This window comes from Triturus cristatus, chromosome 8, assembly GCF_964204655.1.
Source record: "Triturus cristatus chromosome 8, aTriCri1.1, whole genome shotgun sequence".
Lineage (NCBI taxonomy): Eukaryota > Metazoa > Chordata > Amphibia > Caudata > Salamandridae > Triturus > Triturus cristatus.
Genome location: NC_140591.1, coordinates 1,271,191,996 through 1,271,264,084, shown reverse-complemented (window position 1 = coordinate 1,271,264,084; position 72,089 = coordinate 1,271,191,996).

Genomic DNA, 72,089 nt, shown 5'->3' with positions numbered 1-72,089 from the left:
TCGGGACTGGCTTTCTTCAAAGGACGGAGCACTTGCACTTTCGTTAAATAATAATCGTTTGTACAGCAACCGTTTTTTTAAATGTACAATAATGTTATCTTCTAATTATGTTTTTTATTATTGCATATCAACAATTTTAGTGCATCTTTTTAAAGCAAACACTGCAATGGTTTTTAATAACTATACAAAATAAATAAACTTAAACTTAAAGTTAAACTAGTCATAATATTACCACAGGCTTCAAACATCACCAGTGCCAAACAGTTAGCAACTATAACATAATGAATATTGATATTATGATTAATCATAGAAACCAAGTGACTATAATGAAATTAACTTATACACAGGTACTATACCACCACTACAGCCAGCACCCGAGTCTGCACGATTTGCTCGAACTGGGAACCATATGAGTCTATCTACTTTGAGACAGACCATAACACAATTAAAACTAGATCCCAACCTAGTCACACGTTATGCACTCCACCTCCAGTGACTCAGAACTGTTTTTTCACACAACATTGTTACAATTGTAATTTATATTGAGAATTATCACATCATAAAATACAATGCATAAATTGTTTTGATTTTATTTAATTTATGTTTTAAAATGTTAATTTGACATGAAAGTTAATGTCATAACACACAGTCTGTTTTCACTCACTATGGAGCACACTGTGACGTGCTAATTTCAGAAACTGATATCACTTCCTGGATTCACGAAGAGGTCATGTGACCAAGGCCGCTTGACTGCCAAAACAAGTCTTTTTGTTGCCATCCGAATGAAGAAATTGATTTACCAAGAGCAACCGGAGTGGCTTGTCTTTCCCCGCCGGAGTGAATGTGGGGGATTTCGGAGTTATATATATATGTTCGTGTTTGGAGAAATCCTGATGGTTCGGAAGCAAGTAATATATATATATATATATCTTGAAATCGCCCAACACTTCTCACTTTCCACAGCAAGGCATTCACGGCACCATGAAAGCAATCAGGTCTGTACAATTCTTCTTTTTCAATGTATATTTTATTTCACCATTTTGTGCAGAGATGAGGATCATCTACGAGTTTCGGCGCTATGCCTTCAACTGGACCATAGAGTCCGGCTGTCTAGATCGCCATTTTAAAGTGCTAGGTACTCATTTAGATCCCTTGTTTATTTCTACCTTTGTACATTATCTAGACTGCTAAACCACTATTTTTTCTAATGGCTCTGTTTTTCCGCCATTTTTGTTTTGTTTTTCATTTCAGTGTAAAGTACATTCATGAATATTATACACACTTTTTATCTTTTTGGAGCTTAGAGTCATCATTATATATATATCAAAAACAACCAATTAATGCAAATCAATGCTGTATGTTATAAGACAAGTTGGAATAGTAAAACCGTAAAAACATTTCATTTTCCATGTTTTCACTTTTTGTGAACTGTAAAGTACATTCATGTACTCTTTTTACATAATGTCATACCATACATTCATAGAGGTGCAATTCAATAATTAAAATATATATATATACATATATATATATAAAATTCACTGAAAAAAACCATAGGTTTCACACATGTTATAGTTAACTGGACATTTCACTCGTGAAAAACCATTGAAATTCCCCCGTTATAGTTAGTGCAGGCAACTATAACTCACGCGACCGCAATCCTCTGCTGATGACGTCAGATATTACATCACTGTATTTAGACACTTATTTACCCATGTCTTCTTTCATTAATTTTTAGCTATACATATATTACAAATATTTTTTTTTCAGAAAGACACATATGTCATCAGTGATGTAATATCTGACGTCATCAGCAGAGGATTGCGGTCGCGTGAGTTATAGTTGCCTGCACTAACTATAACGGGGGAATTTCAATGGTTTTTCACGAGTGAAATGTCCAGCTAACTATAACATGTGTGAAACCTATGGTTTTTTAAGTGAATTTGCAAGGTTTTTTAAATGCTAATTCCTAACTATAACGTGTGTGAAACCTATGTTTTTTCAGTGAATTTGTATGGTTTTTTAAATGCTAAGTTATGTTTTTAAAAAAAAATGTTTTAATGTTTTTCACCATACGCGCATGGTGCACTTCGCACACCGTGCGCGCGCTGTGCGCGCGCTGTGCGCTTCGCGCACCGCGCGCCCACGTTACGCAGTTCGCGGAATTTTCCCGTTTCTACCGTACGCGCACGCAAAGCGTACTCCGCGATTTTTCGCAAAAAATTTAAAGGAAATTTTGGCCCTTGGGGGTCCTTCTGGGACCCCCTGACAAAGGCTGGGGGGTCAGGAACTGTCCACCCTGCCTCCTTTTCACGTTCTCCACCTTTGTTTTTCACCCCCTCAGAATGCGAGAGACAAAATGGCGGCCGACACTTCCTGGTTTCGACCGATTCGAATGTTTACTAAGATCTAACAATCAATCAGAATCGCGCTCGCGCACGGCAGCGTGCGCGTATGGTAAGTTTTACCGTACGCGCACGGTGCGCGCTTACAGATATATATATGCTTTTAAATGCTATTTTCTCAGGAAATACTGAACAGATTTACACCAGACCTGCAAAAGGCACATCCCTGACCTGAGGACTACCTCTCTGCCAAATTTCAAGTAATTCTGTTCAGCCGTTCGGGCTGTAGCTTGGACTAAAGGTCCTATGGAAAAATGCATGGGGAAAACGCGTTTTGGGACCCCCCCTTTTTCTCAGCCCCCGCTTGACGAATCCCCCCGAGACTTTCAGGGAAGGAGCGGAGCGCCCCACCTATTTTGAAAATTTCACGAGGATTCGTCAATCTGCGCCAAAGTTATTCCAAATAGAATGTTGCGGATTTCCTATGGAAACACGATCCTAACTATAACTATCTACTGGCGTCTGCCAGTAGATTATATATATATATATATATATATATATATATATATATATATATATATATATATATATATATATATAAAATGCAGATGCAGAAAGGACAATTTTTAAAATTCTAAAATTAAAATCTTAAAATTATAGTTACGATGTTATAAAACATTGTTGCTCAAAGGGATGTTAAATAGATTTATGTTTACAATGGGTATTAGTTAAATACGACCATGATTTCATCAGAGAGGAATTAATCTGTTTCTTAGACAAATAAAGCCCCATTGCTAAGGATAAATATTCGATTATAAATAGGAAGAAAGGGGAGAGAAGGGGGGAAGAGGGGGAGAGGGGGAAGGAGGGGGGAAGGGAGGGGAAGGGGGAAAGAGAGGGGGGAAGGAGGGGGGAGAATGGGGGGAAGGGGGAGGGAAAAGGAAAGGGGGAAGAGGGGGAGAGGGAGGGGAGTAAAATAGTTTTCGATTTAAAAGTTCTTAATTAAAATTCATTATTGATTGAAATTGATACTGTCTCGTTATTCAATTTTAACGGTAAGATTCTAAGCGCTCCAACCATACAAAAATTACAAAAGTACAACATTTTACAAAACTACAAAAGTGCAAAAGTACATGAATTTAAGAGGTGGAGCATCTCACAATAAACACCAAAGTAAAAAATGCCTAAGTAAGAAATACCTAAAGTAATTATTGACGGGACAATATACATGTTTCAATATCAAAATACAGTCCTCTAGTACCCATTTCCCATTATTATGATCTTTCTTTCTTCCCTCTTCCTATTTTACTTTACACTTTTTTGTCAGTTCTCATTCAAGTATTACCAGACTTATCCCTTCTCATCATCTCCTTAAAGATATGTATGTGAGTTCAGTTAGAGTGTCATAGCCATCATTGTAGATGTATATGGAGCTCGGCGTCCAAAATTCATGCCCAAACGGTTGTTCTGTTCCTATCGTTAGGATATATCTGGACTCCATTTTTCTTAGTGCCATTGTTCTATTTCCACCTCTGCTTCCTGGATGCACAATTTTTATACCAAAGTATCTCAGGTCGCGATCATTACTAGAGTGGTATTCAGAAAAATGTTTTGCAATGGAATATGTAAAATCTTTACTTTTGATGGCTCGCAGATGTTGAAGTACTCTTAATTTCAACTTATTAATGGTGCTCCCAACATACTGTTTTTACCCGGACATTCCAATATGTAAACTACATATTTCGATTCACATGTAATATGGTCCATGATTTGTTCCATTCTCCCATCTTGTAGTGTAAACTTTGTAGTGTTTTGACCATATTCACATGCCCTACATTTGGGACATTTCCAAAATCCTGGAGTGGTTAACCAAGTTTCTTTTTGTGGAGTCTTGATCTCAAAGTGACTGTGCGTTAATATGTCCCCTAAGGATGCTGTTTTCCTATATGTTATGCTGGGGGATGGTAACAGTTTTTTCTTCATTGTGTCATCCAGCATCAGTATACTCCAATTCTTTTTCACTATCTTCTTTATTTCCTTGTTTTCATTATTGAAGTCCATGATCAGTCGTGTTGTTTCCATGTCATCATTCTGTTCACACAATTCTTCCTGTTGTGCGATTAGTAAACATTCTTGTGTTTTCAATGTGACCGTTTCTCTGGCGGTCTTGATTACTTCTAGTGGTTACCATTGTTTCAAAAAATGGGCACTCATTTCCTCTAGTTGCTGTGCCACATCATCCATTTCTGAGCAATTACTTTTCATCGCAACATTTGGTTATATGGAATACTCCATTTCAAATGTTGTGGATGCCCACTATTGGCATGGAGTATACTGTGGCAGGTAGTAGGTTTTCGATGTATTTTGCTACAGATCTTGTTATCTTTAATGAATATTTCCACATCCCAAAAAATTAAGTTGTTCTTGCTGATAGTGGAGGTGAAAGTTAAATTCATTTCATTAGTATTCAATGATTCAATGAAGTTCTCCAGTTCACTCTGTTCGCCCTCCCAAATTATGAACAGATCATCTATGAATCTGGTCCACATTTTGATCTTAGATTTGTGGTTACCAGATAGTACATCCTGCTCCCACGCACCCATGAACAAATTTGCGTACGTGGGAGCAAAGGATTTACCCATCGCTGTTCCTTGTTTCTGTAGGAGGAGTTCACCATTGAGAACAAAGATGTTGTGGGTAAGACAATACGATAACATATTCACCAGCATGTTTGAGTGTTCTAAGAAGCTGACTAATCTGGATTTTAAGAACTCCCGTACCGCGTTGAATCCATCAGAGTGTAAGATTGAAGTGTATAGAGAACACACGTCTATAGTGGCCATAATGAGTTCATTGCTCCACTGAACTTTTTGGATCTTTCTAAGGAAGTCTGTACTATCCTTTAGATAAGATGGCAATGACGTCACATAATCCATAAGGAAGGTATCAATGAAGCACGATGTTGTTTCCAGCAGTGACCCAATCGAGCTCACAATCGGTCTGCCTGGTGGTTTATTCATCGACATATGGACTTTTGGGAGGAAATATATGGTTGCTACAATAGGATGGTTTACCTTCAGGTACATATATTCCTCAAAGTCGATCAACCCCAACTCATCCCATTGTTGCAATTTTAGGTGCTCCAGATCTCCATTGGACATTTGTCAAGGTGCTCATAGTGATCTTTATTCCAGAGTTGTCTAGTGGCCTCGTTTATATAGACATCAATATCCTGGATGACAATGTTCCCACCTTTGTCGGAGGCCTTTGTGATAATTAGGGGGTGATCTCTCAATTCTTTCAGGGCTTTATGTTCCGGGGTGCCAGATTCCATTTTCCTCTTACAAACGTCTTTGATTTTGACTTACGAAGAAGAAGTTTATTGATATCTTCTACCATCAGTTCTTGAAAAGCGTCAATTTTGTTTCCTGGAGGGAATTGGGGACAAAATGTCAACTTGTTCTTGAGTCCACTATCACCCCCCTTTCCTGTAGAAATGGCCATGCTCTGACAGTATTGGGCTAAGTATCAAAGGGGTGACCCGATAGACCACTGGACTCGGGTTAATGATAGTGCACAAAAAGACAGTCACAGTCAATCAAGCAATCAATCACAAAATTTGTAAAGCGCACTACACACCCATGAGGGTCTCAAGGCGCAGGGAGGGGGAGGGGGGGGGAGCTGTTACTGGTCGAAGAGCCAGGTCTTGAGTTGTCGCCTGAAAGACAGCAGGTCTTTGGTTTGTCGTAGGTCAAGGGGGAGTGTGTTCCAGGTCTTGGCGGCGTGATGGGAGAAGGACCTGCCTCGGGAAGTGGTTCTCCGGATGCGAGGGACCGTGGCCAGGGCATGGTCGGTGGAGCGGAGGTTCCTGTTGGGTACGTAGAAGGAGAGTCGGCTGTTGAGATAGGCTGGGCTGGTTTTGTGGAGTGCCCCGTGTGCGTGGATCAGGAGCTTGAAGGAGATTCTCCTGTCGACGGTGAGCCAGTGCAGGTTCCTCAGGTAGAGGGTGATGTGGTCGTGGCACGGGACGACAAGGATCAGGCGTGCAGAGGCATTCTGGATTCTCTGTAGTCTGCTGATGAGCTTGGACGGGGCTCCGGCGTAGAGGGCGTTTCCGTCGAGTCTGCTGCTGAATAGGGCCTGGGTGACTGTTTTCCTCGTGTTTGTTGGAATCCATCTGTAGATCTTGCGGAGCATGCGGAGGGTGTTGAAACAGGTGGAGGAGACTGCGTTGACTCGTTTGGTCATGGAGAGTTTCGAGTCGAGGATAACTCCCAGGTTGCGTGCGTGGTCAGTGGGGGCCGGGGGGGACCCCAGTGAAGTGGGCCACCAGGAGTCGTCCCATGCGGAGGGGTTGGGTCCGAGGATGAGGATTTCTGTCTTGTCTGTGTTCAGTTTGAGGCGGCTGTCCTCCATCCAGTCGATGACGGCTTTCATTCCCTGGTGAAGGTTGGATTTGGTGGTGAGGGGGTCCTTTGTGAGGGAGAGGATCAGCTGAGTGTCGTCGGTATATGAGATTATGTTGAGGTTGTGCTGTCGGGCGATGCGTGCTAGTGGTGCCATGTAGACGTTGAATAGTGTTGGGCTGAGGGAGGATCCTTGAGGGATGCCATAGATGATCTTGGAGGCCTCTGATCGGAACGGGGGGAGGCAGACTCTCTGCTTTCTGCCAGAGAGGAAGGAGGTGGTCCAGTCCAGGGCCTTGTTACGGATAACCTGCGTCGTAAAGGCGTGTGCGTAGTGTGAGGTGGCAGACGGTGTCGAAGGCGGCGGAGAGGTCCAGGAGGATGAGGGCAGCCATCTCGCCTTTGTCCAGCAGGGTCCTGATGTCATCTGTGGTGGCGATGAGGGCTGTCTCGGTGCTGTGGTTGCTGCGGAATCCTGATTGGGACGGGTCTAGGATGTTGTTGTTTTCGAGGTGTCGGGTGAGCTGGGTGTTTACTATTTTCTCGATGACTTTAGCTGGGAATGGAAGCAAGGAGATGGGCATGAAGTTCTTGAGGTCGCTTGGGTCCGCCTTGGGTTTCTTCAGTAGGGCGTTGATCTTTGCATGCTTCCAGATCTCAGGGAAGGTGGCAGTCTCGAAGGACAGGTTGATGATTCTGTGCAGGTGGGGAGCGGTGATCTTGCTGGCTTTGTTGAAGATGTGGTGCGGGAGAGGGTCGGATGGGGATCCGGAGTGGATTGTTCCCATGGTCTTGATTGTGTCCTCGAAGCTTACGTTGGCCCAGGAAGTCAGAGTGTCGTGGGCAGTGGGGTGCGGTGGGATGGGTGCGGTGTGGTTGGCAGGGGTCGTCCAGGGTTTGAAGCTGTAATGGATGTCGGTGATTTTCCGGTGAAAGAAGGTGATGAGGGAGTCGCACAGGGCTTGCGATGGTGGGATGTCATTGGCGTTGGAGCTGGTGTTGGAGAGTTCCTTCACGATAGTGAAGAGCTCCTTGCTGTTGTGTGCGTTGTTGTCAAGGCGGTCTGTGAAGGAGATTCTTTTGGCGGTCCTGATGAGGTGGTGGTGGTTGCGGATGGTGTCTCTGTGGGCAGTGCGGCTGTCTGGCATCTTGTCGTTGTGCCATATGTTTTGTAGTTTCCGGCATGTGCGTTTGGAGTTGAGGAGTTCCGGGGTAACCCAGCTGACTCTTCTGCAGGTGTCTGTTGGTGGGGTTTTTCAGTGGAGCGACGGTGTTGGTGCAGTCGTTCATCCAGCGTTCGAGGGCGAGAGACCCTTCATCTGGGTTGGTTGGGGTCGTCGGGGGGTTGAGTGCGAGGTTTGTATGTAGTTGTTCTTCAGTGATTTTGCCCCCGCAGCGGCGGGGGGTCTGTAGGGTGCGGTGGTGTATGGGCGGTTTGCGGAAGGAGAAGTGGATGCAGTGGTGGTCTGTCCAGGTGAGTTCGGAGGCGTTGCTGAAGGTGACGTGGGGGCTTGAGGAGAAGATGACATCTAGCGTGTGGCCGGCGTTGTGGGTCGGCATCGTGACGAGCTGTTTCAGTCCGAGGTTGGCGAGGTTGTCGGTCAGGGTGGAGGAGTTGCTGTCGTTGTTGTTCTCTAGGTGAAAGTTCAGGTCTCCGGGGAGGATGTAGTTGGTGGAGGTCAGCGCGTGCGTGCTGATGAGGTCGGCGATGGAGTCGCAGAATTGAGGTCGGGGTCCTGGGGGTCTGTAGACGAGGGTGCCTCTTAAGGTGGTCTTTGGGTTCGTGTGGATCTGGAAATGCATGTGTTCGGCGGTGCTGAGGGTGTCGTTGGTGTTAGTTGAGATCTTGATGGTGTTTTTGTGGACGATGGCGATTCCTCCTCCGGCCCTGTTGATGTGGTCTCTGCGGGTGATTTTGTACCCGTCTGGGATGGCTATGGTGATGTCTGGAGTGGAGGTTTCGTTCATCCAGGTCTCGGTGATGAAGGCGACGTCCGGTGATGTGGTGTGGAGTAGGTCCCAGAGTTCGATGGTGTGTTTGTGTGCGGAGCGGGTGTTAATCAGGATGATAGTCATAATATTACCACAGGCTTCAAACATCACCAGTGCCAAACAGTTAGCAACTATAACATAATGAATATTGATATTATGATTAATCATAGAAACCAAGTGACTATAATGAAATTAACTTACACACAGGTACTATACCACCACTACAGCCAGCACCCGAGTCTGCACGATTTGCTCGAACTGGGAACCATATGAGTCTATCTACTTTGAGACAGACCATAACACAATTAAAACTAGATCCCAACCTAGTCACACGTTATGCACTCCACCTCCAGTGACTCAGAACTGTTTTTTCACACAACATTGTTACAATTGTAATTTATATTGAGAATTATCACATCATAAAATACAATGCATAAATTGTTTTGATTTTATTTAATTTATGTTTTAAAATGTTAATTTGACATGAAAGTTAATGTCATAACACACAGTCTGTTTTCACTCACTATGGAGCACACTGTGACGTGCTAATTTCAGAAACTGATATCACTTCCTGGATTCACGAAGAGGTCATGTGACCAAGGCCGCTTGACTGCCAAAACAAGTCTTTTTGTTGCCATCCGAATGAAGAAATTGATTTACCAAGAGCAACCGGAGTGGCTTGTCTTTCCCCGCCGGAGTGAATGTGGGGGATTTCGGAGTTATATATATATGTTCGTGTTTGGAGAAATCCTGATGGTTCGGAAGCAAGTAATATATATATATATATATCTTGAAATTGCCCAACACTTCTCACTTTCCACAGCAAGGCATTCACGGCACCATGAAAGCAATCAGGTCTGTACAATTCTTCTTTTTCAATGCATATTTTATTTCACCATTTTGTGCAGAGATGAGGATGGTCTACGCGTTTCGGCGCTATGCCTTCAACTGGACCATAGAGTCCGGCTGTCTAGATCGCCATTTTAAAGTGCTAGGTACTCATTTAGATCCCTTGTTTATTTCTACCTTTGTACATTATCTAGACTGCTAAACCACTTTTTTTTCTAATGGCTCTGTTTTTCCGCCATTTTTGTTTTGTTTTTCATTTCAGTGTAAAGTACATTCATGAATATTATACACACTTTTTATCTTTTTGGAGCTTAGAGTCATCATTATATATATATCAAAAACAACCAATTAATGCAAATCAATGCTGTATGTTATAAGACAAGTTGGAATAGTAAAACCGTAAAAACATTTCATTTCCCATGTTTTCACTTTTTGTGAACTGTAAAGTACATTCATGTTCTCTTTTTACATAATGTCATACCATACATTCATAGAGGTGCAATTCAATAATTAAAATATATATATATACATATATATATATAAAATTCACTGAAAAAACCATAGGTTTCACACATGTTATAGTTAACTGGACATTTCACTCGTGAAAAACCATCGAAATTCCCCCGTTATAGTTAGTGCAGGCAACTATAACTCACGCGACCGCAATCCTCTGCTGATGACGTCAGATATTACATCACTGTATTTAGACACTTATTTACCCATGTCTTCTTTCATTAATTTTTAGCTATACATATATTACAAATATTTTTTTTTCAGAAAGACACATATGTCATCAGTGATGTAATATCTGACGTCATCAGCAGAGGATTGCGGTCGCGTGAGTTATAGTTGCCTGCACTAACTATAACGGGGGAATTTCAATGGTTTTTCACGAGTGAAATGTCCAGCTAACTATAACATGTGTGAAACCTATGGTTTTTTAAGTGAATTTGCAAGGTTTTTTAAATGCTAATTCCTAACTATAACGTGTGTGAAACCTATGTTTTTTCAGTGAATTTGTATGGTTTTTTAAATGCTAAGTTATGTTTTTTTAAAAAAATGTTTTAATGTTTTTCACCATACGCGCATGGTGCACTTCGCACACCGTGCGCGCGCTGTGCGCGCGCTGTGCGCTTCGCGCACCGCGCACCCACGTTACGCAGTTCGCGGAATTTTCCCGTTTCTACCGTACGCGCACGCAAAGCGTACTCCGCGATTTTTCGCAAAAAATTTAAAGGAAATTTTGGCCCTTGGGGGTCCTTCTGGGACCCCCTGACAAAGGCTGGGGGGTCAGGAACTGTCCACCCTGCCTCGTTTTCACGTTCTCCACCTTTGTTTTTCACCCCCTCAGAATGCGAGAGACAAAATGGCGGCCGACACTTCCTGGTTTCGACCGATTCGAATGTTTACTAAGATCTAACAACCAATCAGAATCGCGCTCGCGCATGGCAGTGTGCGCGTATGGTAAGTTTTACCGTACGCGCACGGTGCGCGCTTACAGATATATATATGCTTTTAAATGCTATTTTCTCAGGAAATACTGAACAGATTTACACCAGACCTGCAAAAGGCACATCCCTGACCTGAGGACTACCTCTCTGCCAAATTTCAAGTAATTCTGTTCAGCCGTTCGGGCTGTAGCTTGGACTAAAGGTCCTATGGAAAAATGCATGGGGAAAACGCGTTTTGGGACCCCCCCTTTTTCTCAGCCCCCGCTTGACGAATCCCCCCGAGACTTTCAGGGAAGGAGCGGAGCGCCCCACCTATTTTGAAAATTTCGCGAGGATTCGTCAATCTGCGCCAAAGTTATTCCAAATAGAATGTTGCGGATTTCCTATGGAAACACGATCCTAACTATAACTATCTACTGGCGTCTGCCAGTAGATTATATATATATATATATATATATATATATATATATATATATATATATATATATATATATATATATATATAAAATGCAGATGCAGAAAGGACAATTTTTAAAATTCTAAAATTAAAATCTTAAAATTATAGTTACGATGTTATAAAACATTGTTGCTCAAAGGGATGTTGAATAGATTTATGTTTACAATGGGTATTAGTTAAATACGACCATGATTTCATCAGAGAGGAATTAATCTGTTTCTTAGACAAATAAAGCCCCATTGCTAAGGATAAATATTCGATTATAAATAGGAAGAAAGGGGAGAGAAGGGGGGAAGAGGGGGAGGGGGGAAGGAGGGGGGAAGGGAGGGGAAGGGGGAAAGAGAGGGGGGAAGGAGGGGGGAGAATGGGGGGAAGGGGGAGGGAAAAGGAAAGGGGGAAGAGGGGGAGAGGGAGGGGAGTAAAATAGTTTTCGATTTAAAAGTTCTTAATTAAAATTCATTATTGATTGAAATTGATACTGTCTCGTTATTCAATTTTAACGGTAAGATTCTAAGCGCTCCAACCATACAAAAATTACAAAAGTACAACATTTTACAAAAATACAAAAGTGCAAAAGTACATGAATTTAAGAGGTGGAGCATCTCACAATAAACACCAAAGTAAAAAATGCCTAAGTAAGAAATACCTAAAGTAATTATTGACGGGACAATATACATGTTTCAATATCAAAATACAGTCCTCTAGTACCCATTTCCCATTATTATGATCTTTCTTTCTTCCCTCTTCCTATTTTACTTTACACTTTTTTGTCAGTTCTCATTCAAGTATTACCAGACTTATCCCTTCTCATCATCTCCTTAAAGATATGTATGTGAGTTCAGTTAGAGTGTCATAGCCATCATTGTAGATGTATATGGAGCTCGGCGTCCAAAATTCATGCCCAAACGGTTGTTCTGTTCCTATCGCTAGGATATATCTGGACTCCATTTTTCTTAGTGCCATTGTTCTATTTCCACCTCTGCTTCCTGGATGCACAATTTTTATACCAAAGTATCTCAGGTCGCGATCATTACTAGAGTGGTATTCAGAAAAATGTTTTGCAATGGAATATGTAAAATCTTTACTTTTGATGGCTCGCAGATGTTGAAGTACTCTTAATTTCAACTTATTAATGGTGCTCCCAACATACTGTTTTTACCCGGACATTCCAATATGTAAACTACATATTTCGATTCACATGTAATATGGTCCATGATTTGTTCCATTCTCCCATCTTGTAGTGTAAACTTTGTAGTGTTCTGACCATATTCACATGCCCTACATTTGGGACATTTCCAAAATCCTGGAGTGGTTAACCAAGTTTGTTTTTGTGGAGTCTTGATCTCAAAGTGACTGTGCGTTAATATGTCCCCTAAGGATGCTGTTTTCCTATATGTTATGCTGGGGGATGGTAACAGTTTTTTCTTCATTGTGTCATCCAGCATCAGTATACTCCAATTCTTTTTCACTATCTTCTTTATTTCCTTGTTTTCATTATTGAAGTCCATGATCAGTCGTGTTGTTTCCATGTCATCATTCTGTTCACACAATTCTTCCTGTTGTGCGATTAGTAAACATTCTTGTGTTTTCAATGTGACCGTTTCTCTGGCGGTCTTGATTACTTCTAGTGGTTACCATTGTTTCAAAAAATGGGCACTCATTTCCTCTAGTTGCTGTGCCACATCATCCATTTCTAAGCAATTACTTTTCATCGCAACATTTGGTTATATGGAATACTCCATTTCAAATGTTGTGGATGCCCACTATTGGCATGGAGTATACTGTGGCAGGTAGTAGGTTTTCGATGTATTTTGCTACAGATCTTGTTATCTTTAATGAATATTTCCACATCCCAAAAAATTAAGTTGTTCTTGCTGATAGTGGAGGTGAAAGTTAAATTCATTTCATTAGTATTCAATGATTCAATGAAGTTCTCCAGTTCACTCTGTTTGCCCTCCCAAATTATGAACAGATCATCTATGAATCTGGTCCACATTTTGATCTTAGATTTGTGGTTACCAGATAGTACATCCTGCTCCCACGCACCCATGAACAAATTTGCGTACGTGGGAGCAAAGGATTTACCCATCGCTGTTCCTTGTTTCTGTAGGAGGAGTTCACCATTGAGAACAAAGATGTTGTGGGTAAGACAATACGATAACATATTCACCAGCATGTTTGAGTGTTCTAAGAAGCTGACTAATCTGGATTTTAGGAACTCCCGTACCGCGTTGAATCCATCAGAGTGTAAGATTGAAGTGTATAGAGAACACACGTCTATAGTGGCCATAATGAGTTCATTGCTCCACTGAACTTTTTGGATCTTTCTAAGGAAGTCTGTACTATCCTTTAGATAAGATGGCAATGACGTCACATAATCCATAAGGAAGGTATCAATGAAGCACGATGTTGTTTCCAGCAGTGACCCAATCGAGCTCACAATCGGTCTGCCTGGTGGTTTATTCATCGACATATGGACTTTTGGGAGGAAATATATGGTTGCTACAATAGGATGGTTTACCTTCAGGTACATATATTCCTCAAAGTCGATCAACCCCAACTCATCCCATTGTTGCAATTTTAGGTGCTCCAGATCTCCATTGGACATTTGTCAAGGTGCTCATAGTGATCTTTATTCCAGAGTTGTCTAGTGGCCTCGTTTATATAGACATCAATATCCTGGATGACGATGTTCCCACCTTTGTCGGAGGCCTTTGTGATAATTAGGGGGTGATCTCTCAATTCTTTCAGGGCTTTATGTTCCGGGGTGCCAGATTCCATTTTCCTCTTACAAACGTCTTTGATTTTGACTTACGAAGAAGAAGTTTATTGATATCTTCTACCATCAGTTCTTGAAAAGCGTCAATTTTGTTTCCTGGAGGGAATTGGGGACAAAATGTCAACTTGTTCTTGAGTCCACTATCACCCCCCTTTCCTGTAGAAATGGCCATGCTCTGACAGTATTGGGCTAAGTATCAAAGGGGTGACCCGATAGACCACTGGACTCGGGTTAATGATAGTGCACAAAAAGACAGTCACAGTCAATCAAGCAATCAATCACAAAATTTGTAAAGCGCACTACACACCCGTGAGGGTCTCAAGGCGCAGGGAGGGGGAGGGGGGGGGAGCTGTTACTGGTCGAAGAGCCAGGTCTTGAGTTGTCGCCTGAAAGACAGCAGGTCTTTGGTTTGTCGTAGGTCGAGGGGGAGGGTGTTCCAGGTCTTGGCGGCGTGATGGGAGAAGGACCTGCCTCCGGAAGTGGTTCTCCGGATGCGAGGGACCGTGGCCAGGGCATGGTCGGTGGAGCGGAGGTTCCTGTTGGGTACGTAGAAGGAGAGTCGGCTGTTGAGATAGCCTGGGCTGGTTTTGTGGAGTGCCCTGTGTGCGTGGATCAGGAGCTTGAAGGAGATTCTCCTGTCGACGGTGAGCCAGTGCAGGTTCCTCAGGTAGAGGGTGATGTGGTCGTGGCACGGGACGACAAGGATCAGGCGTGCAGAGGCATTCTGGATTCTCTGTAGTCTGCTGATGAGCTTGGACGGGGCTCCGGCGTAGAGGGCGTTTCCGTCGAGTCTGCTGCTGAATAGGGCCTGGGTGACTGTTTTCCTCGTGTTTGTTGGAATCCATCTGTAGATCTTGCGGAGCATGCGGAGGGTGTTGAAACAGGTGGAGGAGACTGCGTTGACTCGTTTGGTCATGGAGAGTTTCGAGTCGAGGATAACTCCCAGGTTGCGTGCGTGGTCAGTGGGGGCCGGGGGGGACCCCAGTGAAGTGGGCCACCAGGAGTCGTCCCATGCGGAGGGGTTGGGTCCGAGGATGAGGATTTCCGTCTTGTCTGTGTTCAGTTTGAGGCGGCTGTCCTCCATCCAGTCGATGACGGCTTTCATTCCCTGGTGAAGGTTGGATTTGGTGGTGAGGGGGTCCTTTGTGAGGGAGAGGATCAGCTGAGTGTCGTCGGTATATGAGATTATGTTGAGGTTGTGCTGTCGGGCGATGCGTGCTAGTGGTGCCATGTAGACGTTGAATAGTGTTGGGCTGAGGGAGGATCCTTGAGGGATGCCATAGATGATCTTGGAGGCCTCTGATCGGAACGGGGGGAGGCAGACTCTCTGCTTTCTGCCAGAGAGGAAGGAGGTGGTCCAGTCCAGGGCCTTGTTACGGATCCCTGCGTCGTAAAGGCGTGTGCATAGTGTGAGGTGGCAGACGGTGTCGAAGGCGGCGGAGAGGTCCAGGAGGATGAGGGCAGCCATCTCGCCTTTGTCCAGCAGGGTCCTGATGTCATCTGTGGTGGCGATGAGGGCTGTCTCGGTGCTGTGGTTGCTGCGGAATCCTGATTGGGACGGGTCTAGGATGTTGTTGTTTTCGAGGTGTCGGGTGAGCTGGGTGTTTACTATTTTCTCGATGACTTTAGCTGGGAATGGAAGCAAGGAGATGGGCATGAAGTTCTTGAGGTCGCTTGGGTCCGCCTTGGGTTTCTTCAGTAGGGCGTTGATCTTTGCATGCTTCCAGATCTCAGGGAAGGTGGCAGTCTCGAAGGACAGGTTGATGATTCTGTGCAGGTGGGGAGCGGTGATCTTGCTGGCTTTGTTGAAGATGTGGTGCGGGAGAGGGTCGGATGGGGATCCGGAGTGGATTGTTCCCATGGTCTTGATTGTGTCCTCGAAGCTTACGTTGGCCCAGGAAGTCAGGGTGTAGTGGGCAGTGGGGTGCGGTGGGATGGGTGCGGTGTGGTTGGCAGGGGTCGTCCAGGGTTTGAAGCTGTAATGGATGTCGGTGATTTTCCGGTGAAAGAAGGTGATGAGGGAGTCGCACAGGGCTTGCGATGGTGGGATGTCGTTGGCGTTGGAGCTGGTGTTGGAGAGTTCCTTCACGATAGTGAAGAGCTCCTTGCTGTTGTGTGCGTTGTTGTCAAGGCGGTCTGTGAAGGAGATTCTTTTGGCGGTCCTGATGAGGTGGTGGTGGTTGCGGATGGTGTCTCTGTGGGCAGTGCGGCTGTCTGGCATCTTGTCATTGTGCCATATGTTTTGTAGTTTCCGGCATGTGCGTTTGGAGTTGAGGAGTTCCGGGGTGAACCAGCTGACTCTTCTGCAGGTGTCTGTTGGTGGGGTTTTTCAGTGGAGCGACGGTGTTGGTGCAGTCGTTCATCCAGCGTTCGAGGGCGAGAGACCCTTCATCTGGGTTGGTTGGGGTCGTCGGGGGGTTGAGTGCGAGGTTTGTATGTAGTTGTTCTTCAGTGATTTTGCCCCCGCAGCGGCGGGGGGTCTGTAGGGTGCGGTGGTGTATGGGCGGTTTGCGGAAGGAGAAGTGGATGCAGTGGTGGTCTGTCCAGGTGAGTTCGGAGGCGTTGCTGAAGGTGACGTGGGGGCTTGAGGAGAAGATGACATCTAGCGTGTGGCCGGCGTTGTGGGTCGGCATCGTGACGAGCTGTTTCAGTCCGAGGTTGGCGAGGTTGTCGGTCAGGGTGGAGGAGTTGCTGTCGTTGTTGTTCTCTAGGTGAAAGTTCAGGTCTCCGGGGAGGATGTAGTTGGTGGAGGTCAGCGCGTGCGTGCTGATGAGGTCGGCGATGGAGTCGCAGAATTGAGGTCGGGGTCCTGGGGGTCTGTAGACGAGGGTGCCTCTTAAGGTGGTCTTTGGGTTCGTGTGGATCTGGAAATGCATGTGTTCGGCGGTGCTGAGGGTGTCGTTGGTGTTAGTTGAGATCTTGATGGTGTTTTTGTGGACGATGGCGATTCCTCCTCCGGCCCTGTTGATGTGGTCTCTGCGGGTGATTTTGTACCCGTCTGGGATGGCTATGGTGATGTCTGGAGTGGAGGTTTCGTTCATCCAGGTCTCGGTGATGAAGGCGACGTCCGGTGATGTGGTGTGGAGTAGGTCCCAGAGTTCGATGGTGTGTTTGTGTGCGGAGCGGGTGTTAATCAGGATGCTAGTCATAATATTACCACAGGCTTAAAACATCACCAGTGCCAAACAGTTAGCAACTATAACATAATGAATATTGATATTATGATTAATCATAGAAACCAAGTGACTATAATGAAATTAACTTACACACAGGTACTATACCACCACTACAGCCAGCACCCGAGTCTGCACGATTTGCTCGAACTGGGAACCATATGAGTCTATCTACTTTGAGACAGACCATAACACAATTAAAACTAGATCCCAACCTAGTCACACATTATGCACTCCACCTCCAGTGACTCAGAACTCTTTTTTCACACAACATTGTTACAATTGTAATTTATATTGAGAATTATCACATCATAAAATACAATGCATAAATTGTTTTGATTTTATTTAATTTATGTTTTAAAATGTTAATTTGACATGAAAGTTAATGTCATAACACACAGTCTGTTTTCACTCACTATGGAGCACACTGTGACGTGCTAATTTCAGAAACTGATATCACTTCCTGGATTCACGAAGAGGTCATGTGACCAAGGCCGCTTGACTGCCAAAACAAGTCTTTTTGTTGCCATCCGAATGAAGAAATTGATTTACCAAGAGCAACCGGAGTGGCTTGTCTTTCCCCGCCGGAGTGAATGTGGGGGATTTCGGAGTTATATATATATGTTCGTGTTTGGAGAAATCCTGATGGTTCGGAAGCAAGTAATATATATATATATATATCTTGAAATCGCCCAACACTTCTCACTTTCCACAGCAAGGCATTCACGGCACCATGAAAGCAATCAGGTCTGTACAATTCTTCTTTTTCAATGTATATTTTATTTCACCATTTTGTGCAGAGATGAGGATGGTCTACGCGTTTCGGCGCTATGCCTTCAACTGGACCATAGAGTCCGGCTGTCTAGATCGCCATTTTAAAGTGCTAGGTACTCATTTAGATCCCTTGTTTATTTCTACCTTTGTACATTATCTAGACTGCTAAACCACTATTTTTTCTAATGGCTCTGTTTTTCCGCCATTTTTGTTTTGTTTTTCATTTCAGTGTAAAGTACATTCATGAATATTATACACACTTTTTATCTTTTTGGAGCTTAGAGTCATCATTATATATATATCAAAAACAACCAATTAATGCAAATCAATGCTGTATGTTATAAGACAAGTTGGAATAGTAAAACCGTAAAAACATTTCATTTCCCATGTTTTCACTTTTTGTGAACTGTAAAGTACATTCATGTTCTCTTTTTACATAATGTCATACCATACATTCATAGAGGTGCAATTCAATAATTAAAATATATATATATACATATATATATATAAAATTCACTGAAAAAACCATAGGTTTCACACATGTTATAGTTAACTGGACATTTCACTCGTGAAAAACCATCGAAATTCCCCCGTTATAGTTAGTGCAGGCAACTATAACTCACGCGACCGCAATCCTCTGCTGATGACGTCAGATATTACATCACTGTATTTAGACACTTATTTACCCATGTCTTCTTTCATTAATTTTTAGCTATACATATATTACAAATATTTTTTTTTCAGAAAGACACATATGTCATCAGTGATGTAATATCTGACGTCATCAGCAGAGGATTGCGGTCGCGTGAGTTATAGTTGCCTGCACTAACTATAACGGGGGAATTTCAATGGTTTTTCATGAGTGAAATGTCCAGCTAACTATAACATGTGTGAAACCTATGGTTTTTTAAGTGAATTTGCAAGGTTTTTTAAATGCTAATTCCTAACTATAACGTGTGTGAAACCTATGTTTTTTCAGTGAATTTGTATGGTTTTTTAAATGCTAAGTTATGTTTTTTTAAAAAAATGTTTTAATGTTTTTCACCATACGCGCATGGTGCACTTCGCACACCGCGCGCCCACGTTACGCAGTTCGCGGAATTTTCCCGTTTCTACCGTACGCGCACGCAAAGCGTACTCCGCGATTTTTCGCAAAAAATTTAAAGGAAATTTTGGCCCTTGGGGGTCCTTCTGGGACCCCCTGACAAAGGCTGGGGGGTCAGGAACTGTCCACCCTGCCTCGTTTTCACGTTCTCCACCTTTGTTTTTCACCCCCTCAGAATGCGAGAGACAAAATGGCGGCCGACACTTCCTGGTTTCGACCGATTCGAATGTTTACTAAGATCTAACAACCAATCAGAATCGCGCTCGCGCATGGCAGCGTGCGCGTATGGTAAGTTTTACCGTACGCGCACGGTGCGCGCTTACAGATATATATATGCTTTTAAATGCTATTTTCTCAGGAAATACTGAACAGATTTACACCAGACCTGCAAAAGGCACATCCCTGACCTGAGGACTACCTCTCTGCCAAATTTCAAGTAATTCTGTTCAGCCGTTCGGGCTGTAGCTTGGACTAAAGGTCCTATGGAAAAATGCATGGGGAAAACGCGTTTTGGGACCCCCCCTTTTTCTCAGCCCCCGCTTGACGAATCCCCCCGAGACTTTCAGGGAAGGAGCGGAGCGCCCCACCTATTTTGAAAATTTCGCGAGGATTCGTCAATCTGCGCCAAAGTTATTCCAAATAGAATGTTGCGGATTTCCTATGGAAACACGATCCTAACTATAACTATCTACTGGCGTCTGCCAGTAGATTATATATATATATATATATATATATATATATATATATATATATATATATATATATATATATATATATATATATATATATATATAAAATGCAGATGCAGAAAGGACAATTTTTAAAATTCTAAAATTAAAATCTTAAAATTATAGTTACGATGTTATAAAACATTGTTGCTCAAAGGGATGTTGAATAGATTTATGTTTACAATGGGTATTAGTTAAATACGACCATGATTTCATCAGAGAGGAATTAATCTGTTTCTTAGACAAATAAAGCCCCATTGCTAAGGATAAATATTCGATTATAAATAGGAAGAAAGGGGAGAGAAGGGGGGAAGAGGGGGAGAGGGGGAAGGAGGGGGGAAGGGAGGGGAAGGGGGAAAGAGAGGGGGGAAGGAGGGGGGAGAATGGGGGGAAGGGGGAGGGAAAAGGAAAGGGGGAAGAGGGGGAGAGGGAGGGGAGTAAAATAGTTTTCGATTTAAAAGTTCTTAATTAAAATTCATTATTGATTGAAATTGATACTGTCTCGTTATTCAATTTTAACGGTAAGATTCTAAGCGCTCCAACCATACAAAAATTACAAAAGTACAACATTTTACAAAAATACAAAAGTGCAAAAGTACATGAATTTAAGAGGTGGAGCATCTCACAATAAACACCAAAGTAAAAAATGCCTAAGTAAGAAATACCTAAAGTAATTATTGACGGGACAATATACATGTTTCAATATCAAAATACAGTCCTCTAGTACCCATTTCCCATTATTATGATCTTTCTTTCTTCCCTCTTCCTATTTTACTTTACACTTTTTTGTCAGTTCTCATTCAAGTATTACCAGACTTATCCCTTCTCATCATCTCCTTAAAGATATGTATGTGAGTTCAGTTAGAGTGTCATAGCCATCATTGTAGATGTATATGGAGCTCGGCGTCCAAAATTCATGCCCAAACGGTTGTTCTGTTCCTATCGCTAGGATATATCTGGACTCCATTTTTCTTAGTGCCATTGTTCTATTTCCACCTCTGCTTCCTGGATGCACAATTTTTATACCAAAGTATCTCAGGTCGCGATCATTACTAGAGTGGTATTCAGAAAAATGTTTTGCAATGGAATATGTAAAATCTTTACTTTTGATGGCTCGCAGATGTTGAAGTACTCTTAATTTCAACTTATTAATGGTGCTCCCAACATACTGTTTTTACCCGGACATTCCAATATGTAAACTACATATTTCGATTCACATGTAATATGGTCCATGATTTGTTCCATTCTCCCATCTTGTAGTGTAAACTTTGTAGTGTTCTGACCATATTCACATGCCCTACATTTGGGACATTTCCAAAATCCTGGAGTGGTTAACCAAGTTTGTTTTTGTGGAGTCTTGATCTCAAAGTGACTGTGCGTTAATATGTCCCCTAAGGATGCTGTTTTCCTATATGTTATGCTGGGGGATGGTAACAGTTTTTTCTTCATTGTGTCATCCAGCATCAGTATACTCCAATTCTTTTTCACTATCTTCTTTATTTCCTTGTTTTCATTATTGAAGTCCATGATCAGTCGTGTTGTTTCCATGTCATCATTCTGTTCACACAATTCTTCCTGTTGTGCGATTAGTAAACATTCTTGTGTTTTCAATGTGACCGTTTCTCTGGCGGTCTTGATTACTTCTAGTGGTTACCATTGTTTCAAAAAATGGGCACTCATTTCCTCTAGTTGCTGTGCCACATCATCCATTTCTAAGCAATTACTTTTCATCGCAACATTTGGTTATATGGAATACTCCATTTCAAATGTTGTGGATGCCCACTATTGGCATGGAGTATACTGTGGCAGGTAGTAGGTTTTCGATGTATTTTGCTACAGATCTTGTTATCTTTAATGAATATTTCCACATCCCAAAAAATTAAGTTGTTCTTGCTGATAGTGGAGGTGAAAGTTAAATTCATTTCATTAGTATTCAATGATTCAATGAAGTTCTCCAGTTCACTCTGTTCGCCCTCCCAAATTATGAACAGATCATCTATGAATCTGGTCCACATTTTGATCTTAGATTTGTGGTTACCAGATAGTACATCCTGCTCCCACGCACCCATGAACAAATTTGCGTACGTGGGAGCAAAGGATTTACCCATCGCTGTTCCTTGTTTCTGTAGGAGGAGTTCACCATTGAGAACAAAGATGTTGTGGGTAAGACAATACGATAACATATTCACCAGCATGTTTGAGTGTTCTAAGAAGCTGACTAATCTGGATTTTAGGAACTCCCGTACCGCGTTGAATCCATCAGAGTGTAAGATTGAAGTGTATAGAGAACACACGTCTATAGTGGCCATAATGAGTTCATTGCTCCACTGAACTTTTTGGATCTTTCTAAGGAAGTCTGTACTATCCTTTAGATAAGATGGCAATGACGTCACATAATCCATAAGGAAGGTATCAATGAAGCACGATGTTGTTTCCAGCAGTGACCCAATCGAGCTCACAATCGGTCTGCCTGGTGGTTTATTCATCGACATATGGACTTTTGGGAGGAAATATATGGTTGCTACAATAGGATGGTTTACCTTCAGGTACATATATTCCTCAAAGTCGATCAACCCCAACTCATCCCATTGTTGCAATTTTAGGTGCTCCAGATCTCCATTGGACATTTGTCAAGGTGCTCATAGTGATCTTTATTCCAGAGTTGTCTAGTGGCCTCGTTTATATAGACATCAATATCCTGGATGACGATGTTCCCACCTTTGTCGGAGGCCTTTGTGATAATTAGGGGGTGATCTCTCAATTCTTTCAGGGCTTTATGTTCCGGGGTGCCAGATTCCATTTTCCTCTTACAAACGTCTTTGATTTTGACTTACGAAGAAGAAGTTTATTGATATCTTCTACCATCAGTTCTTGAAAAGCGTCAATTTTGTTTCCTGGAGGGAATTGGGGACAAAATGTCAACTTGTTCTTGAGTCCACTATCACCCCCCTTTCCTGTAGAAATGGCCATGCTCTGACAGTATTGGGCTAAGTATCAAAGGGGTGACCCGATAGACCACTGGACTCGGGTTAATGATAGTGCACAAAAAGACAGTCACAGTCAATCAAGCAATCAATCACAAAATTTGTAAAGCGCACTACACACCCGTGAGGGTCTCAAGGCGCAGGGAGGGGGAGGGGGGGGGAGCTGTTACTGGTCGAAGAGCCAGGTCTTGAGTTGTCGCCTGAAAGACAGCAGGTCTTTGGTTTGTCGTAGGTCGAGGGGGAGGGTGTTCCAGGTCTTGGCGGCGTGATGGGAGAAGGACCTGCCTCCGGAAGTGGTTCTCCGGATGCGAGGGACCGTGGCCAGGGCATGGTCGGTGGAGCGGAGGTTCCTGTTGGGTACGTAGAAGGAGAGTCGGCTGTTGAGATAGCCTGGGCTGGTTTTGTGGAGTGCCCTGTGTGCGTGGATCAGGAGCTTGAAGGAGATTCTCCTGTCGACGGTGAGCCAGTGCAGGTTCCTCAGGTAGAGGGTGATGTGGTCGTGGCACGGGACGACAAGGATCAGGCGTGCAGAGGCATTCTGGATTCTCTGTAGTCTGCTGATGAGCTTGGACGGGGCTCCGGCGTAGAGGGCGTTTCCGTCGAGTCTGCTGCTGAATAGGGCCTGGGTGACTGTTTTCCTCGTGTTTGTTGGAATCCATCTGTAGATCTTGCGGAGCATGCGGAGGGTGTTGAAACAGGTGGAGGAGACTGCGTTGACTCGTTTGGTCATGGAGAGTTTCGAGTCGAGGATAACTCCCAGGTTGCGTGCGTGGTCAGTGGGGGCCGGGGGGGACCCCAGTGAAGTGGGCCACCAGGAGTCGTCCCATGCGGAGGGGTTGGGTCCGAGGATGAGGATTTCCGTCTTGTCTGTGTTCAGTTTGAGGCGGCTGTCCTCCATCCAGTCGATGACGGCTTTCATTCCCTGGTGAAGGTTGGATTTGGTGGTGAGGGGGTCCTTTGTGAGGGAGAGGATCAGCTGAGTGTCGTCGGTATATGAGATTATGTTGAGGTTGTGCTGTCGGGCGTTGCGTGCTAGTGGTGCCATGTAGACGTTGAATAGTGTTGGGCTGAGGGAGGATCCTTGAGGGATGCCATAGATGATCTTGGAGGCCTCTGATCGGAACGGGGTGAGGCAGACTCTCTGCTTTCTGCCAGAGAGGAAGGAGGTGGTCCAGTCCAGGGCCTTGTTACGGATCCCTGCGTCGTAAAGGCGTGTGCGTAGTGTGAGGTGGCAGACGGTGTCGAAGGCGGCGGAGAGGTCCAGGAGGATGAGGGCAGCCATCTCGCCTTTGTCCAGCAGGGTCCTGATGTCATCTGTGGTGGCGATGAGGGCTGTCTCGGTGCTGTGGTTGCTGCGGAATCCTGATTGGGACGGGTCTAGGATGTTGTTGTTTTCGAGGTGTCGGGTGAGCTGGGTGTTTACTATTTTCTCGATGACTTTAGCTGGGAATGGAAGCAAGGAGATGGGCATGAAGTTCTTGAGGTCGCTTGGGTCCGCCTTGGGTTTCTTCAGTAGGGCGTTGATCTTTGCATGCTTCCAGATCTCAGGGAAGGTGGCAGTCTCGAAGGACAGGTTGATGATTCTGTGCAGGTGGGGAGCGGTGATCTTGCTGGCTTTGTTGAAGATGTGGTGCGGGAGAGGGTCGGATGGGGATCCGGAGTGGATTGTTCCCATGGTCTTGATTGTGTCCTCGAAGCTTACGTTGGCCCAGGAAGTCAGGGTGTAGTGGGCAGTGGGGTGCGGTGGGATGGGTGCGGTGTGGTTGGCAGGGGTCGTCCAGGGTTTGAAGCTGTAATGGATGTCGGTGATTTTCCGGTGAAAGAAGGTGATGAGGGAGTCGCACAGGGCTTGCGATGGTGGGATGTCGTTGGCGTTGGAGCTGGTGTTGGAGAGTTCCTTCACGATAGTGAAGAGCTCCTTGCTGTTGTGTGCGTTGTTGTCAAGGCGGTCTGTGAAGGAGATTCTTTTGGCGGTCCTGATGAGGTGGTGGTGGTTGCGGATGGTGTCTCTGTGGGCAGTGCGGCTGTCTGGCATCTTGTCATTGTGCCATATGTTTTGTAGTTTCCGGCATGTGCGTTTGGAGTTGAGGAGTTCCGGGGTGAACCAGCTGACTCTTCTGCAGGTGTCTGTTGGTGGGGTTTTTCAGTGGAGCGACGGTGTTGGTGCAGTCGTTCATCCAGCGTTCGAGGGCGAGAGACCCTTCATCTGGGTTGGTTGGGGTCGTCGGGGGGTTGAGTGCGAGGTTTGTATGTAGTTGTTCTTCAGTGATTTTGCCCCCGCAGCGGCGGGGGGTCTGTAGGGTGCGGTGGTGTATGGGCGGTTTGCGGAAGGAGAAGTGGATGCAGTGGTGGTCTGTCCAGGTGAGTTCGGAGGCGTTGCTGAAGGTGACGTGGGGGCTTGAGGAGAAGATGACATCTAGCGTGTGGCCGGCGTTGTGGGTCGGCATCGTGACGAGCTGTTTCAGTCCGAGGTTGGCGAGGTTGTCGGTCAGGGTGGAGGAGTTGCTGTCGTTGTTGTTCTCTAGGTGAAAGTTCAGGTCTTCGGGGAGGATGTAGTTGGTGGAGGTCAGCGCGTGCGTGCTGATGAGGTCGGCGATGGAGTCGCAGAATTGAGGTCGGGGTCCTGGGGGTCTGTAGACGAGGGTGCCTCTTAAGGTGGTCTTTGGGTTCGTGTGGATCTGGAAATGCATGTGTTCGGCGGTGCTGAGGGTGTCGTTGGTGTTAGTTGAGATCTTGATGGTGTTTTTGTGGACGATGGCGATTCCTCCTCCGGCCCTGTTGATGTGGTCTCTGCGGGTGATTTTGTACCCGTCTGGGATGGCTATGGTGATGTCTGGAGTGGAGGTTTCGTTCATCCAGGTCTCGGTGATGAAGGCGACGTCCGGTGATGTGGTGTGGAGTAGGTCCCAGAGTTCGATGGTGTGTTTGTGTGCGGAGCGGGTGTTAATCAGGATGCTAGTCATAATATTACCACAGGCTTAAAACATCACCAGTGCCAAACAGTTAGCAACTATAACATAATGAATATTGATATTATGATTAATCATAGAAACCAAGTGACTATAATGAAATTAACTTACACACAGGTACTATACCACCACTACAGCCAGCACCCGAGTCTGCATGATTTGCTCGAACTGGGAACCATATGAGTCTATCTACTTTGAGACAGACCATAACACAATTAAAACTAGATCCCAACCTAGTCACACATTATGCACTCCACCTCCAGTGACTCAGAACTGTTTTTTCACACAACATTGTTACAATTGTAATTTATATTGAGAATTATCACATCATAAAATACAATGCATAAATTGTTTTGATTTTATTTAATTTATGTTTTAAAATGTTAATTTGACATGAAAGTTAATGTCATAACACACAGTCTGTTTTCACTCACTATGGAGCACACTGTGACGTGCTAATTTCAGAAACTGATATCACTTCCTGGATTCACGAAGAGGTCATGTGACCAAGGCCGCTTGACTGCCAAAACAAGTCTTTTTGTTGCCATCCGAATGAAGAAATTGATTTACCAAGAGCAACCGGAGTGGCTTGTCTTTCCCCGCCGGAGTGAATGTGGGGGATTTCGGAGTTATATATATATGTTCGTGTTTGGAGAAATCCTGATGGTTCGGAAGCAAGTAATATATATATATATATATCTTGAAATCGCCCAACACTTCTCACTTTCCACAGCAAGGCATTCACGGCACCATGAAAGCAATCAGGTCTGTACAATTCTTCTTTTTCAATGTATATTTTATTTCACCATTTTGTGCAGAGATGAGGATGGTCTACGCGTTTCGGCGCTATGCCTTCAACTGGACCATAGAGTCCGGCTGTCTAGATCGCCATTTTAAAGTGCTAGGTACTCATTTAGATCCCTTGTTTATTTCTACCTTTGTACATTATCTAGACTGCTAAACCACTATTTTTTCTAATGGCTCTGTTTTTCCGCCATTTTTGTTTTGTTTTTCATTTCAGTGTAAAGTACATTCATGAATATTATACACACTTTTTATCTTTTTGGAGCTTAGAGTCATCATTATATATATATCAAAAACAACCAATTAATGCAAATCAATGCTGTATGTTATAAGACAAGTTGGAATAGTAAAACCGTAAAAACATTTCATTTCCCATGTTTTCACTTTTTGTGAACTGTAAAGTACATTCATGTTCTCTTTTTACATAATGTCATACCATACATTCATAGAGGTGCAATTCAATAATTAAAATATATATATATATACATATATATATATAAAATTCACTGAAAAAACCATAGGTTTCACACATGTTATAGTTAACTGGACATTTCACTCGTGAAAAACCATCGAAATTCCCCCGTTATAGTTAGTGCAGGCAACTATAACTCACGCGACCGCAATCCTCTGCTGATGACGTCAGATATTACATCACTGTATTTAGACACTTATTTACCCATGTCTTCTTTCATTAATTTTTAGCTATACATATATTACAAATATTTTTTTTTCAGAAAGACACATATGTCATCAGTGATGTAATATCTGACGTCATCAGCAGAGGATTGCGGTCGCGTGAGTTATAGTTGCCTGCACTAACTATAACGGGGGAATTTCAATGGTTTTTCATGAGTGAAATGTCCAGCTAACTATAACATGTGTGAAACCTATGGTTTTTTAAGTGAATTTGCAAGGTTTTTTAAATGCTAATTCCTAACTATAACGTGTGTGAAACCTATGTTTTTTCAGTGAATTTGTATGGTTTTTTAAATGCTAAGTTATGTTTTTTTAAAAAAATGTTTTAATGTTTTTCACCATACGCGCATGGTGCACTTCGCACACCGTGCGCGCGCTGTGCGCGCGCTGTGCGCTTCGCGCACCGCGCGCCCACGTTACGCAGTTCGCGGAATTTTCCCGTTTCTACCGTACGCGCACGCAAAGCGTACTCCGCGATTTTTCGCAAAAAATTTAAAGGAAATTTTGGCCCTTGGGGGTCCTTCTGGGACCCCCTGACAAAGGCTGGGGGGTCAGGAACTGTCCACCCTGCCTCGTTTTCACGTTCTCCACCTTTGTTTTTCACCCCCTCAGAATGCGAGAGACAAAATGGCGGCCGACACTTCCTGGTTTCGACCGATTCGAATGTTTACTAAGATCTAACAACCAATCAGAATCGCGCTCGCGCATGGCAGCGTGCGCGTATGGTAAGTTTTACCGTACGCGCACGGTGCGCGCTTACAGATATATATATGCTTTTAAATGCTATTTTCTCAGGAAATACTGAACAGATTTACACCAGACCTGCAAAAGGCACATCCCTGACCTGAGGACTACCTCTCTGCCAAATTTCAAGTAATTCTGTTCAGCCGTTCGGGCTGTAGCTTGGACTAAAGGTCCTATGGAAAAATGCATGGGGAAAACGCGTTTTGGGACCCCCCCTTTTTCTCAGCCCCCGCTTGACGAATCCCCCCCGAGACTTTCAGGGAAGGAGCGGAGCGCCCCACCTATTTTGAAAATTTCGCGAGGATTCGTCAATCTGCGCCAAAGTTATTCCAAATAGAATGTTGCGGATTTCCTATGGAAACACGATCCTAACTATAACTATCTACTGGCGTCTGCCAGTAGATTATATATATATATATATATATATATATATATATATATATATATATATATATATATATATATATATATATATATATATATATATATATATATATATATATAAAATGCAGATGCAGAAAGGACAATTTTTAAAATTCTAAAATTAAAATCTTAAAATTATAGTTACGATGTTATAAAACATTGTTGCTCAAAGGGATGTTGAATAGATTTATGTTTACAATGGGTATTAGTTAAATACGACCATGATTTCATCAGAGAGGAATTAATCTGTTTCTTAGACAAATAAAGCCCCATTGCTAAGGATAAATATTCGATTATAAATAGGAAGAAAGGGGAGAGAAGGGGGGAAGAGGGGGAGAGGGGGAAGGAGGGGGGAAGGGAGGGGAAGGGGGAAAGAGAGGGGGGAAGGAGGGGGGAGAATGGGGGGAAGGGGGAGGGAAAAGGAAAGGGGGAAGAGGGGGAGAGGGAGGGGAGTAAAATAGTTTTCGATTTAAAAGTTCTTAATTAAAATTCATTATTGATTGAAATTGATACTGTCTCGTTATTCAATTTTAACGGTAAGATTCTAAGCGCTCCAACCATACAAAAATTACAAAAGTACAACATTTTACAAAAATACAAAAGTGCAAAAGTACATGAATTTAAGAGGTGGAGCATCTCACAATAAACACCAAAGTAAAAAATGCCTAAGTAAGAAATACCTAAAGTAATTATTGACGGGACAATATACATGTTTCAATATCAAAATACAGTCCTCTAGTACCCATTTCCCATTATTATGATCTTTCTTTCTTCCCTCTTCCTATTTTACTTTACACTTTTTTGTCAGTTCTCATTCAAGTATTACCAGACTTATCCCTTCTCATCATCTCCTTAAAGATATGTATGTGAGTTCAGTTAGAGTGTCATAGCCATCATTGTAGATGTATATGGAGCTCGGCGTCCAAAATTCATGCCCAAACGGTTGTTCTGTTCCTATCGCTAGGATATATCTGGACTCCATTTTTCTTAGTGCCATTGTTCTATTTCCACCTCTGCTTCCTGGATGCACAATTTTTATACCAATGTATCTCAGGTCGCGATCATTACTAGAGTGGTATTCAGAAAAATGTTTTGCAATGGAATATGTAAAATCTTTACTTTTGATGGCTCGCAGATGTTGAAGTACTCTTAATTTCAACTTATTAATGGTGCTCCCAACATACTGTTTTTACCCGGACATTCCAATATGTAAACTACATATTTCGATTCACATGTAATATGGTCCATGATTTGTTCCATTCTCCCATCTTGTAGTGTAAACTTTGTAGTGTTCTGACCATATTCACATGCCCTACATTTGGGACATTTCCAAAATCCTGGAGTGGTTAACCAAGTTTGTTTTTGTGGAGTCTTGATCTCAAAGTGACTGTGCGTTAATATGTCCCCTAAGGATGCTGTTTTCCTATATGTTATGCTGGGGGATGGTAACAGTTTTTTCTTCATTGTGTCATCCAGCATCAGTATACTCCAATTCTTTTTCACTATCTTCTTTATTTCCTTGTTTTCATTATTGAAGTCCATGATCAGTCGTGTTGTTTCCATGTCATCATTCTGTTCACACAATTCTTCCTGTTGTGCGATTAGTAAACATTCTTGTGTTTTCAATGTGACCGTTTCTCTGGCGGTCTTGATTACTTCTAGTGGTTACCATTGTTTCAAAAAATGGGCACTCATTTCCTCTAGTTGCTGTGCCACATCATCCATTTCTAAGCAATTACTTTTCATCGCAACATTTGGTTATATGGAATACTCCATTTCAAATGTTGTGGATGCCCACTATTGGCATGGAGTATACTGTGGCAGGTAGTAGGTTTTCGATGTATTTTGCTACAGATCTTGTTATCTTTAATGAATATTTCCACATCCCAAAAAATTAAGTTGTTCTTGCTGATAGTGGAGGTGAAAGTTAAATTCATTTCATTAGTATTCAATGATTCAATGAAGTTCTCCAGTTCACTCTGTTCGCCCTCCCAAATTATGAACAGATCATCTATGAATCTGGTCCACATTTTGATCTTAGATTTGTGGTTACCAGATAGTACATCCTGCTCCCACGCACCCATGAACAAATTTGCGTACGTGGGAGCAAAGGATTTACCCATCGCTGTTCCTTGTTTCTGTAGGAGGAGTTCACCATTGAGAACAAAGATGTTGTGGGTAAGACAATACGATAACATATTCACCAGCATGTTTGAGTGTTCTAAGAAGCTGACTAATCTGGATTTTAGGAACTCCCGTACCGCGTTGAATCCATCAGAGTGTAAGATTGAAGTGTATAGAGAACACACGTCTATAGTGGCCATAATGAGTTCATTGCTCCACTGAACTTTTTGGATCTTTCTAAGGAAGTCTGTACTATCCTTTAGATAAGATGGCAATGACGTCACATAATCCATAAGGAAGGTATCAATGAAGCACGATGTTGTTTCCAGCAGTGACCCAATCGAGCTCACAATCGGTCTGCCTGGTGGTTTATTCATCGACATATGGACTTTTGGGAGGAAATATATGGTTGCTACAATAGGATGGTTTACCTTCAGGTACATATATTCCTCAAAGTCGATCAACCCCAACTCATCCCATTGTTGCAATTTTAGGTGCTCCAGATCTCCATTGGACATTTGTCAAGGTGCTCATAGTGATCTTTATTCCAGAGTTGTCTAGTGGCCTCGTTTATATAGACATCAATATCCTGGATGACGATGTTCCCACCTTTGTCGGAGGCCTTTGTGATAATTAGGGGGTGATCTCTCAATTCTTTCAGGGCTTTATGTTCCGGGGTGCCAGATTCCATTTTCCTCTTACAAACGTCTTTGATTTTGACTTACGAAGAAGAAGTTTATTGATATCTTCTACCATCAGTTCTTGAAAAGCGTCAATTTTGTTTCCTGGAGGGAATTGGGGACAAAATGTCAACTTGTTCTTGAGTCCACTATCACCCCCCTTTCCTGTAGAAATGGCCATGCTCTGACAGTATTGGGCTAAGTATCAAAGGGGTGACCCGATAGACCACTGGACTCGGGTTAATGATAGTGCACAAAAAGACAGTCACAGTCAATCAAGCAATCAATCACAAAATTTGTAAAGCGCACTACACACCCGTGAGGGTCTCAAGGCGCAGGGAGGGGGGGGGGGGAGCTGTTACTGGTCGAAGAGCCAGGTCTTGAGTTGTCGCCTGAAAGACAGCAGGTCTTTGGTTTGTCGTAGGTCGAGGGGGAGGGTGTTCCAGGTCTTGGCGGCGTGATGGGAGAAGGACCTGCCTCCGGAAGTGGTTCTCCGGATGCGAGGGACCGTGGCCAGGGCATGGTCGGTGGAGCGGAGGTTCCTGTTGGGTACGTAGAAGGAGAGTCGGCTGTTGAGATAGCCTGGGCTGGTTTTGTGGAGTGCCCTGTGTGCGTGGATCAGGAGCTTGAAGGAGATTCTCCTGTCGACGGTGAGCCAGTGCAGGTTCCTCAGGTAGAGGGTGATGTGGTCGTGGCACGGGACGACAAGGATCAGGCGTGCAGAGGCATTCTGGATTCTCTGTAGTCTGCTGATGAGCTTGGACGGGGCTCCGGCGTAGAGGGCGTTTCCGTCGAGTCTGCTGCTGAATAGGGCCTGGGTGACTGTTTTCCTCGTGTTTGTTGGAATCCATCTGTAGATCTTGCGGAGCATGCGGAGGGTGTTGAAACAGGTGGAGGAGACTGCGTTGACTCGTTTGGTCATGGAGAGTTTCGAGTCGAGGATAACTCCCAGGTTGCGTGCGTGGTCAGTGGGGGCCGGGGGGGACCCCAGTGAAGTGGGCCACCAGGAGTCGTCCCATGCGGAGGGGTTGGGTCCGAGGATGAGGATTTCCATCTTGTCTGTGTTCAGTTTGAGGCGGCTGTCCTCCATCCAGTCGATGACGGCTTTCATTCCCTGGTGAAGGTTGGATTTGGTGGTGAGGTGGTCCTTTGTGAGGGAGAGGATCAGCTGAGTGTCGTCGGTATATGAGATTATGTTGAGGTTGTGCTGTCGGGCGATGCGTGCTAGTGGTGCCATGTAGACGTTGAATAGTGTTGGGCTGAGGGAGGATCCTTGAGGGATGCCATAGATGATCTTGGAGGCCTCTGATCGGAACGGGGGGAGGCAGACTCTCTGCTTTCTGCCAGAGAGGAAGGAGGTGGTCCAGTCCAGGGCCTTGTTACGGATCCCTGCGTCGTAAAGGCGTGTGCGTAGTGTGAGGTGGCAGACGGTGTCGAAGGCGGCGGAGAGGTCCAGGAGGATGAGGGCAGCCATCTCGCCTTTGTCCAGCAGGGTCCTGATGTCATCTGTGGTGGCGATGAGGGCTGTCTCGGTGCTGTGGTTGCTGCGGAATCCTGATTGGGACGGGTCTAGGATGTTGTTGTTTTCGAGGTGTCGGGTGAGCTGGGTGTTTACTATTTTCTCGATGACTTTAGCTGGGAATGGAAGCAAGGAGATGGGCATGAAGTTCTTGAGGTCGCTTGGGTCCGCCTTGGGTTTCTTCAGTAGGGCGTTGATCTTTGCATGCTTCCAGATCTCAGGGAAGGTGGCAGTCTCGAAGGACAGGTTGATGATTCTGTGCAGGTGGGGAGCGGTGATCTTGCTGGCTTTGTTGAAGATGTGGTGCGGGAGAGGGTCGGATGGGGATCCGGAGTGGATTGTTCCCATGGTCTTGATTGTGTCCTCGAAGCTTACGTTGGCCCAGGAAGTCAGGGTGTCGTGGGCAGTGGGGTGCGGTGGGATGGGTGCGGTGTGGTTGGCAGGGGTCGTCCAGGGTTTGAAGCTGTAATGGATGTCGGTGATTTTCCGGTGAAAGAAGGTGATGAGGGAGTCGCACAGGGCTTGCGATGGTGGGATGTCGTTGGCGTTGGAGCTGGTGTTGGAGAGTTCCTTCACGATAGTGAAGAGCTCCTTGCTGTTGTGTGCGTTGTTGTCAAGGCGGTCTGTGAAGGAGATTCTTTTGGCGGTCCTGATGAGGTGGTGGTGGTTGCGGATGGTGTCTCTGTGGGCAGTGCGGCTGTCTGGCATCTTGTCATTGTGCCATATGTTTTGTAGTTTCCGGCATGTGCGTTTGGAGTTGAGGAGTTCCGGGGTGAACCAGCTGACTCTTCTGCAGGTGTCTGTTGGTGGGGTTTTTCAGTGGAGCGACGGTGTTGGTGCAGTCGTTCATCCAGCGTTCGAGGGCGAGAGACCCTTCATCTGGGTTGGTTGGGGTCGTCGGGGGGTTGAGTGCGAGGTTTGTATGTAGTTGTTCTTCAGTGATTTTGCCCCCGCAGTGGCGGGGGGTCTGTAGGGTGCGGTGGTGTATGGGCGGTTTGCGGAAGGAGAAGTGGATGCAGTGGTGGTCTGTCCAGGTGAGTTCGGAGGCGTTGCTGAAGGTGACGTGGGGGCTTGAGGAGAAGATGACATCTAGCGTGTGGCCGGCGTTGTGGGTCGGCATCGTGACGAGCTGTTTCAGTCCGAGGTTGGCGAGGTTGTCGGTCAGGGTGGAGGAGTTGCTGTCGTTGTTGTTCTCTAGGTGAAAGTTCAGGTCTCCGGGGAGGATGTAGTTGGTGGAGGTCAGCGCGTGCGTGCTGATGAGGTCGGCGATGGAGTCGCAGAATTGAGGTCGGGGTCCTGGGGGTCTGTAGACGAGGGTGCCTCTTAAGGTGGTCTTTGGGTTCGTGTGGATCTGGAAATGCATGTGTTCGGCGGTGCTGAGGGTGTCGTTGGTGTTAGTTGAGATCTTGATGGTGTTTTTGTGGACGATGGCGATTCCTCCTCCGGCCCTGTTGATGTTGTCTCTGCGGGTGATTTTGTACCCGTCTGGGATGGCTATGGTGATGTCTGGAGTGGAGGTTTCGTTCATCCAGGTCTCGGTGATGAAGGCGACGTCCGGTGATGTGGTGTGGAGTAGGTCCCAGAGTTCGATGGTGTGTTTGTGTGCGGAGCGGGTGTTAATCAGGATGCATCTAAGCTGGTTGGCTTCTGTTGTGGTGGCTGACTTGGCGCTTTCGTGGCAGGATAAGCTGCAGTTTCGGCAGGTGAAGGGGCCGTGGGTGCGCCTCGGGGTGGCCTTGCAGCAGGTGTGATTTCTTCCTGGGTTGAGAGCGACGAGGGTCTTGGCGTCGTAGCGGAGGTGATCGTCCTGGAAGGTGCGGGGGCCAGGGGTTCTGGCGCTGGGCGCGATCTGGGCGCGACGGGCGCAGACAGGCTTGCCTTAGGCGCGCCTTCGGCGCAGCCGTGCAGTGGCCGCCATATATCGGGAGGTGGGGAGGGAGGAGCAGCTTGGAGGCGGGAGGCGAGGGACGGGTGTGGCGAATGGGCGCGAAGGGGGCGGGGACACAGGGGAAGCAGCGGCGGGTACGGATGACGGGAGACCGGCGCGGGGTTCGGAGGGGCGAAAAGTGTACAAAGCAGAGGGGCACAGAGCAGGATACAGAAATCAAAACACAGGGGCACAAAGCAGAGCGGCGAGCGGGGGGCAGGGAGCACAGAGCAGGCGGCGATCAGGATACAGAAAGCAAAAACAGGGGCACAAAGCAGAGCGGCGATTGGGATACAGAATGCAAATACAGGGGCACAAGAAGAGCGGCGAGCGGGGGCAGGGGGTACAGACCGAGCGGGGACAAAACAACGGCAGCAAAGTAAACAGTGAGAAATAAACAGTGAAAACGAAGCAGTGAAACAAACGAACCTAAGGGCTACCACTGGCCACCAGGGATGAGGCGCAGGTGGAAGCCTGCGGGTGGAGGAGGGCCTCGATTTCACCGGCGGTGGCAGCAGCAGCGGTCAGTGAGCAGCAGCAGCGGGGATGCAGGCGGAGCTGCAGCGGGGGGGAGCGACCTACCAGGACGTCAAGGGTCGCTCTCCTCAGCGCGCAGCGGCTGCCATATATGGGGAGGTGGGGAGGGAGGAGCAGCTGGGAGGCGGGAGGCGAGGGAAGGGTGTGGCGAATGGGTGCGGAGGGGGCGGGACTGCAGGGGAGGCAGCGGTGGGTACAGAGGACGGGAGACCGGCGCGGGGTATGGAGGAGCGAAAAGTGTACAAAGCAGAGGGGCACAGAGCAGGCGGCGATCAGGATACAGTATGCAACACAGGGGCACAAAGCAGAGCGGCGAGCGAGGGGCAAGGGGCACAGAGCAGGCGGCAATCAGGATACAGAAATCAAAACACAGGGGCACAAAGCAGAGCGGCGATCAGGTTACAGAATGCAACACAGGGGCACAAAGCAGAGCGGCGAGCGGGGGCAGGGGGCACAGAGCAGGCGGCGATCAGGATACAGAAAGCAAAAAAAGGGGCACAAAGCAGAGCGGCGATTGGGATACAGACTGCAAATACAGGGGCACAAGCAGAGCGGCGAGCGGGGGGCAGGGGGTACAGACCGAGCGGGGACAAAACAACAACGTCTCCTTTTTGTGTCCAATACCACATAGGAGCCCATCAGGCCCACAGTTCTAATTTCCCAGCAGGAGGGACCCCTGCTGATGCTGGTAATTCAAACTTCTTTTTACACACCCCATGGAATCGCTCCCTACCCTTGACTCACCTCAGTAATTCTACATCTTTGCCTCTAGGTGCTCCCCCTCCCCTACACTTACTCACCTGTCCTGAAGAAGACCCCACCTCCAAGACTCTCAGTTGGCTGAACCACCAAGGGGTAGAAACGTTGACTTTTCTTTCATTCTGTATCAATACCTGGATGACAGTGATTAATTAACTGCGGCAGTTATTTATGATTTTGCATTTATTGTTTATTCCAATTATTTGGCTGGTTTGGTATTCTACCATTGTATATTGATGTATGTATATGCACGACCTTTCCCTTGCACCACCACTTGCACTGATCCCACCTTTAGCACTTGTCACCTCAAATGCACCTTCATTTTTAGAGTTGCAAAATATGAAATAGTGACCTATCTGTGAATCATTGATCTATTGACTCTCAATTGAAACTATTTTCCATGATTGTATGACAAGCTTTGGTGTTGTTATATTCCTTTTTGTTATGTGGATCATGAATTTGATGTTGATATTTTGTGAATAATTTCCACTATGACTCTCTTTTTGTGCACTGACTGTATTGGGCATCATCCTCTTCTTGTTGAGTCATTAATAAGTTTGATGTTTCCCTGGTCCTATTTTTCGGGGTTGGCTCGATGTTTTCTCTTTTTCTTCATAATATAGAGGTCTATTTGAATATTTGGTAAGTCCATGTCGTTGTTTGGGCAGAATGATAGACCTTTGTTTAACAGATTGATTTGTTTAATGGTCAGAGTTTTTTTCGAAAGATTTATGACCCCACTTTTTTTGTCAGTATGTTCTTTAACTTTGTTGTTTCTTTCCTCTTCCTTTTTGGCTCCTTGATTCGTTTTCTGCTCTTTCTTGTCTTTGAGGTTCTGTTTGTCCTCGTCCCCTTGCCGGTGTTGACCCTCGACCTCTACGCCGTTGTCGCGTGACCATTTGCATTTGTCTCATTTCCCCATAAAAATCCAAATTCGAGATGCACTACCCTTCATCCGCTGAGCTCAAATCTGAGCTATCTACTGTACCCGAGGTTTCATACCCAGCACACTTATCCATTACAACTCTGTTTCTTAAAGTATCAAATCTTCTTGCAAATGTATAGATTCGGCCACTGGCATAATCAATACAATCCTGATTGAATTAGCTTGCCTTTTGTTTTTCAATATCTGCCTCATGTTTATCTATTTTCTTTTCCATGGATTCAAGTAGGTCTTTCTTCTCTTCATTTTCTGGGAATGTATCAAATTCTTGCTCCAATTGTTTTATTTTTTCAGTTATTGTTTCCAGTTTTCTCTCTGCATGGATAATTAGAGTCCTCATTAGTTTAAAAGAATATTAGTTTGTGCCAGTCTGCCATTGTCTTATCAAGTCCATATCAAGGTCATTAAGTGTTGGCATTATCAGGATTCTAAGACCACTTGGTATTCTTCTATGTTCAATATATTTTTCCAAGGTGGTCTTCTCCCACCACTTATTTATTTCCTGAATTCGGTATTGCTGTAACTCCTTAATGAAACCTTGAATTGTTTTTACTTTTTTGTTCCATCGGTTTGAGAGTCCCGTATGCTTGCGCCTTCAATACTTGCCATGTTATCATCGAGCAATTCATTTGCCCTTTGCATTCTATTTTAGCTTTTTTCGGCCATACTTTTTATGTTCCAAGCATGTGTTTAATAGTGGGTTATATTTTCCTTTTCCAATTACTCTGCAGCTGTGGTTATTGGTGTTGTTTTATCATATAGTTTTCGATCCCAGACCTTTTGCTTCACTCTTACAATGATATTTCTCAAGAATTATGGGATTCGGGAAAATACCAAAAACAGTTTCGCTTTCCGGGTCCCAGAGCGATGCCACTAATTCGTAACCACCAGGGGGCAATCGTCTTTGCGCTCCACTGAGGTTTTTCCCCACCCGGCACGGAGCTACAGCGGCTTTCTGCATTATGTTATGTTATTTTATGTTATATTTAATTTATAAAGCGCACGGCTACTCGAAGTGTCCCGGCGCTTGCTCCAGAATGTAGACTGCACACAGATCAGAAGCTAAAAAGCAACGTTTTAAGTTTTCTCTTAAAAAGCAGTGGGTCCTGAATGCCCCGGAGTGCCAACGGTAGCATGTTCCAGGCCAAGCAGGCTTTATGAACAAAAGAACTCCTGCCGAGCCTTTGGCGATTGAACCTGGGGGTCTGTATCAATAGCAGGTCGGACAAGCGAAGTTATCTACTAGTTGTATAAAAGGCAAATCTCTTCTGAAGATAGATGGGGCCTACACCATAAAGGGCCCGATGTGCAATGGACAGCATTTTGAATTTTAGCCGAGATTCAACTGGGAGCCAGTGCAAGTTACGCAGATGGATACAAACACTATGTCTTGATGATAGTCCCAGTAGCAATCTGGCTGCTGAATTTTGGACTACTTGCAATTTCCTTGCAAGGTAGCCTGGACTGCCAACCAAAAGAGCGTTGGCATAGTCCAATCGGGAAAGGATCAGAGCCCGGACCACAGTTTCCTTGGCACTATCAGGCAGAAGAGGGAGAAACTTCCTCAGGATTTTCAAAGTGCCAAAGCAGGTCCCTGCCAGTTTCTTCACTTGTGTCGAGAAGTTAAAGTTTTCGTTGAACCAGACACCAAGGTTTTTAGCAGTGCCCTTACCCACGATGGGTCGGGGAAAATCAGGAGGCCACAGCCTTTCTCTGAAGTCCACTGGGAACGAGCCATACAGGAGCACTTCAGATTTTCCTTCATTGCACTTCAACTGTGCGCTCGCCAACCAGTGAAACACAGAGGACAAACAGTGCTGCGCCGCCACAACAGAGTCGTCGCCCTTCCTCCAGGAAAACAAAAGCTGCGTATCATCTGCGTAGGCCATCACTTTAGCCCCCAGTGACTCCGCGAGATAAACCAGCGGAGTTACATAGATGTTAAAATCGGAGAGGGCTGAGTGATGACCCCTGCGGTACGCCAGTGAGCTGCATAGGCATAGAGGCACAAGGAGGGAGCCAAACCTGCTGCAACCTATTTTCCAAGAAGGACCTGATCCAACACAGCGCCGATCCAGAAATACCAATTTCCACTAGGCGGTCAAGGAGCAAAGAATGAGGCACCGTGTCGAATGCCGCCGAGAGATCAGGCATAACCAAGGCTTCTCTCCCGCCGGCATCCAGACACTCCCGGATCGCCTCTGTCACCTCCAACAGTGCTGACTCCGTGCTATAGGATGCGCGGAAACCAGATTTGGCTGGATGAAGCAAGCCAGACACCTCTACATAGTTGGTGAGCTGAGACATGACAACCTTCTCGCATACTTTGGCCAGGCTTGGTAAGAGCGAGATGGGACGGTAGCTCTCAGGAAGCAGAGGGTCAAGTGATGGCTTCTTGAGGAGGGGGGGAATCAACACCTGCTTCCAAGATAGTGGAACACACGCCTCACAGAGCGACTTGTTGACCATTAGATTTACTTCAAAATTAATAGTGTCTGCCACTTCGGACAGAAGCCTAGCCGCACATGGGTCATTAGGTGATCCAGATTTAAGTGCCTTAAGAATTCTAAGGGTGCTAGGCGGATCAACAGGTCTAAATGTAGAAAAGATGGAAACAATTTCTATCACTTGCTTCCCCAGCGAGGTGGCAATAGACTTCCTGGATGTGGTCAAAAAAGTGTCCTGTATGCTGACTATTTTGTCCCTAAAAAATTTCGCCAAGGTGTTACACCAGGTATCCGAGGTGGGTACCACCAAAACCTGGGCACTGGGAGCCACGAAATTCTGCACAATACCAAATATTTCTTTAGCGGAGTTATTAGCCCGAACAATGCGTGCGGAAAAATGCCGGCCTTTGGCCATTCCAATAGCCGCATAATAGAGTTTCGGTTTGGCTCTAAGAGCAAGTTTGGCAATGGAGCAGTAGCTGCTGGAAAGCCACACTGTCTCCAATATCTTGCAAGCATGTTTCAAAGTCTTCAGCTCAGGAGTAAACCAAGGCTTGTAGGGGGACTCACTCCTCAGCTTAAGCTGACCTGGAGCAGAAAGAGCGCCGACCGAATCGGTGATCCACTCTGCAAACCTGGACACATTATCCTCTAGGTCCTCTGAAAGGGAAGGATGCGAGGCTGCCAAGCAGCTGCTAAGCTGCCCAGTATCCAGTTTCCTAGAGGTGGGAGGCCGATGAAAACTAGCTAGTCATGGTGGGCGCTTAATATCCCATGAAAAAAATATGGGAAAATGGTCCGACCAAGCGACAGGGAGTGGCCTCACAACCGAAATGGGGAAATTGGCACAGATGGTATCCAGAGTATGCCCACCTTGATGGATCGGATATCTGACCCATTGGGAGAGCTGGGCTAAATGGAGAGAGTCCATGAAATCCACTGAGTCAGCTGCCTCTATAAGATCAAGATGGATATTAATATCCCCAATGAGCAAATAGTTCGAGAAGCGCAGTGCTCTGTCTGCCAGAGCTTCCCCACAAGATTCCAAAAATGTATTAGCTGGTCCTGGTGGTCGATATATCAAAGACCCCCCAGAGTGAAATGGGCAGAAAGTTGTAAGCTGAAATCCAGGACCTCACATTCACCCCAGATGGTGGATGTTTCACTATGTAGGGACCAGCATTCTCTATATAAAATGGACAAGCCCCCACCTCTGCCGACTGGGCGGTCCACCAGATGGATTTTATAGCCAGCAGGAGTGGCCAAGGCCACAATAGGGTTAGAAAACGCGTCAAGCCAGGTCTCAGTGATAAACAGTAGATCTAAAAGGTTATCAGAGACCAAATCTGCAACATCTAGATAATGCTTCCTCAAAGATCTAGCATTTTTGAGGCAGGCGCTAATGCTCCCCTGCGTACATGACTCAGCAGACATGCTATATGGAGAAAGCTTTGGTGTAAAAGAGAACCCATAGTCCACAGTTACAGGCTTCGACTTGACAACGGCTCCCACACGCCACAGTGTAGCCCGTCGGGCCGCCGTTAAGAAGTCTCCCTCTTTGTACTCACTGCTGTGCTCCTGTAGCCGTGGCTCGTGTCGCTCTTCTCCTCCTAAGGTAGGATGCCAAGCAGGCGTTCCAAAGGCATGGTAGAGGCGTCGGTCGACTCACACTTCCAATCAGCTGAAGAAAAGTGGTTCAGCCGGTTTCGCTTCAATCCCCGAGTGCGCGTGGTATGCGATTCAGCTTCCGCACGGATATCTTGAAAATGCCAACACTTCTCACTTTCCACAGCAAGGCATCCACGGCACCATGAAAGCAATCAGGTCTGTACAATTTTTCTTTTTCAATGTATATTTTATTTCACCATTTTGTGCAGAGATGAGGACGGTCTATGTGTTTCGGCGCTATGCCTTCAACTGGACCATAGAGTCTGGCTCTCTAGATCGCCATTTTAAACTGTTAGGTACTCATTTAGATCCCTTGTTTATTTCTACCTTTGTACATTGTCTAGACAGCTAACCCACTATTTTTTCTAATGGCTTTGTTTTTCCGCCATTTTTGTTTTGTTTTTCATTTTTGTAGTATATATATATATATATATATAATGTAAAAACCACAGGTTTCAGGGACGTTATAGTTAGTTGGACATTTCACTCGTACAAAACCAGAGAAATTCAGCCGTTATAGTTAGTTAAGCTAACTATAACTCGCGCCCCCGCAATGCACTGCTGATGACTTCACATATTACATCACTCATAACATGGTCAGTGACATCACTGGTGACATCACTGATGATAGCTCAAATGACATCACTGATGACATCACTGATGACATCATCCACTTAATATCTGATGCACCTCTTCACACAATACCATAGTCTTTGATACATTCACTATTGAATTTCTCTGGTTTTGTACGAGTGAAATGTCCAACTAACTATAACGTCCCTGAAACCTGTGTTTTTTTTCAGTGAATTTCCAAAGTTTTTTAAATGCTAATTTCTAACTATAATGTCCCTGAAAACCTATGGTTTTTTCAGTGAATTTCAAAGTTTTTTTAACTGCTAATTCTTAACTATAACGTCCCTGAAACCTCTGGCTTTTTCAGTGAATTTCTAAGGTTTTTTTAAATGCTAATTTCTAAATATGCCTACATAGGTAGGAGATGTGCAGAAATAAGCAAGAGAAGTGCAGAAAGAGACAACAGAAGTCCAAAAAGAGGAAGAAAGGTGCAAAAAGAAGCAAGAGAAGTGCATAAAGAAGCAACAGAGGTGCAGAAAGTGGCCTACTTCAACTGTACCTTTCCACAGACTCATACAAAGTAGCCTAATCACTAATCCTTCTCCCAAGATGTCTTAAACTTCACTTTTCCCTTGAAGCTTCACTATTCATCAACTGCTAGGCCTACCAAATGTAACACAGCAATCTTAACCATATCACCGTTGTAAGTCTCATCAGGTTTGTTAAGGTATGCATGTGCGTGTTTCTGCTTTTACCTGGTGACATGTTACAGAAAATTAAACATATGAAAACTTGAATATCCGTATTTCAAACAGCATACTCTGTAAATTTGTGTACAAGAAGGAGCTTGTATTTCTTTCTGCTCCTAATACAGGGCACATGCATGTTTAACAGTACATTTGAGGGGCTCTATAACACCTATATACATAACACATGTCTCCCTGTGCAATCGAATGGCAGAGCAGAACTAACAAGATTTGACCACCTATAAGAGAAGCTACCCGCTTTTTAAGCTACCATCTTCAGATCATAATACATTTGAGAATACATGTACAAGTAGACATATACCTAAGTCACAAGAGCACACAGACCTTTAAACTTAACAGCTTGCACTTCCCATTTCAAGATAAAAACAGGCGAGAGAAGTACAGAAAGAAGAAAGAGAATTGCAGAAAAAAGAAAGAGAGGTACAGAAAGAGTAAGAAATGTGCAGAAAGAGACAAGAGAAGTGCAGAAAGAGGCAAGAGAGGAGCATACAGAAGCAAGAGAAATGCAGAAAGAAGCAACAGAGGTGCAGAAAGAGGCTAGAGAAGTACAAACAGAGGCAGGAGAAGTGCAGAAAGAGGCAAGAGATGCATAGAAAAAGGCAAGAGAAGTACAGAAAGAGGCAAGAGAACTGCAGAAAGAACCAACAGTGGTGCAGACAGATGCAAGAGAGGTGCTGAAAGAGGCAAGAGAAATGTACAAAGATGCAACAAGGTACAGAAAGAGGCAAGAGAACTATAGAAAGAGGGAAGAGAGGTGAAGAAGGAGGCAAGAGAGATGTAGAAAGAGGGAAGAGAGGTACATAAAGTTGCAAGAGGGGTACAGAAAGAGGCAAGAGAGGTGCAGAAACAAGCAAAAGAAGTGCAGAAAGAAACAACAGAGTTGCAGAAAGAGGCAAGAGAAACACAGAAAGAAGCAAGAGAAGTACAGAAATAGGCAAGAGATGCACAGAAAAAGGCAAGAGGGATACAGAAAGAGGCAAGAGAACTGCAGAAAGAACCAACATTGGTGCAGGCAGATGCAAGAGGGATGGCTGAAGGAAGCAAGAGAAGTGCAGAAAGAGGCAACAGAGGTGCAGAAGGAGGCAAGAGAGGTGCAGAAAGAGGGAAGAGGGGTGCAGAAAGATGCAAGAGGGGTGCAGAAAGATGCAAGAGGGGTACAGAAAGAGGAAAGAGAAGTCCAGAAACAAGCAACATAAATGTAAAAAGAGGCAAGGGAAGTGCAGAAAGAGGCAAGAGAGGTGCAGAAAGTGGGGGGAGGGGTGCAGAAGAGGGAACAGGGATGCAGAAAGAGGCAAGAGGGATGCAGAAAGAAGCAAGAGAGATACAGAAGAAGCAAGAGAAGTACATAAAGAAGCAAAAGGGGTGCAGAAAGAGGCAAGAGAGGTGCAGAAAGAGGCAAGAATGTTGCACAAACAGGCACACAAGGTGCAACAAAATGGAACACAGGTGCAGACAGAGGCAAGTTAGGTTCGGAAATTGGGAACGGGGTGCAGAAAGAGGCACGAGGGGTGCAAAAATGACCAAGAGAGGTGACGAAAGAAGCAAGAGGGGTGCAGAAAGAACCAACATAGGTACAGAAAGAGACAAGAGAACTGCACAAAGAGGGAACACGGGTTCAGAAAGAGGAAAGAGAGGTGCAGAAAGAGGGAAGAGGGGTGCAGAAAGAGGCAAGAGGGGTACAGAAAGAAGCACAAGAGGGGTTGAGAGAAGCAAGAGAAGTACAGAAAGAAGAAACAGGGGTGAAGAAAGGGAAGAGGGGTACAGAAAGATGCAAGAGAGGTGCAGAAAGTGGGAGGGGGGTACAGAAGAGGAAAGAGGGATGCAGAAAGAGGCAAGAGGGATGCAGAAAGAAGCAAGAGAAGTACAGAAGAAGTAAGAGAAGTACAGAAAGAAGCAAAATGGGTGCAGAAAGAGGCAAAAGGGGTGCAGAAAGAGGCAAGAGGGGTGCACAAAGAATCAACAGAGGTGCAGAAGGATGCAAGAGAACTGCAGAAAGAGGCAACAAAGTTGCACAAATAGGCAAACAAGGTGCAACAAAATGGAACACAGGTGCAGACAGAGGCAAGTTAGGATCAGAAATTGGGAACAGGGGTGCAGAAAGAGGCAAGAGGGGTGCAGAAATGACCAGGAGAGGTGCTGAAAGAAGCAAGAGGAGTGTAGAAAGAACCAACATAGGTGCAGAAAGAGACAAGAGAACTGCACAAAGAGGGAACACGGGTTCAGAAAGAGGAAAGAGAGGTGCAGAAAGAGGCAAGAGGGGTACAGAAAGAAGCAATAGAGGGGTAGAAAGAAGCAAGAGAAGTACAGAAAGAAGCAACAGAGGTGAAGAAAGAGGCAAGAGGGGTGCAGAAAGAGGCAAGAGAAGTGCAGAGAGAGGCAAGAGAGGTATAGAGAGAGGCAAGAGAGGTACAGAAAGAGGCAAGAGAGGTGCAGAAAGAAGGAATGGGGGTGCAGAAAGAACAACCAGAGGTGCAAAAAGAGACAAGAGGGGTACAGAAAGAGGCAAGAGAAGTGCAGAAAGAACCAACAAGTGGAGAAAAGAGTCAAGAAAGGTGCAGATGAGGCAAGAGAGGTACAGAAACATGTAAGAGAAGTGCAGGAAAAACCAACTGAGTGACAGAAAGAGGCAAGAGAGGTAGAGGAAAGAGGCAAGAGAGGTACAGAAACAGGCAAGAGAGGTACAGAAAGAGGGAAGAGGGGTGTAGAAAGAGGCAAGAGGGTTGCAGAAAGAAGCAAGAGAGTTACATAAAGAAGCAAGAGAAGTGCAGAAAGAAGCAACATGGGTGCAGAAAGAGGCAAGAGGGGTACAGAAAGAGGCAAGAGATGTGCACAAAGAAGCAACAGAGGTGCAGAAGGAGGCAAGCGAACTGCAGAAAGAGACAAAAAAGTTGCACAAACAGGAAAACAAGGTGCAGCAAGATGGAACACAGGTGCAGACAGAGGCAAGTTAGGTTCAGAAATAGGGAACAGGGGTGCAGAAAGAGGCAAGAGGGGTACAGAAATCTGCAAGAGAGGTGCCGAAAGAAGCAAGAGGAGTGCAGAAAGAACCAACATAGGTGCAGCTAGAGACAAGTGGAGTGCAGAAAAGACAAGAGAAGTGCAGAAAGAAGCAACAAAGGTACAGAAAGAGGAATGAGAGGTACAGAAAGATGGAAGAGGGGTGCAGAAAGAGGAATGAGAGGTACAGAAAGAAGCAAGAGGAGTGCAGAAAGAGGCAAGAGGGGTTCAGAAAGAAGCACGAGAGGTGTTGAAAGAAGCAAGAGAAGTACAGAAAGAAGCAACAGAGGTGAAGAAAGAGGCAAGAGGGGTGCAGAAAGAGGCAAGAGAAGTGCAGAGAGAGGCAAGAGAGGTACAGAGAGAGGTGCACGAAGAGGCAAGAGAGGTACAGAAACAGGCAAGAGAGGTGCAGAAAGAGGGAACAGGGGTGCAGAAAGAAGCAAGAGAGGTGCAGAAAGAGGGGTGTAGAAACAGGTAAGAGGGGTACAGAAAGAAGCAACAAAGGTACAGAAAGAGGCAAGTGATGTGTGAACAGAGGCAAGAGGGGTGCAGAAAGAGGGAAAAGAAGTGCAGAAAGAAGCAACAGAGGTGCAGAAAGAAGCAAGAGAATTGATGAAACAGACAAGAGAGTTGCAGAAAGAAACAAGATAGATGCAGAAAAAAGGAAGAGAAGTGTAGAAAGAGGCAAGAGAGTTGCAGAAGAGGAAAGAGAAGAGCAGAAAGAGACAAGTGAGGTGCAGAAGAAAGAAGGAAGAGGGGTGCAGAAAGAAGCAAGAGAAGTGTAAAAAGGAGAGAGGTACAGAATGCGGAAGAGATGTGCAGAAAGAGGCAAGAGGAGTACAGAAAGAAGCATGAGAGGTGTAGAAAGAAGCAAGAGAAGTACAGAAAGAAGCAACAGAGGTGAAGAACGAGGCAGGAGGGGTGCAGAAAGAGGCAAGGGAAGTGCATAGAGAGGCAAGAGAGGTGCACAGAGAGGCAAGAGAGGTATAGAAACAGGCAAGAGAGATGCAGAAAGAGGGAACAGGGGTACAGAAAGAAGCAAGAGCGATACAGAAAGAGGCAAGAGGGGTGCAGAAAGAACCACCAGAGGTGCAAAAAGAGTCAAGCGGGGTGCCAAAAGAGGCAAGAGAAGTGCAGAAAGAACCAACAGAAGTGGAGAAAAGAGGCAAGAGAAGTGCAGAAAGAGGCAAGAGAGGTACACAAACAGCCAAGAGAATTGCTGAAAAATCAACAGAGGTGCAGAAAGAGGCAAGAGAGGTACAGAAACAGGCAGGAGAGGTGCAGAAAGAGGGAAGAGGGATGCAGAAAGAGACAAGAAGGGTGCAGAAAGAAGCAAGAGAAGTACAGAAAGAAGCAAAATGGGTGCAGAAAGAGGCAAGAGGGGTACAGAACGAGGCAAGAGAAGTGCACAAAGAAGCAACATAGGTGCAGAAGGAGGCAAGAGAACTGCAAAAAGAGGCAAGAAAGTTGCACAAACAGGCAAACAAGGTGCAGTACGATGGAACAAAGTTGCAGACAGAGGCAAGTTTTGTTCAGAAATAGGGAACAGGGGTGCAGAAAGAGGCAAGAGGGGTATAGAAATTTGCAAGAGAGGTGCCGAAAGAAGCAAGAGGAGTGCAGAAAGAACCAACATAGGTGCAGAAAGAGAAAAGTAGAGTGCAGAAAAGACAAGAGAAGTGCAGAAAGAAGCACCAAAGGTACAGAAAGAGGCAAGATAACTGCAGAAAGAGGGGAGAGGGGTGCAGAAAGAGGAATGAGAGGTACAGAAAGAAGCAAGAGGGGTGCAGAAAGAGGCAAGAGGGGTTCAGAAAGAAGCACGAGAGGTGTTGAAAGAAGCAAGAGAAGTACAGAAAGAAGCAACAGAGGTGAAGAAAGAGGCAAGAGGGGTGCAGAAAGAGGCAAGAGAAGTGCAGAGAGAGGCAAGAGAGGTACAGAGAGAGGTGCAGAAAGAGGGAAGAGAGGTACAGAAACAGGCAAGAGAGGTGCAGAAAGAGGGAACAGGGGTGCAGAAAGAAGCAAGAGAGGTGCAGAAAGAGCAAAGAGGGGTGTAGAAACAGGTAAGAGGGGTACAGAAAGAAGCAACAAAGGTGCAGAAAGAGGCAAGTGATGTGTGAACAGAGGCAAGAGGGGTGCAGAAAGAGGGAAAAGAAGTGCAGAAAGAAGCAACAGAGGTGCAGAAAGATGCAAGAGAATTGATGAACCAGACAAGAGAGTTGCAGAAAGAAACAAGAAAGATGCAGAAAAAAGGAAGAGAAGTGTAGAAAGAGGCAAGAGAGTTGCAGAAGAGGAAAGAGAGGTGCAGAAAGAGACAAGTGAGGTGTAAAAAGAAGAGAGGTACAGAATGCGGAAGAGATGTGCAGAAAGAGGCAAGAGAAGTGCAGAAGAAGGAAGAAAGGTGCACAAAGAAGCAAGAGAAATGCAGAACGGGGCAAGAGAGGCGCAGAAAGAAGCAGGAGTGGTTTGCGCACCATCAGTACCAATTTAACACCTACATTTAGCAATAAGTAACAGGTGACCATTCCAGCTTTGCACAGGGCTTTCCAACATGCTGTAATACTTGTCGCTGCATTTTTGGTAACGTTTGAGTTAGAAACAAGGTTTTTTTTGTTCAAATCTGCGGATCATGCAGCAGATGATGGATTATGTGGCAAATGCGGAAAATGTCTAACTATGCGAAAATTGGTGCAGCCGAACAGTCACATAATTCCAGTGGGCCTGCTCATACCTCCGACTAGGTCCAGAAGTGCTCCTCAGTGCTTCCTTCTTTTTTGTCTCATTAAGTTTATAGCTTAGCTTCTATGGAAATGAGCAAGACTAAACCTGAGGTTACCACTCCACAACACAGACTACCATACCACATAATTACTCTGCATAACACATAATCTCACTCTACATAATTCCTATACACTAAATACCACATACTTTCTATCCACATAATTTCACTGCACAACATACCGCATAATTCTACTACACACAACATACATCCACTCCACTCCCAAAAACATTAGTAAAAATGTTTACATTTACAACACCAATAGCCATAACTTTCGCAAATGCGAGATCTATTACATTCCAAATGCTTCTTTAACTATTAGTCGCATTTGCAGAGTGGTGGAGAAAGGGGCTTGGCCTCCGACCTGCGCTCAGGAATAATGCTGCGTAGGACTTACAGGAGGTACCCGGAAGGCTTCTTGGTCCCCAAAGTACCTCAGGAGTAAAGTCGACTTCATCCCCAAACAGTAGAGCACCAGGAGACGTGTTGGCAGAGTGGTGGAGAAAGGGGGGCGTGGCCTCCAAAGACTTTTTTGCAATCCCACTGTATGGGACTTACTGGAGGTAACAGGAGGGGTAGCTGGCCCCAAGGACATCCTTGGGGGCCAACTACCTCTTCTATTACCTCCAGTAAGTCCCACACAGCAGAGTAGCTGAGTTCTGTTACCAGGCCACGCCCCCTTTGTCCATCTCTCTGCAAATGAGCATCCTGTCATGGTCTTGGTCGGGGATGAAGTCCCCTTTGCTGCTGGGGGCCCTTAGGGGCCAACTAGCCTACCTGTTACCTCCAGTAAGCCCCACATAGTGGGACTGCTGAGAGGTGAACACAGGCCACACTCCCTTTCTTCACCACTCTGCAAACGCACCTCCTAGCGCGCTCTTGGTTGGGAGATGAAGTCCCCTTGTCTCCTTAGAGTCCCTGGGGGCCAACTAGCCCTCCTGTCTAGTAAGTCCCACACAGTGGAATTGCTGAGAGGTGGTCCATGGCCATGCCCCCTTTTTACACCACTCTGCAAATGAAGCTACTGGCACACTGCTGCTTGGGGGATGAAGTCTACTTTACTCCTGAGGCCCTCAGGACACAAGGGTACCTCGTCACCCTACCAGCCGTGTGCCATGAGGCCTGGGCATGGCCTCGTACCACCTCTCAGCAATACCACTGTGTAGGGCTTACTGGAGGTAACAGGTGGACTAGTAGACCTCTAAGGACCATCACTATCAAAGGGGACTTCATCCCCCAACCCATATCGTGCCAGGAGGTGTGTTTTCAGAGTCATGCAGAGAGGGGGCAGGGCTTCCGGGGAGTTGCGGCCTCCTTTTCTTTCTCTATTTTAGGAAAGGGGGCTGTGTGCCCCCCATTCCTTTGATCCTATTTGGGCCCTGGGGACCCCATCCCCCAGGGCCTGTCCCATTTTTCTTAATTTAAAATAAAATGGGAGGGGGGCATGCCCAGGCCTATTTTGGTCAATTTCTGCCCCGGGGACACCATCCCTCAGGGCTGGAGCATTTTAAAAATAATTTTTGTAAGGAAGGGGGGCCCCCCTTCCCTGGGACATTTTCAGTCTCGGGGTCCCCATCACCTGGGACCCGCCATGTTTTAATATAATTAAAACATAGGGAGGGGCCCTCCCCAGGCCGATTTAGGCCCCAGGGTACCCCATCCCCCAAGGCCTGGCCATTCCTTTTTGTAAAAAAAACAAAAAAGGGAGGGGGGCCGAGTGGACCCCCTCCCGGGCAACATTTGGCCACAGGGACACCATCCCCTGGGGCCCGGCCTCATGTTGAGGACTGCAGGCGGAGCCCCAATGCCCCACGGTCCCTGCCGGCTCTCTGCCTCCTGCGGGAGCCAGCATTGCTTTTGGGCAACGGGAGCTGCTAACATGCAGCTCCCCTTGTCCAAAAGCAATTCTGCTTCGCTTCATGGAAGCGAGAGCAGGTTTCCTGCTCTCGCTTCCATGAAGCAAAGCAGTGTTTGCTTTGGCAGAGCGGGAGCCGACAGCCAGTAGGTAATAGGTAATATACTGGCGACAGTCGGTAGGTAACATATGTATATATATATATATATATATATATATATATATTCACTGAAAAAAGCATAGGTTTCAGGGACGTTATTTTTAGGAAATAGCATTTAAAAAAACCTTAGAAATTCACTGAAAAAACCATAGGTTTCAGGGATGTTATAGTTAGTTGGACATTTGATTCATATAAAACCAGAGAAATTCGCCTGTTATAGTTAGTTGAGCTAACTATAACTCGCGCCCCCGCAATGCCCTGCAGATGACATCACATATTACATCACACATGACATGATCAGTGACATCACTGATGACATCACTGATGACATCACTGATGACATCACTAATTACATCATCCAGTAAATGTGTGTTTCTGTAAAGTTTACATATGTTTTATAACTATATTTAAGGTGTATTAAAGAATGAATGAGTGTATAAGACTCAGCATGGATGATTAAGTAGGTGTGTCACTAACTGTATAAGTGACTAACTAATTGTGTCTTGCTTAATGCATGTGTTAGCAACTGATATAGACATTCACACAGTTTAGGTTGTTAGTTGATGTGTAAGAAGTTCCATGGTTTGATTAGCAACTAAATGAGGATCTATATGAGCTATTCATTGCTTGTCTGAGTACCTGTAAGAGTACCTGAGTGTCTGCGTGGGTGGGTGGGGGGGGTGACTCTCTGCATAGATGTGTGAGTGGCTAATTCACTAGGTATATGTGTTCAAGTCTGTATCTGTGAACGTCTGTATGGCTGAGTGAGTGTGTGTATGAGTGTCTCGGTGAGTGAATGGATGCTTCAGTGGTACATGTGAGTAACTCCATTTGTGAAAGGCAGTATATATGAGTGTTGGACTATATAAATGACTATATGTGAGAATGAGTATTTGTGAGAGTACCTCTATGGATCAGTGTGTCCTTGTATTAGTTATTGTATTAGAGTGTAAGTGTGTGTTAGTATATGTTTAAATAAGTGACGTGGTATGTGAATGACTGTACAGGTGAGTAAATGAAAGTGTTATTGATTATTTCCATTACTGACTAGGTGTGTGAATAACTATAAGAATGAGAGACAGTGTCTGAGTGTCTGTACAGATATGTGACTGTATATGATAATGCTGTATTGATGGCTGACTGTATGTATGAGTGAGTGTATAGGTGAAAATGTATGTGTGTAGACCTATAAATTAGAGAGTGGATATGCACTAACTGGTATTGGTGTGTTCACGGTTTCGAAAATTATAGTCTGTATTTTAGACTGGGTGTATCAAGTGTTATATTAGGGTCTGATCAGGTGCATCGGATTTTCACGTGGATGATGTCATCAGTGATGTCATCAGTAATGTCACTGACCATGTCATGAGTGATGTAATATGTGACGTCAGCAGCAGTGCATTGCGGGGGCGCGAGTTATAGTTAGCTCAGCTAACTCTAACAGACGAATTTCTCTGGTTTTATATGAGTCAAATGTCCAACTAACTATAACGTCCCTGAAACCTGTGTTTTTTTCTGTGAATTTCTAAGGTTTTTTTAAATGCTAATTCCTAACTATAACGTCCCTGAAACTTATGGTTTTTCAGTAATTTTCTAAGGTTTTTTAAAATGCTAATTCCTAACTATAATGTCCCTGAAACTTATGGTTATTTTCAGTGAATTTCTAAGGTTTTTTAAATGCTAATTTCTAACTATAACGTGCCTGAAACCTATGTTTTTTTCAGTGAATATCAAAGGTTTTTTAAATGCTAATTTTTAACTAAAACGATCCTGAAACCTATGGTTTTTTCAGTGAATTTCAAAGGTTTTTGAAATGCTAATTTCTATTTATAATGTTCATTAAACCTATCTTTTTTCTGTGTTTTTTAATTATCATCCCATTCTCAACTTGGTGAAAACTGCACATCTCACCACTCTTCCATCAATACCTTACACCAACAAAATCGCCACAAACAAGAGCCACATCTCACGCTAATGAAATGCACAGTGGGCGTTCCCATCCAAAACAAACATGAAAACACCACTTCCCCATATTTTCGACAACCAGCCAAATCTGCAATGTAATCCAAAAAGCAGGTGATAAGCCGAGTTAGCAGTAACAAATTAACATCAACCTTTAACTGGCGTAAGGAGGTCGAGTATCTACTCCGTTATTTCGACCCAACTCACAGCCACATCTAAAGACCAACACGTGATACAGCTACTGATCATGCAGCTTCGACATCCAATAACGCCACAACACCCAGCCCCACCACCTCCAGAACCTCCCTTCGGACCACCCCCCTACTACCACTGAGGCAGCACAAAACAGAACAATGGACCTTCCCAAAATGCCATGCCCCTCAGCCACACAATAACTGAATGTTGGGAGATGAGCAACCAACTATATATGAAGGAGGCAAGTCACCCATCACTGATAAAGCACACAATACCAAGTGTAACGCTCATGTGCTGCACAAACCTCACTATGCAAAGCACAAACCTCTCCATGTGGAGATATACTATTGATACTTGTACTGTAGTGCACAGTGGACGCAACCATGTTACCTCAGGCAGTGGGGAAGATCTTGATCATGGAGCTGTGTTTTCCCCCCCTGGAAGCGGAAGGGGAGTGGGCTGCTCCAACGTACGCAACTCCAGCATAGGAGTATGAATAAATAGACCAGGCCCTAGGCGTGGTTCACTTGTGGGAAGACCAACGGGTCTGTCAGAACGGCAGCCCTCACCCTGGCACGTGGCAGCCGTCATAACCGCGGGCATCCTCGACACAGGGCCCCTGCGAAACCAGTGGCACAGCACCGCAGACTTATGTCTGTAGCAACTACTACCTTCGATCTACACTACGGACAGCATGGCTCACAATTCAGATGTAGGGGCGATTGCAGATATCGCAATCCAGTTCGCAAGACATGTTGCTCCCAGTGCGGCCCACCCAGATCACGTATCATCGCAGGGTGCGCACACACTATGTGCTTCAGGTGCTACTAACTCACTGCACCATAAGTCATCGCCACGTGGCCTTATCAACGCAGAATTCTTGAGACAAAACACATTGCTCCCAGTATAGCCTGCCGGGACCACGTCTCATCGCAGGGTGCGCACACGCTGAGTACTCCAGGCGACACTAACTGTGCAGCTCAACTCAACGCCCCATGGCTGTGTGCCCATCCTGATCGCTACTTCCGCCCTACACTGGAGTTACATGTTGAGAAACACCGCACTTTCAGTCCGGTAGGAGTGACTACTTCGCTTCGCGCTCCCCCACAGAGGTTAGAGTGCTCCTATCCTCCTGTTTCCTACTCTTTTCGCCCTTTTCCCCCTTACTCGTTTCAACAGAATCACAAAATGGCTGCCAACACTTCCTAGTTGCAACAGCTCACAGCCAATAAGCATCAAGATCGTGCTCGTAACGCCTCAGCCAATCAGATGGCAGAATTCCCATATATCGATATCTGTAAATTTTGACATTTCTCAATAACGACTGAACGGATTTACACCAAATAAACAAAAATGTGCTTTCTAGACCAAGACCCTTATCCCTGCCAAATTTGGGGTAATTCCGTTCACCCGTTCGACCTGTAGCCTTGTCTAAAATTTCCTATGGAAATTAACATGGAGAAAACACGTTTTGGGACCCCCCTTTTTTCTCGGCCCCCTCTAAACGAATCACCCCCAAACTTCCCACATAGGCGCTGTTATGAACAAAGAATTATTTTGGAAAATTTCCTGAAGATTCATCAAACGACGCCAAAGTTATAAGCAAAACAAAAAATGCTCTTCCTATGGAAACTTGGTCCTAACTATAACTACCTACTGGCGACCGCCAGTAGGTAATATATATATATATATATATATATATATATATATATATATATATATATATATATATATATATATATATATATATATATATATATACATATCCATATCTATATCTATCTCTATATATATATATATATTCACAGAAAAAACCATAGGTTTCAGGCACGTTATAGTTAGGAATTAGCATTTAAAAAACCTCAGAAATTCACTGAAAAAACCATAGGTTTCAGGGGTGTTATAGTTAGCTGGAATTTTCACTTGTACAAAACCATTGAAATTCCCCCGTTATAGTTAGTTCAGCTAACTATAACTCGCGCGCCCGCAATGCACTGCTGATGACGTCACATATTACATCACTCATGACATGGTCAGTGACATCACTCATGACATCACTGATGACATCTCAAATGACATCACTGATGACATCATCCAGTGAATGTGTGTTTTTCTGAAAATTAAATATGTTTTATATATGTATATCTCAAGGTCGATGGAAGAATAAATGGGTATATAAGTGTCTAAATGGATGATTTGTTTTTGAAAAATTGATTGTGTAACTGACTAAGTGTATCATAGTGAATACATGGCTTAGTGAGTAATGTTTAAATATGTAAATATCTGTATCAGTCTCTCACTTTGTGTATAAGTGGCTGCATGAGTTGGTGAGTAGCTACATGGGTGTCTATATAGGTTATTAGTTGGTTTTTTGAGTATCAGTCTGAGTGTCTGCATGGTTCGGTGGGGGGTATTACGTAGTGCATAGTTGCATGAATGAGTGACTCACTGTTTGTATGTGTTGAAGACAGCATGTGTGCAGGACTGTATGGGTGGATGAGTGTGTGTATGGGTGTGTTAGTGAGTGAATGACTGTCTCAATAGTGTCTTTATGAGTAACTACATATGTTTTAAACTAGTATATGTGACTATTGGTGTATATAAGTGAGTATATGTGAGAGTGAGAGATTGAAAGAGTTCCTGTATGAATAAGTATGTGTTTCTATAAGTGATTGTTTAAAAGACTAAGTATGTGTAAGTTTCCGTAGAAGTAAGTGTGGTGGTGTGTGTATAACTGTATATGCAAGTAAATGTGTATTAGCATGAGTGACTATGAGTGTGAGTAACTCTATGGATGAGTGGCATTGTGTAACAGGATGTATAGGTGTATGAGTACATATGATGAGTGAGTACATGTATGAGTGACTGTATAGGACTGTTGGTGACTGTTGGTGAATGAGTGGATGTGTATGTGAATCTTAGAATTACTGAAGAGGTTGTTGTAACTGGTATTGGTATGTCCATTGTTTTGAAAATTGTAGTCTCTATTTTTGAATGTGTGTATCAAAGGTTATATTAGGGTGAGAGGAGGTCTGCCACTCTATCACAAGGATGATGTCATCAGTGATGTCATTTGAGATGTCATCAGTGATGTCATGAGTGATGTCACTGGCCATGTCATGAGTGATGTAATATGTGACGTCATCAGCAGTGCATTGCGGGCGTGCGAGTTATAGTTAGCTGAACTTACTATAACGGGGGAATTTCAATGGTTTTGTACAAGTGAAAAGTCCAGCTAACTATAACACCCCTGAAACCTATGGTTTTTTCAGTGAATTTCTGAGGTTTTTAAATGCTAATTCCTAACTATAACGTGCCTGAAACCTATGGTTTTTTCTGTGAATTTCAAAGGTTTTTTAAATGCTAATTTCTAACTATGCCTACAGAGATAGGACATGTGAAGAAAGAAGAAAAAATGCACAGAAAGAAAAAAAAGAAGTGCAGAAAGAAGCAACAGAAGACCTCAAAGACGAAGAAAAGTGCAGGAAGAAGGATAACGTGCAGAAAGAACAAAAAGAAGAGCAGAAAGAAGCCTTGTTGCAAAATCATCCTGTACCCTCAACATTTTCAGACGGATACTGGTGGTAACTGAGTCTGACTAACCAGTCCTAGAGGCAGTGCTATGTTAAAAGACACTTAGAATACAGTGAAAACACCTACATACACTAGGGAACATTATGCTTTGGGGTCCCCCTGTGATTAGCATGATCTCCTCTGTAAGCCCCTAGTATATAATAGGGCAGGGGGATTAAAACTACCTCTAAAAACAGGCCACAGGGCGTTTTTGCACACGTTAACTCAGGCCCCGTCCCCTCCCTTCACCACTGTGTAAACACGCCCTGTGTCCGTTTTTAGTTGGGAGATTAAGTTCATTTGAATCCTGAGTGTCCCTAGGGTCCAACTAGCCCACTAGGTACCTCCAGTAAGTGCCACAGAGCTGCGTTGCAGAGAGGTGTAAAAAGTGGCACGGCCTGGACCACCTCTCTGCAATGCAGCTCAGTGGTGCTTACTTGAAGCACTTGGTGGGCTAGTTAGCCCCCAGGGGCCCTCAGTATTGAAGGGAAATTATATCCCCAATTTAAAACGTGCCATAGTGCGTGTTTGCACACGTCACCTCAGGCCCCGTCCCCCCCCCTTCACCACTGTGTAAACGCGCCCTGTGGCTGTTCTAAGTTGAGAGATTAAGTCCCCTTGAATCCTAAGGGTCCCTAGGGTCAAACTAGACCACTAGGTACCTCCAGTAAGCGCCACAGAGCTGAGTTGCAGAGAGGTGTAAAAAGGGGCTTGGCCTCAGAACACCTGTCTGCAGCGCAGCTTCCTGGCGCATACTGGAGATGCCTGTTGGGCTAGTTGGCCCTCAGGGACCCTCAGTATTGAAGAGGAATGAATTCCCCAACTTACAACTCGCCAGGGGGTGCGTTTGCAGAGTTCTGCAAGGAGGGGGCGTTGCCTCCAGCACGATGCCAGTCTTTTATTTATTTTAATTTTTTAAGAAGGGGAGCTGTGTGGTTCCCCTTCTTATTCTAATTTATTGGCCCTGATGACCCCATCCCCCTGGGCCTGTCTCCTAATTATATTTTTTTGACCCCAATCCCCAGGGCCGGCCACTGTTTTTTATTATTTTTAAAAAATATATATTTATAGACACACCTAGGACATGCTGGACAAACCGTACATACCTATCACCATGACGATTTGCGTGACATTCATTAAAAGGTGACTATGCATACAATGAATCCACGTGGAATGTATTTACACCACTAGTGAAGCTCTGACATGTCTGATGCCCTACCGTGCCTAATCCCGGTAGACACCCTTGTTGTTTATTTATACAAACATGGGTAGCTATTGACGGGCACATTTAATACACATGCACACCAAGCCATTCAAAGGGGATTCGACAAAAATTCGACCAAAACTATGCAAGAAACCCCCCTCACGATTAATAAAACACACATCCACTGCCGGATGTGTAATACTTTTTATTTTACTCTCTGGAAAGGGGACGAACATCACTTGAGAGTCACAGCGCGCTCCTGGCAGAGCCCAATGCTGTGCTACACCCACCATTGCCTGCTGAGTGCCACACACCTCTGTGTTGTATTCCACTAGCTAGTGCATATGCTATGACACTCTCTAGCCCATGTGCACTGTAACACCACCCCGTGAATATGTCATGCCACACTTGTCTTCGCACGGGTTATATTGCCCCATCTAACGTGCCTTCCTCGATGCCGATGTTATAACGCACAGTGCTATGCCATACATATTACAATCTGGGATCCATATCTTTGTCACAGTGCATATGCAACGTTTCACTCCCCAGCACATATTTTATATTACAACTTTAGAGACTAGTTAGGTTACACAACACTGCCCTGTGCATATTACACTCCAAGGCGCATATCGCATAGCACGCGCTAGTGCCTGTGCTATCTCGCGCTCTCCAATGAATCTGTCATTGCGCACAATGTATTGCATATTATATTTCACGCCCGGTTCATCTTATATCACACTTTTTGGTGCATAGTTTATACCATACACTATATGTAGTCTTCATTTTCAATCGTGCTCTCAGGACTATGTTCTATATAACACTGTGTTCACTTACCCTTTTCACGGGCATTACATTTTGCGATAGGGGTGGAGGGTCAGGGGGTGTTTCTGCCAAGTGAGCCCGGAGTCAAGGTCACAAACGTCCTCTTCTTCCTGAATAAAAGTGAGATTATGCTGCATACTTGTTCATATTTTAAGTAGTTCGCACAGACACACGTTTTAAAAACAATAAAGTTCCTAATACCCGCCTTCTCTGAACAGTTAGCTTGCTGCCTCATCCCCCTCCTCCCTATCCTCTGTTGTGTGAATCCATGGACTAGCCTCCTCCCTCCTGCCATGCATGGTCTGATGTGCTGCCACTGCCCTCAATTTAGTATGATGTACCAGTCCACTCCTCCTGCCCTCCATTGCCCAATTCTATGTCCCATCATTGACCTCCTGCTTAAACTCTGTGCTTAGCTTGCTGCCCCTATTCTCCTTACCCCTGCCCTCAGATGTCTTTGTGCATGCCCCTGCTCCATCCTTTTTGCCCACCATGTTCCATGGACCTGCCACTCCTATCTACTCTGGAAGTTCTGTTGAGCTGCCACTCCCCTCCCACCTTCCTAGCATTGTCAGATGACTGTAACCTGTCCCTGTTACCTCCACCCTGCCTGTCCACATGCCATGCCCCTATCCTCTTCCTCCTGTCCACATGGTCCATTGTACTGCCACACCCTTCTGCCCTCCCTGGTCTGTTGTGCTGCAACTGCTCCTCCCGCCTGCCCCATGTGGTCTGTTGTGAGGCCTCTTCCCCTGAACTTTCTTGTCTGTGCACAGGTCCTGACCCTCCCTTCTATCCTCCATCGTCCTTTGTGCATGCCCCTGCACCCTCCTTCTTGCCCATCATAGCCATTGTGCTGCCACTAACCCTCCCACTTGCCATGCATGGTCTTCTGTGCTGCCATGGCCCCTCCCACCTTCCCTGTGTGGTCAGTTAGCTGCCCCTGACCCCCTCCCACCTTCCCTCCATGGTCTGTGTGTATGCCATCACAGTCTCACTGTTGCTCTTCATGGTGTGTCTTGCTTCTAGTGCCCATCCTGCCTGACCTCCATGGCTATCTTGCTGCTCCTGCCCTGTCCCCTTGCCCCCAGCCCTCTGTTTACATGTGCAGACCCCTACCCCCTCCCTCCTGGCTTGTCTGTTCCATTGTAATGCCCCTGATCCGTCCCTCCTGCCCTTTATGGTCTGTTATGCTGCAGCTTTCTCTCCTGTCTGTCCATTATGGTCAGCTAGCTACCATTGCCTCTTGCCCCTCTGTTCTCTGTTGTCCATGTGCATGGTCCTGTCCCCTCCCTCTTGCTTTCTATGGATTGTTGTGCTGCACTCCCATCCCGCATGCCCTGTGTGGTGTATTGTGCTGCTGCAAACCCTGATGCCTGCCCTGCAGGGTCAGTTTGGTGCACCTCTCTATGTCCCTCCTGTCCTCTGTTATCCAAGTCCATGTCCCTACCCCATTTCCTTCCATGATCCAATGTACCATACTTGCGAACATTTTGAACTTGGTAAGAGGGAGATTTTGAAAAAAAACTGGGGTATTGATATTCCCCTTTGAGTTACATTGAAAAAGAGGAGATTGTAGACAGGAGACAGATCAAATAAAGCCCATTTGAGCTTAAAAACATTGGACGTTTCCTGGCTGAATCGGGTCCGTTGGCATGTATGGTTGTACTACCATTGCCTCTTCCTTCTGCCCACAATGGTCTATTGCATTGCCACAGCCTCTCTTGCAAGTCCTGTATTGTTGGTTTGTTGTCCCTGACCCCCTTTCAACTGCCCTCCATAGTCTGTTGTGCTGCCACGGCCCTTCCTGCCTGCTCAGTGTGGTTAAATTGTTGCCTTTGCACCCTCGTACCTGCCTTCAATTTTCAGAGTCCGTGCCCCTGGCCTCTGCCTCTCAACAGTATCCTAATGAACAACTAGATTGCTAACATTCTATATTTATTACAAAAGTGTGGAACGCCTGACGTCATCTTGATGTGATCAAAACTGTAATACCTAGAGCATTTCCTTTAGAAATTACATATATGAGAGGGTCTTATTGGCATCAAAATTATGGTTAGTGCTCTAAAAGACTAAAATAAGGACATATTTTCTGAGTTTTCAAATAGCGACAAAGCACTTTTAAATTATTTGTTATCTTTATGTTTTTTTATCCAGTTGACCACTTGATTAAATGTTGCACTTAGGGGAGAGGATGTGGTGTTACTTCCAGGATTGCAGACTTTGCAACTGGGGACCAGGTTGGAGTTTCTGCTTCAGCTCGACATTCTGTGATTCTGGTCAAATCACTTAGTCTCCCCATGTCTACAACCAAAATGAATTTGTTCTTGTGTGATGTAACCAATGCTCATGTAAAGCACTCCAATACCTGACAAGTCTGCACTATATAACACTGCAAAAACACAAAATAATAAGTGTTTTGCACACTTCTGTCATTGGGCTATATTTGGGCTACATCTGGGTGATTTTGGGGTACATTTGGGCTCTTTTGTCTCCGGTGGCCATCTTGGGAGATTTATTTGTTTTGAAGTTTCCTAATTTCCTCATGTACTGCAGTCTCCTCAGTAGGAAATGCTTTCAGTTTTTTACTTTGATTCCATCATGAAGGTATTCAGATATGTCACACATTTGCCATAAATTCTGAATGTTAGCACTCTAGTTGCTCATTAGATCACTGTAGTAAAACTACTGTTCACCATGGAAGTCTGCTCCTGGTATTAAAAGTGCATGTTTCAGTCTGCATGTCAGAATTTTTTAATGAAATAGAAGAGGATTTGAGAAGTCCCTCAAAATGTGCCCTCATTTTCTTTCTTCAGCATTAATCATAATTTCTATGGCAAAATTAACCCCCTCACTGTGTTCCTTTTTAAATTAAATGTTTTAAGTGTTACCAGTTTATTCCAATCAAGATGGCTTCAGGTGTGCCATACTTTTGTCATAATGAAGACAGTAAGCGCTCTAGTTGTTTTTAAGAACACTCTGGGACATTCTGTCATTGGGCTATACTTGGGCTACATCTGGGTGATATTTGGGCTACATTTGGGCTCTTTTGTCTCTGGTGGCCATCTTGGGAGACTTATTTGTTATGAAGTTTCCTAATTTCCTCATTTACTGCAGTCTCCTCAGTAGGAAATACTTTCAGTTTTTTACTTTGATTCCATCAAGAAGGCATTCAGATGTGTCACACATTTGCCATAAATTCAGAATGTTAGCACTCTTTTTGCTCATTAGATCACTGTAGTAAAGCTACTGCTCACCAGGGAAAACTGCTGCTGGTATTGAAAGTGCATGTTTCAGTCTGCATGTCAGAATTTTTTTATAAAATAGAAGAGGATTTGAGAAGTCACTCAAAATGTGCCCTAATTTTTCTTTCTGCAGCACTAATCATACTTTTTATGGAAAAATGAACCCCCCCCATTTTGTTCCTTTTTAAATTAAATGTTTTAAGAGTTACCACTTTAATCCAAGCAAGATGGCTTCAGGTGTGCCATACGTTTATCATAAGTAGGACAGTTAGCGCTCTAGTTGTTCTTTGGAACACTCTGGGAAGCTGCAGTAGAACACAAAGGAATCAACTGACAGTCTCTGCCCTTGTTGGATGTACATGTTTTACTGAGAATGTCAGACTTCATTCTCACATGACTGAGAAAGATAATGTGAATTTACAGAAAATATGCTCTCAGTTTAGCTTATAGATCACCTTCCAAACCTCTGTGGGAAAAGCATGAGAAAATATTTTTCTCTCAATCATGATATCCCAGCAGAAGGCTTTTTCACATGGTGAAATCACCTTAGAACATACCACAATTCCTAAAATGAGTATGGTACCATCAACAAATTATTTATAATGTAACTAAAGTCTTAAAACCTTCTATTAACTGCAATGCTTTTTAATGAGGTGCTATCATGTATATTGGTCCCAAGATGGCTGCCAACACTTCTTGGATGAAGTGCTGACAGCCAATCAGATCTCAGGATGAGATGTGTGGTTAGGCTCCGCCCACATATATATATGATTTTACTTTTGATTTTCTCAGGAACTACTGAACAGATTGACACCAGACCTGCAAAAGGCACTTCCCTGACCTGAGGACTGCCTCTCTGCCAAATTTCAAGTAATTCTGTTCAGCCGTTCGGGCTGTACCTTGGACTAAAGGTCCCTATGGAAAAATGCATGGGGAAAATGTGTTTTGGGACCCCCCTTTTTTCTCGGCCCCCGCTTGACGAATCACCCCGAGACTTCCAGGGTAGGAGCGGAGCAGAGCGCCCCACCTATTTTGAAAATTTTGCGAGGATTCGTCAACCGGCTCCAAAGTTATTCCAAATAGAATGTTGCGGATTTCCTATGGAAACACGGTCCTAACTATAACTATCTACTGGCGACCGCCAGTAGATAATATATATATATATATATATATATATATATATATATATATATATATATATATATATATATATATATATATATATATATATATATATCAAAGAAAAGAGCCCAACTCTGACTTGCTTGCAAGATGACTTGTATTCGTCAAGTGCTCGACAGCATCAAACACTCATTTCAGCTTCCTGAACGGTTTCGGCGACCTTGCCTTGTTCACAGGTGAGTGTAATTTGTAGCCTCCTAGTGGTCATGTGGCCCATAGTGAAATACTGCAGGCCCCAGAATGCACTATAGTGTAAAAATCAATATCTTAGTGATAAATGTCAATTAAAGTGCAAACAGTGTTCAAAATATAGTACAACTATTTGCTCCCGTTTGGTATCAATTCTTGTATATATTCTATGTATTTGATATGCATTTTTGCACATGCCCCTCTTCATTATTTGCACTTTAATGGTATACATTGACCTACACAGTACTTTTGCACTTTTTCTTGGCACCTTAGATCTTATATATCGCAAATACTTTAGGAGTGATTGGTTGTCTGGCTAACTGGCAGAGAAATTGAGATTATCTCATTTAACAATTTCCAGTCACACAACCAAATATCAGATTGGGACCACATTAATGTGCAAATTATTCCCTATGCTATCGGCAAATATATTACAGCTGATAAGATTTGAAAAGGAATCTTTTTCCCGGAGACATTTCGTATAGATATATTTTGTGAAGTAATATTATTCATAGGTGCACTCATCAGGCATTTTATATAGGTACATGGTAGCACACCATTTTTTTTTATATATATACACAAAAAACTTTTTTAATATGAAAAAAAACACGTTCTTTTATAACACATACTTATTGCTACGCTCATGGTTTCATTGGTCAAGCAGGTGCCTCAATCTTTCATGTATTATACAATTGAAATTGCTACTTCTAATGCTTTGAACTGTGGAAAACTGAAATTACCAATGCCACATGATTAGCAAACATTGGGTATTATACTGAGATTTATTATGTTTTGTTTAAATGTTCAAAACATCAAATGAAAGTTTTACCAATATTAGTACCGAACTAATTCAGGCTGTTTTCTATGTCCATGAACCCAACATAAAGGGCCCGATTCACAGAAGTAACTTAAGACAAAATCCTAAACTTACTACCATTTTGGTATTCACAGAAGGCACTTACTCATTTTGGTATTCACAGAAGGCACTTACTCATTTCGGTATTCACAGAAGTTAGGAGTCCTAACTTTAGGACTCCTAAATGCCTTCTGTGAATACCGAAAGTCTTAAAATTAGGATTTTTCTCAGTTTAGTAGTAGTATAGTTAGGACTCCTAACTTTAGGACTCCTAAATGCCTTCTGTGAATACCGAAAGTCTTAAAATTAGGATTTTTCTCAATTTAGTAGTCCTAAATTTAGGACTCCTAAGTTTAGGACTCCTAAATGCCTTCTGTGAATACCGAAAGTCTTAAAATTAGGATTTTTCTCAGTTTAGTAGTAGTATAGTTAGGACTCCTAACTTTAGGACTCCTAAATGCCTTCTGTGAATACCGAAAGTCTTAAAATTAGGATTTTTCTCAATTTAGTAGTCCTAAATTTAGGACTCCTAAATGTCTTCTGTGAATACCGAAAGTCTTAAAATTAGGATTTTTCTCAGTTTAGGAGTCCTAAGGTTAGGACTCCTAACTTTACAACTACTAAACTGAGAAAAAACCTAATTTTAAGGCTTTCGGTATTCACAGAAGGCATTTAGGAGTCCTAAAGTTAGGAGTCCTAAACTTAGGACTACTAAATTGAGAAAAATCCTAATATTGAGACTTTCGGTATTCACAGAAGGCATTTAGGAGTCCTAAAGTTAGGAGTCCTAACTATACTACTACTAAACTGAGAAAAATCCTAATTTTAAGACTTTCGGTATTCACAGAAGGCATTTAGGAGTCCTAAAGTTAGGACTCCTAACTTCTGTGAATACCGAAATGAGTAAGTGCCTTCTGTGAATACCAAAATGAGTAAGTGCCTTCTGTGAATACCAAAATGATAGTAAGTTTAGGATTTTGTCTTAAGTTAGTTCTGTGAATCGGGCCCTGTGTGTTTTTTTCAAGCACTAGCACTTTAAATATCTGTAAAAAAATCTGAGCAGTGTCATGTGATCAAGGCCGCTTGGACGGCTGAAACACGTAATGGCAGGCGAGGAGGAATAAAAATATCCAAATTCACCTAATGAGGTCTACATTCGTTCTTTTTTCTTTGAGAAACTTGTGAGCGAAGAGTGGTCATATATATATATATATATATATATACATATCTATATTCACTGAAAAAACCATAGGTTTCACACACGTTATAGTTAGGAATTAGCATTTAAAAAACCTTGCAAATTCACTGAAAAAACCATAGGTTTCACACATGTTATAGTTAGCTGGACATTTTACTGATAAAAAACCAATGAAATTCCCCCGTTATAGTTACTGTAGGCAACTATAACTCACGCGACCGCAATCCTCTGCTGATGACATATGTGTCTTTATGAAAAAAAAATATTTGTAATATATGTATAGTTAAAATTTAATGGAAGAAGACATGGGCAAATAAGTGTCTAAATACAGTATTAGCATCAGCAGAGGATTACGGTCGCGTGAGTTATAGTTGCCTACAGTAACTATAACGGGGGAATTTCATTGGTTTTTTATCAGTAAAATGTCCAGCTAACTATAACATGTGTGAAACCTATGGTTTTTTCAGTGAATATATATATATATATATATATATATATATATATATATATATATATATATATATATATATATATATATATATATATATATATATATATATGCTTTTTGAAACTACATGATTCTCCGTTCCTGTTACTGAGAGCCCGCCCTGCAGGTTCGGAGGCCCCCAGTAAAATGGAGCCCTTTGTAAACAGTTGATGGAGGGGGCTTGACCTGCTCGTGCAACGTGCCAGCCATAGGATTTACCGAGGATATTTGGCAACGCGAAGGAGAAAGGGAGATGAGAGAGACGTTTCTCTCTCTGGGACACCGCATTGCAAGTCAACTAATTTGTGCCTGGCAGCGAAGGGCACTGTGCCCGTGATATATTTTGAACACTGTTTGCACTTTAATTGACATTTATCACTAAGATATTGATTTTTACACTATGGTGCATTCTGGGGCCTGCAGTATTTCACTATGGGCCACATGACCACTAGGAGGCTACAAATTACACTCACCTGTGAACAAGGCGAGGTCGCCGAAACCGGTCAGGAAGCTGATATGAGTGTTTCGATGCTGTCGAGCACTTGACAAATACAAGTCATCTTGCAAGCAAGTCGGAGTTGGGCTCTTTTCTTTGATGCTTTTTGAAACTACAGGATTCTCCGTTCTTGTTACTGAGAGCCCGCCCTGCAGGATCGGGGGCCCCCAGTAAAATGGAGCCCTTTGTAAACAGTTGATGGAGGGGGCTTGACCTGCTCATGCAACGTGCCAGCTATAGGATTTACGGAGGATATTTGGCAACGCGAAGGAGAAAGCGAGATAAGAGAGACGTTTCTCTCTCTGGGACACCGCATTGCACGTAAACTAATTTGTGCCTGGCAGCGAAGGGCACTGTGCCCGTGATATATTTTGAACACTGTTTGCACTTTAATTGACATTTATCACTAAGATATTGATTTTTACACTATGGTGCATTCTGGGGCCTGCAGTATTTCACTATGGGCCACATGACCACTAGGAGGCTACAAATTACACTCACCTGTGAACAAGGCGAGGTCGCCGAAACCGGTCAGGAAGCTGAAATGAGTGTTTTGATGCCATCGAGCACTTGACGAATACAAGTCATCTTGCAAGCAAGGCGGAGTTGGGCTCTTTTCTTTGATGCTTTTTGAAACTACAGGATTCTCCGTTCCTGTTACTGAGAGCCTGCCCTGCAGGGTCGGGGCTCCCCAGTAAAATGGAGCCCTTTGTAAACAGTTGATGGAGGGGGCTTAACCTGCTCATGCAACGTGCCAGCCATAGGATTTACCGAGGATATTTGGCAACACGAAGGAGAAATGGAGATGAGAGAGACGTTTCTCTCTCTGGGACACCGCATTGCAAGTAAACTAATTCGTGCCTGGCAGCGAAGGGCACTGTGCCCGTGATATATTTTGAACACTGTTTGCACTTTAATTGACATTTATTACTAAGATATTGATTTTTACACTATGGTGCATTCTGGGGCCTGCAGTATTTCACTAAGGGCCACATGACCACTAGGAGGCTACAAATTACACTCACCTGTGAACAAGGCGAGGTCGCCGAAACCGGTCAGGAAGCTGAAATGAGTGTTTTGATGCTGTCGAGCACTTGACGAATACAAGTCATCTTGCAAGCAAGTCGGAGTTGGGCTCTTTTCTTTGATGCTTTTTGAAACTACAGGATTCTCCATTCCTGTTACTGAGAGCCCGCCCTGCAGGGTCGGGGGCCTCCAGTAAATTCGAGCCCTTTGTAAACATATATATATATATATATATATATATATATATATATATATTAACCAACAAATCGCCCTAGCTTTAAGGACGCACTCGGCAGCAAGCCCACCATCCGGCTTTTAATGACACAGCGCCATCACATCTTGCTACGATTTCTCGCCTGACGCGTTTCGAGGCACTCCGCCTCTTAATCATAGGCAGCTTAAACACATGAGATACGGATTGCCTTTCCTTTTATTCAAATTGGAAGCATGATTGTCATTGGTTGTTCAGCCCCCATTTGGCTGTGCTGAGTGCATGACAGAAAACATTGCATGCTGGGGCATATAGTCCGAAAGGAAAGCGAACGATCTTCCCTAAGTGGGTTCCGTTCTCATTTGTAGATTAAAAGCATTGTTTGTAGTCTTAAGTAGAATCCAAGACGTTTTGGCGCATTCGTTTCGTCTGGCTTGCTGCGCTGATACTGGTCGAGCATCGTTTCATACCTCAGCCTCTTCATGTTTGGAAGATGGTGCAGTCCTCCACGGCAGGGCCGCCGTGCAGAAAGATTAACCAACAAATCGCCCTAGCTTTAAGGACGCACTCGGCAGCAAGCCCACCATCCGGCTTTTAATGACACAGCGCCATCACATCTTGCTACGATTTCTCGCCTGACGCGTTTCGAGGCACTCCGCCTCTTAATCATAGGCAGCTTAAACACATGAGATACGGATTGCCTTTCCTTTTATTCAAATTGGAAGCATGATTGTCATTGGTTGTTCAGCCCCCATTTGGCTGTGCTGAGTGCATGACAGAAAACATTGCATGCTGGGGCATATAGTCCGAAAGGAAAGCGAACGATCTTCCCTAAGTGGGTTCCGTTCTCATTTGTAGATTAAAAGCATTGTTTGTAGTCTTAAGTAGAATCCAAGACGTTTTGGCGCATTCGTTTCGTCTGGCTTGCTGCGCTGATACTGGTCGAGCATCGTTTCATACCTCAGCCTCTTCATGTTTGGAAGATGGTGCAGTCCTCCACGGCAGGGCCGCCGTGCAGAAAGATTAACCAACAAATCGCCCTAGCTTTAAGGACGCACTCGGCAGCAAGCCCACCATCCGGCTTTTAATGACACAGCGCCATCACATCTTGCTACGATTTCTCGCCTGACGCGTTTCGAGGCACTCCGCCTCTTAATCATAGGCAGCTTAAACACATGAGATACGGATTGCCTTTCCTTTTATTCAAATTGGAAGCATGATTGTCATTGGTTGTTCAGCCCCCATTTGGCTGTGCTGAGTGCATGACAGAAAACATTGCATGCTGGGGCATATAGTCCGAAAGGAAAGCGAACGATCTTCCCTAAGTGGGTTCCGTTCTCATTTGTAGATTAAAAGCATTGTTTGTAGTCTTAAGTAGAATCCAAGACGTTTTGGCGCATTCGTTTCGTCTGGCTTGCTGCGCTGATACTGGTCGAGCATCGTTTCATACCTCAGCCTCTTCATGTTTGGAAGATGGTGCAGTCCTCCACGGCAGTTTCGAGGCACTCCGCCTCTTAATCATAGGCAGCTTAAACACATGAGATACGGATTGCCTTTCCTTTTATTCAAATTGGAAGCATGATTGTCATTGGTTGTTCAGCCCCCATTTGGCTTCCAATTTGAATAAAAGGTAAGGCAATCCGTATCTCATGTGTTTAAGCTGCCTATGATTAAGAGGCGGAGTGCCTCGAAACGCGTCAGGCGAGAAATCGTAGCAAGATGTGATGGCGCTGTGTCATTAAAAGCCGGATGGTGGGCTTGCTGCCGAGTGCGTCCTTAAAGCTAGGGCGATTTGTTGGTTAATCTTTCTGCACGGCGGCCCTGCCGTGGAGGACTGCACCATCTTCCAAACATGAAGAGGCTGAGGTATGAAACGATGCTCGACCAGTATCAGCGCAGCAAGCCAGACGAAACGAATGCGCCAAAACGTCTTGGATTCTACTTAAGACTACAAACAATGCTTTTAATCTACAAATGAGAACGGAACCCACTTAGGGAAGATCGTTCGCTTTCCTTTCGGACTATATGCCCCAGCATGCAATGTTTTCTGTCATGCACTCAGCACAGCCAAATGGGGGCTGAACAACCAATGACAATCATGCTTCCAATTTGAATAAAAGGAAAGGCAATCCGTATCTCATGTGTTTAAGCTGCCTATGATTAAGAGGCGGAGTGCCTCGAAACGCGTCAGGCGAGAAATCGTAGCAAGATGTGATGGCGCTGTGTCATTAAAAGCCGGATGGTGGGCTTGCTGCCGAGTGCGTCCTTAAAGCTAGGGCGATTTGTTGGTTAATCTTTCTGCACGGCGGCCCTGCCGTGGAGGACTGCACCATCTTCCAAACATGAAGAGGCTGAGGTATGAAACGATGCTCGACCAGTATCAGCGCAGCAAGCCAGACGAAACGAATGCGCCAAAACGTCTTGGATTCTACTTAAGACTACAAACAATGCTTTTAATCTACAAATGAGAACGGAACCCACTTAGGGAAGATCGTTCGCTTTCCTTTCGGACTATATGCCCCAGCATGCAATGTTTTCTGTCATGCACTCAGCACAGCCAAATGGGGGCTGAACAACCAATGACAATCATGCTTCCAATTTGAATAAAAGGAAAGGCAATCCGTATCTCATGTGTTTAAGCTGCCTATGATTAAGAGGCGGAGTGCCTCGAAACGCGTCAGGCGAGAAATCGTAGCAAGATGTGATGGCGCTGTGTCATTAAAAGCCGGATGGTGGGCTTGCTGCCGAGTGCGTCCTTAAAGCTAGGGCGATTTGTTGGTTAATCTTTCTGCACGGCGGCCCTGCCGTGGAGGACTGCACCATCTTCCAAACATGAAGAGGCTGAGGTATGAAACGATGCTCGACCAGTATCAGCGCAGCAAGCCAGACGAAACGAATGCGCCAAAACGTCTTGGATTCTACTTAAGACTACAAACAATGCTTTTAATCTACAAATGAGAACGGAACCCACTTAGGGAAGATCGTTCGCTTTCCTTTCGGACTATATGCCCCAGCATGCAATGTTTTCTGTCATGCACTCAGCACAGCCAAATGGGGGCTGAACAACCAATGACAATCATGCTTCCAATTTGAATAAAAGGAAAGGCAATCCGTATCTCATGTGTTTAAGCTGCCTATGATTAAGAGGCGGAGTGCCTCGAAACGCGTCAGGCGAGAAATCGTAGCAAGATGTGATGGCGCTGTGTCATTAAAAGCCGGATGGTGGGCTTGCTGCCGAGTGCGTCCTTAAAGCTAGGGCGATTTGTTGGTTAATCTTTCTGCACGGCGGCCCTGCCGTGGAGGACTGCACCATCTTCCAAACATGAAGAGGCTGAGGTATGAAACGATGCTCGACCAGTATCAGCGCAGCAAGCCAGACGAAACGAATGCGCCAAAACGTCTTGGATTCTACTTAAGACTACAAACAATGCTTTTAATCTACAAATGAGAACGGAACCCACTTAGGGAAGATCGTTCGCTTTCCTTTCGGACTATATGCCCCAGCATGCAATGTTTTCTGTCATGCACTCAGCACAGCCAAATGGGGGCTGAACAACCAATGACAATCATGCTTCCAATTTGAATAAAAGGAAAGGCAATCCGTATCTCATGTGTTTAAGCTGCCTATGATTAAGAGGCGGAGTGCCTCGAAACGCGTCAGGCGAGAAATCGTAGCAAGATGTGATGGCGCTGTGTCATTAAAAGCCGGATGGTGGGCTTGCTGCCGAGTGCGTCCTTAAAGCTAGGGCGATTTGTTGGTTAATATATATATATATATATATATATATAAATATATATATATATGCAAATTCACTTAAAAAACCTTAGGTTTCACACATGTTATAGTTAGCTGGACATTTCACTCGTAAAAAACCAATGAAATTCCCCTGTTATAGTTAGTCTTCTTCCATTATTCTTTAGCTATACATATATTACAAATATTTATTTTTCAGAAAGAGACATATGTCATCAGTGATGTAATATCTGACGTCATCAGCAGAGGATTGCGGTCGCGTGAGTTATAGTTGCCTGCACTAACTATAACGGGGGAATTTCATTGGTTTTTTACGAGTGAAATGTCCAGCTAACTATAACATGTGTGAAACCTATGGTTTTTTAAGTGAATTTGCAAGGTTTTTTAAATGCTAATTCCTAACTATAATGTGTGTGAAACCTATGGTTTTTTTAAGTGAATTTGTACGGTTTTTTAAATGCTAAGTTATGTATTTATAAACTTTTTTTTTTTTAGGGTTTACACCGTGCGAGCCTTTGTCAGAGGGTCACAGAAGGACCCCCTAGGGTGAAAAAACATATTTTTTTTTTTAAAAAATTTTGCGGGGTGCGCGCACGGTGCGCGCTCTGTGGGCACTCGGTGCACTTCGCGCACCGAGCACCCACTGTCCGGCGTGCGCACACCGTGCACGCACCCCGCGAAATTAAAAAAAAAAAAAAAAAAAAATTTCACCCTAGGGGGTCCTTCTGTGACCCTCTGACAAAGGCTAGGGGGTCAGGAACTGTCCACCCTGCCCCCTTTTCACGTTCTCCACCTTTGTTTTTCACCCCCTCAGACTGCGACAGACAAAATGGCGGCCGACACTTCCTGGTTTCGACCGATTCGAATGTTTACCGACATCTAACAACCAATCAGAATTGCGCTCGCGCACGGCAGGGTGCGCGCACCGTGCGCGCACGGTGCGCGTGTATAGATATTGATATGGTTTTAATTGCTATTTTCTCAGGAAATACTGAACAGATTTACACCAGACCTGCAAAAGGCACTTCCTTGACCTTATGGCTACCTCTCTGCTAAATTTCACGTAATTCTGTTCAGCCGTTCGGGCTGTAGCTGCGACTAAAGGTCCTATGGAAAAATGCATGGGGAAAACGCGTTTTGGGACCCCCCTTTTTCTCGGCCCCCGCTTTACGAATCACCCCGAGACTTTCAGGGTAGGAGCTGAGCGGAGCGCCCCATTAGTTTTGAAAATTTTGCGAGGATTCGTCAACCGGCGCCAAAGTTATTCAAAATAGAATTTTCAGA